Here is a 72,089-nt window from a genome sequence, read left to right on the forward strand (position 1 = left end):
CTATATCTAGTAGAGCTGCTCCAGTCGAATAGCCTTCAGATTTATTAGTTCGAATCATATTTGTTACTCTAAGTAACTGATGAGTAGTGGAATTCCCATGGCGAAAACCAAACTGCTCATTTGCAAAAATTGAGTTCTTATTAATATGTGTTATCATTCTATTGAGAATTATTCTTTCAAAAAGTTTGCTAATAGAGGAAAGTAAACTAATTGGTCGATAACTTGATGCCTCAGCTGGATTCTTTTCGGGTTTTAAAATTGGAGTGACTTTGGCATTTTCACATTTCGTAGGAAAATGTGCTAGTGCAAAGCATCTGTTAAAAATTTTTACCAAGAAATTTAAAGAGTTTTCGGGAAGTCTTTTAATAAGGATATAGAAAATCCCATCATCTCCTGGTGCTTTCATGTTTTTGAATTTTTTGAGAATAGTTCGCACCTCATTCAAGTTAGTTTCCAATACCTCTTCAGAAAGAAATTCTTGGGTGGTGATCTGATCATACTTTTGGTTTACTTCATTTTCAATAGGACTTACTACGTTCAAATTGGAGTTATGAACGCTCTCAAACTGCTGAGCAAGTTTTTGAGATTTTTGTTCATTCGTTAGAAAAATGCAATCACCATCTTTAAGGACTGGAATGGGCTTCGAAGGTTTCTTAAGAACTTTCGAAAGTTTCCAGAAAGGTTTTGAATAAGGGTTTAGTTGTTCAACTTCTCTCATGAAATTCTCATTTCGCAAGAGAGTGAATCTATGTTTAATTTCCTTTTGCAATTCTTGAAAAATAATTTTCAAAGCAGGATCACGAGATCTTTGGTATTGACGTCTCCGTATGTTCTTCAAACGTATAAGAAGTTGAAGTTCACTGTCAATAATTGGTGCATTAAATTTTACTCGAGCCTTAGGAACTGATAAATTCCGGGCATTGAGTATTTAGCTGCTAAAATTATCTAATGCTCTGTCAATGTCAGCACTATTTTGTAAAATAATATCATCAATCAAATTTTCTTCGATCGTAGAACGATATCTATCCCAATTAGTCTTGTGATAATTTAACACAGATCTAGCGGGATTTAAAATAGTTTCATGGGAGATAGAAAATGTTATGGGAAGATGATCAGAGTCAAAGTCAGCATGAGTTAATAAATCACTGCATGAATGACTTTGATTTGTTAGTACCAAATCAATTGTAGATGAATTCCTAATAGAAGAATAACATGTAGGACCATTTGGAAATAAAACTGAATAAAATCCAGCCGAGCAATCATCAAACAATATTTTTCCATTGGAATTGTTTTGAACATTATTCCAAGATCGATGTTTCGCATCAAAATCACCGATGATTAAAAATTTAGATTTATTTCTTGTGAGTTTTTGCAAATCTCCCTTGAAATAATTTTTTCGCTCACCAGTGCATTGAAAAGGCAAATACACTGCGGCTATAAATAAAATGCCAATACTTGTTTCAATTCCCAAACTCTCGATAACTTTGGTTTCAAGATGGGGTAAAACACGATGTTTTATTCGACGGTGGATAACTATTGCAACTCCACCACCGGCAACATCAATTCTATCAAACCTATGAACCATGAAATTTGGGTTCTTTTTTAGTTTAATATTGGGCTTTAAAAGCGTTTCAGTCATAACTGCAATATGCACATCGTGGACTGTTAAAAATTGAAAAATTCATCTTCTTTCGCTTTTAAAGAGCGAGCATTCCAATTTAGAAAATTTACAGCATTATTTAAAATCACTGCTAAATTTCAATTTCATAACAATATTAGTTGTAAATTTTATACCTTCTTGAACAGCCTCGTACATCGAGTTACAGTTCAACAAAACGGACATTAGCTGCAGCATGGATTGTTGTAGGTATTCAATCTTTTCTGGAGTTGGACTACCTAAATCAATACTGGCTGACTTTTCAGCACCAAACACGAATAGTTTGTTACTGTTTGAATTTGAAATATTACCTGTAAGGACACTGGCATATGAGCAGGCTGGTGTTGCCTGAACAGGATTTTTTGTCTGAAATTTGTTATCTGAATTTAAATTATTACCTACAGACACACCTGCTAATGAAAGTGCTGGTGATTTTTTTTTTTTCTTCACATAACATTTATTTGACACGGCACAAATACAATTTAATGTTTAACGGCGCCAATTATATCTGATGACTTAAAAACTAAAGCAAATTTTTTATCCTCGCTGCCGACTACGAGCTGAAATTAAGTCTAACTTAAAACTAGCATGGGATTTCCAATCAGTGTTTTGTTGTTCAATGGTCGTCTGATAATCGTCGAATGGCATGTATGGATTCGTTCTGCTGAGCCACGATGTCGTGAGTTGGGACAGAGGCTCGTAGTCCTTGGGTCCTGGTTCTATTGTGCGGGGTCTGGTTGCTGGTTTTGTGCTTAAGGTTCAAACGTGTTCTTGTCGTTTTGTTGGGTGTAGACGGAGGGGAACGGGACTAGACTGGGGCGTGGATGGATTTCAGGAAAACGTATATAAGGGACATGTAGGATAGGTCACGGCTCGCCAAGACATCACGAACAGGAACAGCCGGCTGTCTACCCTCGGCCTGCAGGGAAGCTTAAAGTGCTGGTGATGTCTGAACACTATTGAAAGTCTTTTGTATACCCACATTGACAACAGGTTGCTTAGAATTCCTACGTTGTCTGGAAGCAATGATTTTTGACCTTACAGGACAATTAAAGAAATTAGATTTGTGATTTCCCCCACAATTTACACATTTGAAACTATAAGTGGTCTCTTTCACGGGGCAGATATCCTTCGTGTGACCAGTGTCACCACAAATCATACATTTTGTTGCCATATGGCAGTTTCGAGTTCCATGACCATAGGCTTGACAATTCCGACATTGAGTAAGATTATGGATTTCTCCATGTCTCTTGAAATTTTCCCACTTTATTCGCACGTTAAATAAAACACGTACTTTTTCCAAACATTTCAAATTATTTACTTTGGTACGATCAAAATGTACTAAGTAATTTTCCTGGTGTATTTGATTAATTTTGGCATTTGCCTTTCGTTTCATCAAAATTACTTGGTTGGGGGCAAAACCAAGTGATTCTGACAAACAATCTTTGATTTCCTCAATAGTTTGGTCATTTGAAAGACCTTTCAAAACAGCCTTAAACGGTCTCTCGTTTTTGGCATCAAAAGAATAAAATTTATACATCTTTTCAGTTAAATACTGTAAAAGATGTTTATGGCCATCAAGAGATTCGACCAAAATACGAATTTCGCCTTGGCGGCCAATTTGAAAATTAACTTTCACATCCGACAGAAATGATGAAAGTTCTGATCGAAATGCTTTTAAATTTGCTACAAATACCACAATAGGTGGAACTTTAACTTTCTTCGTAACGGCTTTATGCTCAGTATGAGAAGTTTGGATTTCTTGATCCCCAACGGAAGAAAGAATATCATACCTGTTAGTCGAAATTTCAGTGTCACTTGGAGGAGATGCCTCACGTTTCCTTGAAGCCGCATCAAAGCGAGCTTTTTTATTTTTTCCAGGCATAACTGGAAAACTTCACTACACTTTCACTTCACTACACTTTCACTTCACTATAGAATTTAATTAGAAATATCTCAAACCAAATTTACTCACTAAACACTCGTTAACGTTAAAAACAAATTTATTACTTTGCGTTTCAACAGGTAGTCTTACAAGAAGATTGCCTATTAGAAGCGAAAAACAAAATTTCAATATCTCTCGGTAGTCTAAGACTTAGCCTCGAGCTGTTGGTAAAATGCGACCGTACTGTAGGACAGTTCGAAACTGTCAAATCTCTTTCTTCTTTTTTGTGACGTTACCGTGCGATGATTTATCGTGCTGTACACTAAACAAGCTGCGAAGTTTGTGTAAAATTAACCCGACTATCAAAAAATCTGGCTGCTAGGAAAATTATTTTCCATTTAAGAAAATTTCAATGCAAAGGTCTATTTAAGATTTTTTCAAGGAGTATCCGAAAACTGTACAAAATAGCAAAACGGGACGGGACGGTTAAAAACAGTCGAAAAAACGGTACTGTCCTGTTCAAAACGGTACGTCTAATCAGCCAATGTAGTACACAACCGATGTTACATGTGATAATTCTTGGAAAATCCGTGTGTCCAAAACGGCTGATTTTATCGGCATAATGTCTTTGACAAAGTTGTAGATGGTATTTTTTTCTTTTTTAATAAAATATACACTGTGAAAAATCTGAAAAAAAATATTTAGTTTTTCTAAGTTTTAACTTTTTTTGTTTTTCGATTATCCAAGTTCAAATCAATGTTTAGGTAACTTTTGAAATTGCTTTACTGGTCCTGTAAATATTCTCTTTGTAGTGTCGAGGCATTTGTGTCTTGAAGTAAAACAGTGTTTTTGATTATTTATGTGACCGTTCGCGCACTATTAAAAAAGAAAGGGGTGCAAAATGTTATGTAATTATACTGTAATAGACATGTTAAAGAAATTTTTCAATTATCATATAACTTGGTAGTAAAACTACGGGGGGCGGTCTTACCAGGCTGGGCGGTCTTACCCTGTTTACCCCTACGTCGGTTTGAAAGTTTGAGAATATCAAATGTTCAAAAAAAGAATGATTACACATTAATATGTGTAGTCGAATGCCCATGGCGAAAACCAAACTGCTTGTTTGCAAAAATTCAATTCTCATTAATATGACAGTGTTTGGCACAAAGTTCATTAAGGCAGACAGTGAATACAGCTGGGGAAGCGAAAAAATATGATACAGACTTGTAAAAATGCAATCCGCATCCGGACGGAATAAAGGTTTAATAACAATATAAACATCACACAGTGGGTACAAGTGGGTGGTAAAATGAGCAGCACCCATCCAGTATGACAGATTTGTTGAGGGGGAGGAAAGCTGTTATACATATGGGTGTCAAATTAATTGAGGCGCGAAATTTCGCGCATCCATCGAGAAAGATTGGCGGAAAAAAGAGCGCGAAGAGCCTTCTTGCTAGCCCAAATTGCCAGCCATCATGAGATAGTATCTGGTAGTCGTGTGCTCAACGTCATAAATTTGCAAATTTTAAGATTTTTCCTACGAGTTCTGAGTGGCAACGAGACTAGTTGCGAATTGTGAATCGTCATACTGAAGATGGATTAGACCGTGGCATACGACTATATTAGCACACGACCGGCCTAGCGAGCCCTGGATGCACGCTACGTCTAACCCGTAAAGGACCAGCGATCGTCCTCTGGCTTGGAGCCATCATAGTAAAGGAGGACGTTCCCCTCTCGGCACTGTCACTCCGGTATCGTCCAGGGCCTGTCGATCTCCGTCAAAGAGGGAAGTCCATAGAGAGCCACCAAAGTAACAGCCAGCGTTTGATTTGGCTACACCCCCGCTGACCACTTAAGTCAATAATCCCAGCAGCGTCAACCCGCAGCAGCAACGAAGCAGAGCATCCCGCCACAGCAGCGGTAACAGCGTCGCCCACAGCAGCGGTAGCAGCGTCGCCCACACCGAGCGGTACGCAGCGGTACGTACCGATCATCAGCCATCCCCACACCCACACACATACACACTTACAATAGAAAAGATTAATAAAATACCCAATTTTCCCGCTAAAAATAGTTACTTTAAAAAAAATAGTTTTCTCCTACAATTAGTTCCTTCTTAAATACAAATCAGAATACAATAGCCCAAATAGCAAGGTGAACGTAGTCCGCACAGTTGTTCGCGAAGCCCCGCTCTGATTACCAAGTAGTAAACCGATCCTGGGGCCATAGTCACAGGGTCTCTTGCTATTGAGCTTTTCCGGGATACAGACAGTAGATTAAAAAGTCAGTTACAGCCTAACAGACATAACACATGAAATAGCGATGGAGCTACCACAAAAAAAAACGATTTAAAATTTCCATTAGAATTATAGTCATTGCACGACAACACCGTCTAGAGCGCTGTCATGCAATCTCTGTGGTTCGCAACTCTTAATTGGTTCCACATCCTTCCAAATATTGACCTTGCGATTTGTTTATAGTCTGCACAGACTGCAAATGCCTTAGGGTGATCGCGAATGATAAGTTCGAAACAAGTTTCTCCTCTTCAATTCTTTGAGTTAAGCAAAGCAAAGCACAAAGCCTTGGTGCTACATTCCTATTCGGAATTTGACCTTCTGTTTATTATACACAGACTTCGCAGCCAACTGTTTGATGTAAAGGACAATTGCGGGGCTAGCGCTACGATCCTTTTTTTTTTTTTTTTGTGTGGACCCCACTGCGACCAGTAGTTGTTTGATCTATTGTGGCATTGTCCGGACGTTTTTGCTGTTTGCACATTTCTGTTTTTTTTTACCATTTTGCAGTGCTACTTATTGAGAAGTAACCTGCTCCGTGTTATAGTGCTTTTTGTCTTCTCCTTCAGACTTAGTAACCTACTACCTGCCTTATCGACCTTATCATATCCTCCGGCAGGCTATCACTCTAAAAGCATATAACGTGCTATAGTCTATGATATTATTGAAGCTTTAGATCAGTGGTTATTAAGTCTGGAGGAAAGTTATAGTACTTTTTTTTTGTCTTCTCATTCAGATTTAGTAACCAACTTTCTTCCTTATCGATTCTATCATATCCTCCGGCAGGCTATCACTCTAAAAGCATATAACGTGCTATAGTCTATGATATTATCGAAGCTTTAGACGAGAGGTTATTAAAGCTGGAGAGAAGATTTTGTGTGGAAGAGCCTGAGAATAAACCCATACCTAAAGTCCTTTTTGCGAACGAATGGTTTGGTTCTACTGAGATTCGAATCTATCACCATTCGCTTGTCAAAGCGGACTCTGTAACCTTGCGGCTACGAAGCTCGACGAAGCTACGATCCTACTGGCACTAACAGTCTCTCCCGAGCCGGGACTTGAACCTACGACGACTGGCTTGTTATGCCAGCATCGTACCTCGAGACCAACTGGAAGGTTTTTTCTTTGAGTTATAGACCTTAATATTACGATGGATTATTTTATATTAATATGTTCATGTCAATAACTTTTATCTAACACTAATAAAATAACTCTCTGGAAGTAATATGCTGGCCCTGGAAAGATTCAAAATAGCCTCTGGGGTCAGTTTTTGGCTCCTGTGCATCATACCGATTATGGAAATACCCATATTGGATGGTATTCATTTAAGGCTGTTTTTCAAAACCAGAAGTCGTCGTCTTGGATTTAAATTGACATGTGAAGTCATTTTTTGGCATTTGAAAATAATTCTGGTTCCGGAAATACCCTTGTTGGGTGATATTCGACCATTTTGGGCTGTTTTCCATAAGCCAGAAGCCGCCATCATAGAATCAAAATGGTGTCTGGGGTTGAATTAAAGCTTCTGTGGATCATCCAGATTACGGAAATATGTACTTCGTGGTATTCGGACATTCTGGACTGTTACAGACAACGGAAGTCGTCATCTTAGAATTCAAATTGGATTTTCAATTGTAGGTGTACATCATCTCGATTACGAAAATATCCATATTGATGATATCCGACAAATTTGGGCTTTTTCTACGTGTTCAGTGCATTATCGATAGTTTCTTGCTGATAGCTTTTTGTGCTTTGCTGATAGCGTTTCGCGCAAAAAAATTTTTTCGAACAGACCATAACTGCAAAATATTGAAAAAATAAAAAATGGTACTTTCCCCTTTACAGACAGCAACACATGTGCAAATAATCAGCGACTGCAAACCTTGGATTTATTTATTCATGTTTCAAAAAAAAATAAACATAACTGGAATAATTTTTACATTGGATTTTTTTCACCTCTACGTCGCGCATTTTGAGCATTATTTGAACGAAACCGCGCTGGTTTTGAAATACGATCGACGAGGAAGTTTGATGGCTCGAAATGTCGATCGATTAAGGCGTCGATCACAAATTACGTAACGCATGAAGGAGGATGAGTCTATGTTACCGTGGAATGGGCTGAAATTGATCAGTGGGGTGAAATTGATCACCTGAAAATTTATGATGAAAAATACTAATCAAAAGATATTGCTATACTAGGCAATGTTAACGTGTCCTTAAACGCAACTTTTGCATGATTCACATACCTGTCAAAGTTAACCCTTGCATTCCCGGTGAAATTTTTCATATTTTCGAAAAATTCTTCTAACTTAGTTGAAACTCAATTAAATTTGATCAAATAAGTTTCCAAATAACAAAATAAATATTGAATTTACTTAAAGTAATCTTAGTTGAGGGTTACTTACGTTAAATTTGGGGAAGTGGTTGAAGTTTGATAAAACCTCAAAAAAATGTAATTTTCAACAATGACCAATCCATACCATCAAAGAAATACTGATGAATTCGCAGGAAACCACAAAGATTTTAATTTCAGAGCTAGTTTTTTAGCTTTTGCAACAAACCGAATTGAAATCGGTCTAATGACGATCAAATAAGAGCAAATTTAGCAACAAGCAGCTCGTGAACCAAAATAAACGAATTTCAACCTGAAATATCGTTATTTTCGTTTCCAAACTAGCTGTAAATAATATTTTTCAGTACAGAAATCATCATTTATCTCTAGCATATCGAGAAAAAAAACACACTGCCAAAAGAATGTATGGACTTCAATAGTGATCAGTTTCACCCCAATTTATCTCATAGTACCTTATAGAATTATCGAATTTATTTCATGAAGAAGACGATAGAAATTTCAACAATAGCCATAGAGGTTTACTGGAGCACATACCAGTACTTGTTTTAAAATTATACTATTTCGGGAAAAATGTACATGAAGCTAGTTTTTAGAAATTGTTATAAAAGTTGATCAATTTCACCCCGTTCCATGGTACTTATTGTTTTATATGGGGTAGAAAGGATACTTTGGACCGTCACGTAATTTTATAAAATTTATTAAAATTATAAAACAAAAATGTAGTTTTTTGGTAAACAAATCTATGGACTCCTAGAACGACTTTCTTACTATACGTATCCCCATGCAAATACACTGACCACTATTATTAAGTGATCAGACACGTGCATCGACTCGTTCCTAGGTATAACATGGTACATAAAATCAACTACCTATTCAGGATTGAATGACTAAATTTGTTTATGCTTTTAACTACCACTGTAAAGAAACCTTGATCTACGTTTAAATATTGCACCATCGCCATCGTCATTCTGTCTCGTTTCCATTTCGTATGTCCATCTCATAAATGTGCTAAAAAAATTACCTGACACTTTGCCACGTGGAACGAGAACCAAAAGCAAACCAGTTTTGACACATACGTGTGAATGTGTTAGTAACTTCCTACAGTACACTCTGCTTTCTTCGGGTGTAGTCCGGGACAGAAAAAGGGTAGTCAGAGACAGAAAAAGTGTAGTCCGGAAAGTGGAATAAAACATTTACAGTGTCAGAAGTGTTGTCCGAGTGTCGCTACACCGCGAAAACGAAAACGACATTAATGGCAGCCGAAGTAGCCCGTGCCCGTCCACCACTCTTTCCCTCTCACGGCACCACACCTCTGCTGCTATTCAGTCGACATAATATTCTCCTATTGCTATCCTTTCTTCCTCTAAAAATGAGCGAAGAGCTGATGAAGTCTAATCATATGTTTGTTTTCTTCAAGAGAGTCGTCAACATTTTGCCTTCCTACCAATCATAAATTCATCACGGCGTCAATATTTTATTTAAAATGCTTACAAAACACGTCTTATTTTTTGGAAATGCACAGTGTACGTTGATATTTTATTTTTTTTCCATCTAAAAGAATATTTATTCGAGCATGAGTCAATTGACAATTATGAGATGTTTATTCTATTTCAGTTATTTTAGGGTAAACCAACCAAAAATGGAATCACTAGTTCCAGAATCAATGAATAGTAAATGAAAAATGTATGAAGTTTGACAGCCACACGAGCCCTTTGGTTTCTCCCATAAACCAATGCACCAAATCATCGTTTCATTATGAGTTGAGAGGATTCAGGTTTAGTCGCAATCTGTTACACATAAGGAGTTGTGCAGACCAGACCAAGATAAAACCGACCATTGCGTCATATTCGTCTCATTTTCATCACTGCACTAGACATTGGAGCATAAGATGCATTTTGAAAAACGCCTTCAATATCCAAGAAAATTACTTTTCGATTTTCATGACCAGCGTTTGAAGCGTGTCTAGTGAAATTACTCATCAGCAGGGTTGCAAATTTTCACTGTCAGTGATAGATTTTCGGTTGAAACTGAAAACTTCGAATATCAGTATCAACAAAAACGGGCTGAAGGTGATAATTGCTTTCATCTCCAACCCGTGTCTACCTACTTCATTGAATTCATCAATCAAATCATTGGCTCAGATCAAACAATTTCGATTAATTGGTTAAGGTAAGGTCATTTATATCACTGACATGATCATTGACTGATAATTGACTCGGGTGACACTCATTATCAGTGAAACTGCTGTTGTATCATTTTCATATAATTTTTGAACTGGATTAATTGTGATTGTGCAGTGAGAACCAGCTGATCATAGTTTATGGAAAACAGAATTCTTTTATTTCCTGATATTTATTACCTTTCAATCCAATAACCATTATTTGAACAAGCCAATAAAGCTGATTCTCATTGTTGTCATCGTCTCAAGGTTACCGTACTACCGCCAGATTTTATCCCCTGTGAAAATGAAACAAATACAATCATCTCGTAAATTCTGCCAGCCAATCCACCGATACTCACAGGCTCAAAACACCACCAGCAATGGCTCCGAGGGCATCCTTGTTGTTCTTAACCCAGTTCCAGGCATTGCCCAACCATCCATTGGCCAGTTCTGGATTGTTCTCGATGGCTTCACCAATAGCCTGAATATGCGCAAGTAGGTCATCATTGGGCATGGCGAAGGCTACAGCCAACAACATTGCTAGAACAAGGACGAACTTCATTTTGTTTGCTTCGCGGTACTTTCTTGAGGAGACCTCTAACAGAAACTAATATTGCACTATAAACGTGTTCAGCTTTTATAGCTCGTCGTTATATTTGTTCAATTGTTTTGGACTACGCTACCACCATTCGTAAAACTTTTTTTTGTTATTAAAAGATTTCGAACCGAATCTGTGTTGAAGTGCAATTGATCCAATAAAACCGGTTCCGTAAACGTCTGATTAATATGTACTTAATTGGCGGGACGTTTTGCAGAATTTTCCGTATTACGTTTCAATTTTTTTTAATGCGAATGAATTATTTTTTTTAAGTTTGTTCTAGTAGCATATTTCAATTTTTGTAAAGTGATTCACAAAAGGCTACGAAAAACCACGGAAAGAATTGTGGTTGTTGAAGAGCGACCACATGGTCTTCAATTGTTTATTACTTTTATAATCTGTTATCAAATCATCAAATAACGTTCTATCATAACAAACAAGGCGCAGGTGCTACATTTCGATCCGGATTTTAACCTTTTGTTTATATGACACAAACTTCACAGCAGACCGTTAGTACTACCAAACAGTACCAAGCCGCGGTATGGCCTTTGCTGTATGTCCTATGAGTCGTCTCAATTCCACTTGGTCCATGGCTGCAGTTCTCCAGCTCTGCAATCTGCGTAGGGTCCGTGGGTCGTCTTCCATCTGATCAAATCACCTTGCCCGCTGTGCACCCCGCCGTCTCGTCCCTGACGGATTGGTTTCGAGGACCAACTTTACCGGGCTGTCGTCCGACATCCGACCTGCCAATCTTAGAGGTGTGGACGATTGATGGTTCCCCAAGCAGCTCCTGCAGCTCGTGGTTCATTTGCGTTCCTCACGCTTTGTTAGTGTATACCGTTAATTAACGTACAGTTAAAAACAAGTAAAATTTTGTGTCACAATGGTCGCAGTGGTGTCTGCTGTATCCCGCACTTCTATTTTTAGCAATACCGCTATTGAGAAAGTGGCATGCTTATTATTATTTTTGATCAGTGCTTGTGTGTAATGTATTTCCTCTCGTTTTACACGCTTACTGTTCTTCTATAGCGAGCCTCCTTCCTCCTGCCAAATATTGCCAATTATGATTAATTATCTGCCAAATATTAACTGCCAAATTATCGCCAATTATATGATAAGAGGGACTTATTTTTTGTTAAGAGGAAGTCACGCAAAGGTATTATAGCATTCAGCGTAAAGGAAGGGTAAGTGTTGGGGAACCTGAGGATAAACTCATACTTAAAGTCCTTTTTTGCCATCGAATGGCCTGATTCTACTTAGATTCGAACCCACGACCATCCGCTTGACAAAGCGGACTCTGTAACCTTGCGGCTACGCAGCTCCCCATGTAACTTCGTTTTTTTTTTATTTGTTGGTGTAGTATACTTTTTGGTTTACGGGTTTGGAGCCTTTCGATAAGATATATCTTAAGCAGGTATTCGACGAAGCAAATACTTGCTATTTTCGGTACGGATTTTATTTTGTGTAAATAAAATTCGTACCAAAAATACCAAATATTTGCTTCGTGTAATACTTGCTTTACTTGATTACTTTGAAATCAACATATATATATATATATATATATATATATATATATATATATATATATATATATATATATATATATATATATATATATATATATATATATATATATATATATATATATATATATATATATATATATATATATATATATATATATATATATATATATATATATATATATATATATATATATATATATATATATACAGGGGTCGCTTTTTACGCGGGGGATACCTGCCGCGTAAAAAAACCGCGTAAATTCCGGAATCCGCGTAAAAAAAAACCTCGTAAATTCCGGAATCCGCGTAAAAAAAACCGCGTACCGGAATCCGCGTAAAAAAACCGCGTAAATTCCGGAATCCGCGTAAAAAAAACCTGCGTTAATTTTGCAATCCGAGCAAAAAAAAAAATACCGCGTAAATTCCGGAATCCGCGTAAAAAGAAACGCGTAAATTCCGGAATCCGCGTTAAAAAAAAAATCGCGTAATTCCGGAATCCGCTTAAAAAAAGCCGCGTAAAAAAACCGCGTAAAAAGCGACCTTAGTGTATATATATTTATAATATATATTCACTCTTTAGGTTCTTAAATATTGATGTTGTAAGTTAATATAAAAATGCAGTCCGTCTTATCCATATAGGCTCGAAAACTACCGAACCGATCGACGTGAAAATTTGTATGTAGGTGTTTTTGGTGCCGATAGAGGTATCTACGATAGTTTAAGACCCCTCTCTCTTCTGGAAGGGAGGGTTCCATACAAATGAAACACAAATGTCTGCACATCTCGCGAACTAATCAACTAAATGGAATGGAATAGTGGTAACCAATATGTTCCATAATCGACCTCAGGCAATATTTTGGATTGTGAAATGGCGACTTCCGGTTTCTGAAAAACTGCTGAAAATGACCAAATACCACCCAACATGAGTGTTTCTTTAACCAGTATAGCGTTCCAAATTCAGAAATTGTCTCCAAATGCCATTATGAAATCCAAAATGGCGACTTCCGGTTTCTGAAAAACAGCGGATAGTGACCAACCACTCAGTATGGGTACATCCGGAATCGTAATTATGCACTGGAGCCACAAATCGACTTCAGACAACATTTTGAATTGTAAGATGGCACCTTCCGGTTTCTAGAAAACAGCCTGAAATGGCCGATTCCCATTAAATATGAGTATCTTCGAAACCAGAAAGATGCAAAGCAAAGCAAAGCCTTGGTGCTACATTCCGATTCGGAACTTGACCTTCTGTTTATTTATACACAGACTTCGCAGCCGACTATTTAGTGTACAGGACAATTGCGGGGCTAGCGCTACGATCCTACTGACACTAACAGTCTCTCCCGAGACGAGACTCGAACCTACGATGACTGGCTTGTTGGGCCAGCATCGTACCTCGAGACCATCTGGGAGAAAGATGCACAGTAGCTAAAAATCGATCACAGATACAATCTTGAATTTTAAGATGGTGACTTCCGGTGTCTGGCAAACAGCCGGAAATGACCAAATACCATTCAATATGAATGTTTTTGGAACCAGAATTACGCCCAGATGACAGAAATTGATTTCACAAGCAATTTTAAAGTCCAAAATGACGACTTTCGGTTTCTAGAAAACAGCCCAAAGCGACCAAATACCACCCAATATGAGTTTCTCCGGAGCCAGAATGTTGCAAGAAGCTAAAATTGAAACAATTCGAATTGTAGGATGGCAACTTCTGGTTTCTGGAAAACAGCCAAAAATGGCCAATTTCCGTCTCACATGAGTATCACCGGATCTATATTGATACACATCAGCTGAAATCGACCACAGACCTCATTTTGGATTCTAGGTTGACGACTTCCGGTTACTGGGAAACAGCCGAAAATGATCGAATAACACCCAATATGGGTGTTTGTTCAACCAGAATGACGCTCAGAGGCCAGAAATTATCCTAAATACCATTTTGAAATCCAAGAAGGCGACTTCCGGTTTCTGAACAGCAGCCTAAAATAACCAAATACCATCCAACATGAGTATCTCTGGAACCAGAATGATGCAATGAGCTAACAATCAGGCGCCATTTTAAATTGCTAAATGGCAACTTCTAGGAAACAGTCAAAAATGACCGAATAATACTCATTATGGATATTTCCGTAACCGAGATGATGCATAGAAACCAAACATTGACCTGGAACACCATTTTGAATTTAAAGACGACCACTTTTAGTTTCTGGCAAACAACCAAAATAACTAAATACCTCCCAATATGGGTATTTCCGGTGTCAGATTGATGCCAGAAAATCTGCTGAAAATGACCGAATACCACCCAATATGAATATATTCAGAATTAAGGGGATGTACAGAAGCCAAAAGTCAAGGATGTTGTCATTTCGATAAAACCAATCATTTCAAACGATTTGTCTTTTGACTTTGATCATATCTTATGGCCGATTCGTCGTGCATTTGCAGACTTTAGACACATCGCAAGGAATCAATGAATTTGGAATGTTCAAATAGTACATTTAAATTTTGTTGAGGCCACATATATCGATTAAAGCAGGTATAGTTTTAAATAGTCTTTGAATTTCTTTTCTTTCCATAACTTTTGAGCCACATATCAAATTTTTATGAAGTTTGTTATTTGTAAGCTTGAGAGATGGCTCGTTCGTATGACTCTAGTTATATTCAAATAAGTCATGTAATCTTTGAGATAATAGTCTAGATAATAGTCTTATGGGACAACAAGACCTTCCATTTGCAATTAATTTAATGAAAATCGGTCCAGCCATCTCTGAGAAAAGTGAGTGAGAATAAAAATCTGCACATACACACACACACATATATACATTTACTGGATTGAAGCTTTCATGTAAATCTATTTTTACAAATAAAAGTTTCAATGAGAAAGGCTGTGTCTGACCGGCAGGTGGATTAATTTAGGTTTTTTTCCATCAACTTGAGAAGAGTTGAAGTCAGACTTATAAGTCTGTTTCATCTTTTGCTTCTCAAGAGACGATACAAAAAATGGATATTTTTCCAAAGTTTTCCAGAATAGAGGTGTTGAGTTCATCTATTATTACAAAATTATAAGTTTCACTAAGAAACTCTATTTCGGTAAATATGCCGAGACAATATCCTTTCAACTGTAGTATTTTGAATGACGTATTTTTGTGCCTAATTGATATTAATAAAATCTGATTCACTGTCAATTTTTCCCCAATATGGTAAAGCGGTGAAATCTTACTCTACTTATTATTAGAGTAAGAGAATTTAGCTAATGTTAGATTATTCCGTAAAAACATATTTTCGAAAAGATATATACTGCGTGGTATCGAAAAAGTGGTACCTTTCTCTTCACGGAAGTACTATCAGCGACACTTGTGTAAATAATTGGCGACTGCAATCGTGGAACTTATTTTTTTGTGTTTCAGTAAAATAAACATAACTGAAGGATGTTCTACGTTCTATTTTTTGAACCGCACGTCGTCGCCTGATTTCGAACAAAACTACTATATAACAGCATTGATTTTGGAAGAGAATTATCATTTGCTTACTTCAGGTCCCTGCGGTACGAGCACAAATTATCCAAAATGAAATTCATCCTAGTTCTTGCCATGCTTATGGCTGTCGCCTATGCCTCCGAGGAGCTGACAAACCAGCTGTTGCAACTACAGCAAGCCATCGACATCGATCCGGAACAAGCCCACGGATGGTTCAGCAAGGTTGTTGGTTTTGTGACAAAGAACGCCGGAGCCATCGGAAGTATTGCCAAAGGCGTCATGGCAATTGCGTAAGTTTACTATTGCTATGTTTAATTTACTGCTGAATCAAAATTCCAAATATATTTTATAGGGGATAAACAATGACACGGCAGGATGAGTAAAATTAATGGTGACTGATCCAACATCTCAGTATACAACTACTCACCTAATTGAAAATATTCGTCTGCATTCAACTTGGTACTAATATATTGTTTTGCTACGTAATAAAAATTTTTCATCCAAAAATACCTTCTTTTCCGTTCTATTCAACCTGAATGTTCCCTAAAACCTATTTACTTGTTACTGACTAATTTCAGACAGGTTGTTTCAATTCTCTCTCTACTCGCTAAATTCACGCTCGATTTTCACACGCTTCTTCGAAAAAAATCTAAATCAAGATCAAGAAAAGTGTAGCATTGCATTTGTGTCTTGCGAATTCAATTTATTTGTTCATTTTTCTGGATAGGGCAAAAACGTATCTTGTCTGCTACAATTTGTTTGTGTAATAATTATACGGAAAAGGAATCGTAAAAAGCGTGTTCCATTGAATTTGGAGCATGCAAAATGTGTTATTCGAGACGTGTTCAACTGAGAAAGAAGATCTAATGAAACTCGATTTGCCCAACAATTTGGTGTTTATAGAACGTCAATTTGAAAATAATAAAATCTAGCAGTTCCACAAGCTGACACAAACAAGCATTAGACTTTCTTAGCGATGCTTAAGAATGGGCAGAACAAAATAAAATTGACATTGCCTGTTCAATTGCCTTGAGAAGTTCGTGAAAAATGGTATGAAGAAAAGTTATTAAAAACTAACTTTTCACTATCCACAACTTTGCTGAAGCATGAGATAAGTTTAACAAACCATTTTGGCTCAGATAAAAAAAATCTGGAATATTATATTACAGTTTCTAAAACTTGTCCCTTTCAGTAAAGGCTTACGGTTTTGTGGATACGTCTTCTAGTAGAAAGTAGGGATGTTACGGATATCCGCGTCTGCAAATGAGGAACATCCGCCTAAAAATTGACATCCGCATTCGCATCCACATCATACCATGCTTCATAAATTTCATCAATTCATCAATTTTGCTTCATAAAATTTTGTAGAAAAATATTCCTTGGTGTAGGTGCTCGCTTAAATAACCAACATCTTAACTTGTAAACAAAATTTTTATTAAAGACGTGCTTTTTCTTCTTCTCGGTGTGAAGGTGCCCCGGGGCAAGTTGAAACGTTTTTTTTTTTTGAAAGTTAAACTCTGAAACAAAAAAATTCCTAAAAATCGTAGTCAAATTGGTTGTTTCTAAACGTTAATTGAGCTTTCTGGTTATCGAAAAAAATCAATCAAGTTTCGAAAATCATCAATTGTTTTGAATTACTTTTAACTCTGACTCATTTCAACTTGCCTCTTAAGGTGGGGAAAATTAAAACACTAAATTTCCATGTGTTAAATCTTCGTTTATGCCTCTGTAATTAAAACAAAAATGCTTTCAGGGGTGTAGCCTCTTCATCACAAATACAAAACTAATGAGAAACATGCGTGGAAAGTATGTTCAGTAATGAATAAATTTAAACAACAATAATTATCAACAACTGATTTATTTACATTCACTAGTACAAAGCAATTATTTCAATTTCGTTTCAATCGCTGCAAATGAGAACAAGAAATATTATAATTATTATTTCAGCCTCGAAGTTTACATAATCCCATCAATACATAAGGTTTATAGTAATCCTGTCAATCACAGACTCGAAACACCATTAGTAATGGTTCCGAGAGCATCCTTGTTGTTTTTAATCCAGTTCAAGGCACTACCCAACCATCCATTACCTAGTTCCGGGTAATGCCTAATGACCTCGCTAATAGCTTTGATTTGTGTATTCGCATCATTACTGGTGTCAGGAAGGGCGAAGGCTACGGCCAACAACATTGCAAGAACTAGTACGAATTCATGTTGATAAATTATAGTACTTCCTTCAGAAACCTCTGGCAGAAACTGATACAATTCCTGCCAACTTGCTAAGCTATATATATCTCACTGTGTTTGTACAACTGTTTTTTGAATTCCTACCAAAGTTTCCTCACATACATTATAATAGACATGCTGTTTTGCAAAGAATGTACTCTCAGCCGGAAAATTTTTTAAGAGTCAGTTCTCGAGAACCGCAATCAGCTTACCAAAAGACCTTGTATTGACGTTCTCCAATCCGGTTTGTACCACAACTTAAAAGCTTTCATATAATAAATTCAACAACTATACCATTTTGAAAATTAGCTAGAAAATTTAGTTATACTACATCATTTTGATTATTATTTCGAACCCATTGTGCAAAAGTGTAACTCCGTTTTGTGTCGATGTTCTTTTTCAACCTGGCTGAAACTGCATTTGATTAATTGGTAATTAAATTCCTAAAAGGATCTTTTGGAAAAGCGTACCAAAACGTAACGCGTGGATTGAAAATAAAGCTTTGTTGGTAAGAGAATGAAAGCTCCAGAAATAATCTTTTTATTTCACTGAAAATTATAGAAATTTTACAATTGGAGCAAGTCACATTTTGGAGGGCCTTTCACCGCATTATCTTTTTTTCAAGAACTTTAGATTGAGTTTTTTTTTTGCATTATTGCATAACTGAGTATTACCTGAAAATTTTTGCCCGATTGGAGAAGAACATCGACACAAAAAGGAGTGCTGCTTTTGCACAATGTATTCAAAATGATGGTTAGGAACAAGTTCAGAAAAATTGAAATTTCTTACGCATTTCTAAAGTGGCACATTTCTTGAATATGTCATATGAAAGCTCTTTAGTTGCGCTACAAAACGTATTCTTTGGATTTTTATGCTGGTAGAAAAATAGTTTTAAAAGTCCTCATTAATTTCAGAAAAATGCAAATTTCTCATCATGTAACCTCGACAATCACTTCCATAAGTTGTATTTCGTAACCTTTTTAGGGTAGAATAAACTTCGATTTTGACGCGCCAAATGACCCATGGTCGAATATCGACCATTTTTTATTTGAAAGGAACTTTGCTTACGTATTTGACTTAGCAAACTGAGCATTTTTCGCAGATGGAGGAATTTTTAAAACTCGAGAGAATTTTACCAAAAAGGCGCATGCATTTTGGCATAGGTTTTATTCAAGGCATTGTGCTCAGGTGCCATTGGCTGTTTAGAAAAGCTATCTGAGAATGAGAAAAAACACTAAGCTTTACGTTAAATCAAAAAACGGGTCAAATTCTCTGCTCAATTTCTTTTTTGTGTATAAACTTGAAACTATTCCAAAACTTTTGATAAAAAGTTCTGGATAACGGAATGAATAAAAACAAATTCTTACTTAAAGGTTGAGTTTGGAAGATTTTTTATGATTTCAACATTTTTGAGAATCATCAAATTCCAACGATGCAATATTTACCAAGGTTTACCAAAATTGGTATATTATAGGAGCCCATTCGAAAAAGAATTATAAGTTGTTTTCTGCGGGTCTCTGTAGGGGTATGAAAACAAATCACAATGAAATTCATCCTAGTTCTTGCTATGCTTATGGCCGTCGCCTATGCCAACGATGATCTGACAAACCAGCTGCTGGAACTACAGAAAGCCATTGATATCGATCCGGAACAGGCACATGGATGGTTCAGCAATGTTGCTGGTTTTGTGACGAAGAACGCTGGAGCCATCGGAAGTATAGACAAAGGCGTCATGGCAATTGCTTAAGTTCACTAACTCTATATTTTACAATCATTTATTTACTAAATATTACTTGAATTATGCAATTACGAAAAAACTACAAAACAATAATGTATATTTTCAATTCAATCCACAGGGGATAGGCAAGAAAAATAACGGATGAGTACAATGAAATGTTATACAGCAAATAAGTTAGAGTTGCGCATAATAAATTTTATTTGTATGATAAAATGTAACACACTACGGCATTGCTTCTAATACACATCACATACACTACCCGTCATAAGTTTGGAATCGCTTTACTGAGTATTGCAACACCCAGTTTGAATATTGCAACACCTCCCGAAAAGTTTAGCATCACCTGGAATAGGCGGAAATCTCGTGTTTTTGACAACCTAGAAAGTTGCGGTGTTCAGCAAACTTGTTCAGGAGGCTAAAGGCTTCTACATGGTAGACAGATTAATACTGAATTACCCCGCTATGCGGCGCTAGGGTGCATGCAGTTTTTCGTATTTAGACTTCAACTTATCGCGTGATCATTACTACCCACAAAGTTGCGGCTTGTTCCACCAGTTGGTCTAGTTCTATTTTCATTATTATTCAGTGTAATACGAAATGTTCTCTGTGGTGTTCAGATCTTTCAACATCGGATTAGAGGCATGTCTACTGCAACTGTTTGCAGTCGAGGTAATCAATTTAGTCGCCATATCGTCAATTTTCCCCATTGTAAAACGGGTTGTGAATGTTTGTGATCAAACTGTAAACATACCAACACATGCTACATGTTGCAACCTCCTCAAATGAAAGCATTTCTTTATAATAAACACACAAGCTTACGTATTGTGTTAAGTGATCAAACTGTCAACACTCAAATTGGTTGAACTTTGTCATATGTAAACAATCAGTGCCTATAGAATCGCGTAAATAAAAAGTGTTACTGTGTTACAGAATATTGCAACTAACTAAACAGAGTTTAAGATAGAGTAAGTTTTTTTTTTTTATTCTCGCTTATTTTCCGTCGGTCTAGTTCCGCCACTGTTGTGTGGCCAATCACCGACGCCCGGGGAGGCGACTCCACACCCAGGACCCTAACTCACGACCCGTTTATTAACGGACCGGCGCCAACGGCTTTACTTCCTCATGCGATGGAAGGCGTGATCCCAGAGATTTTTCGCCTCAGAAAATCTCCCGGTGTCGGCTAAGATTGAATCTAGATCAGTTGGGTTGGTTGTGAGTGGATCACGCCACCTCACAACCATCGACACCTATGTCGGCGGTGGGATTCGAACCCAGGCGTCGAGCGTGGTTGGCGGATACGGCACCAACCACACTAGGCTCCCGCTCAGATAGAGTAAGTTGAAAACACTAGAAACTTTATGCACACTAGCAGTACATTGAAGAAAAATTCCGAACTAAACTGTTAGCCAGCCAGAAACTCTTGATCTTTTGAGTAACTTTGCTGAAAATCACAACTCTCTAAATGATGGGTTTATTGAGCTAAACTGAATTCGAAACGCTCAAAACTAAATGCACACTAGCGCTGCGTTGCGGCTGAACTCTGCAATATACTGTCCGCCAATTACAAGCCCTTGACCTCCTGAGTAACTTTGCTGAAAATCGCAACTCTCTAAATGGCGGGATTATTGAGCTAAATAACGTTCAAAACACTCGAAACTACATTCACACTAGCGCGGCGTTGCGGTTGAATTCCGCACTATACTGTCTGCCAATCACAAGCCCTTAACCTCCTGAGCAACTTTGCTGAAGACCACAACCATCTAGGTTTCCAGAATCGAAAGATAGAGTTACATAAATTTGACCATTTTAAGTGATGCTAAACTTTTCGGGGTGTTGCAATATTCAAACTGGGTGTTGCAATACTCAGTAAAGCGATTCCAAACTTATAACGGGTAGTGTATACGAAAAAGACGATCTAATCAATCAAAGAAAACTCGGTCTTGGTTTCGGAACTCTCGAGAACCTCAACATTTGGTTTACTAGCGGGTGGTAGTGGGCTCGAATCTTATTAGATTCCAGGCCATTTGATGTTACCGGACCAAAGCATGGGTTTGTTCTCGGGCTCACCATTATTCATTCCTTCACGTTGAATTCTACAAAACCTTGTTGACTCTCTTTTGATAAAAATAAAACCCTCTTACAATAAAACTAGCCAGAGCCGAAAACTAATCAGAGAGCAGTTTAATTGAACTTTTTCCAGGGAATTATAATTGATGATAATATTGGCTCGAGACCAGAGCCGACGTCACATTATTTTCCCCAGTGGGTAGTAAGGAATAGGGAAGGTTCATGGGTGGGCTTCCGACAGTTAACCGGAACAATCGCCATGGCGGATGAAAATATACGTGTAGGCATGTGTTTGAGTAACCTTACTTTTTTGACACGTCCCACGGGTTTATTTACAGTGTGTTAGATTTTTTCCGTTCACCGTTTAGTGAGAATTCGTTACCACCAAGCAGTAAAAAGCGCTATGTTGACAAAAGAAGTGCTGTCAGGTACGTAAGCCCTTATGAAGCAATGGAATATAGAAAGGTACGGAGATGGTTTGAGTCTCGGGTTTAAAGGGCTTCTCTTTTGTTAACAGTGATAACGTAGAAGTCAAAAAACAATGCCCAAAAATCAATGTTCGGTACATTTTTTTCAAGAAATTTTCACAAGTTATGACAGTTTACGGCTGAAAATGCCTACCTGCGTCGTTAAACAATGCGAAACACAATTTCGAATGGCATTTTCATGTTTTTGAAGATCTACGTCACAACCTCAACACGTGCTTCTGTTTACCTTCTTTTCGTTACTAATACAGACAAATGTCTTCTTCTTCCTCACCTTTGTATACCTCATTGCTTATGAAGCAGCCGACAATAGACCTTTTTACGTACGAATGTGTTAGTGCCACTAGTTGGAGAAAATATTTATAAATAGCTGTTTTGTTTACAATGCTATGTTTTTAGCAGCTGGACAAAAATTTAGTTAAACACTCATTATATGTTTTAAACTTGTTTCTGAATAAATTTTCTCATTCGTGATCAGAACTCGGAAGAAGGCGCTAAATATAATCGACCAAAAATGGTGAAAAGGTGATAAAAGTCGAAGCAACGAGATGCGATGATTTACAGGTTGGAAGAAACAAAAGCAACTTTACACGGGCTTACACGTTTACACACTAGGTGCGTAGGTGAAAAGTCACTTATCTTTATTGTACAAGTCCATGTAAATAAACCCACGACAACTGTCAAATCTCTTTCTTCTTTTTTTGTGACGTTACCGTGCGATGATTTATCGTGCTGTACACTAAACAAGCTGCGAAGTTTGTGTAAAATTAACCCGACTATAAAAAAAATCTGGCTGCTAGGAAAATTATTTTCCATTTAAGAAAATTTCAATGCAAAGCTCTATTTAAGATTTTTGGTCAGAGCCTATGTGGTACACAACCGATGTTACATGTGATAATTCTTGGAAAATCCGTGTGTCCATCTTTCCTTACCTTAGTGTGTCCGTCTTGTCCGACCTGGCCGTAAATTTTTCAAACGATTGTAGCTCTCTATCGGAACATTGGTAATCTGCTGAATTTTCACTAGAAAACCGAGAAATGACTAATTGAACACTTTACTATCGGGAACAAACGAAAATACATCAGTTTCACGTGTTTTCTACTATTTTCCGTGGAATAAAAATTACATCAAAAAACGCGTTCACGGAAATATTCTTTGTTTTACTTACAAATTTGACAGTTTGCTTGCTGAAAACCGACAACGCATCTCAAAAGTATTAACACACTACCAAAAAGGTATTCGCATCACTCAATTATCATAATACATTCTAGTTTGTGAAATATTAAAAGTGTCCATCTTACCCGCAGTGTCCGTCTTTATCTACTTTTCCCTACTTTAAACAAATAATGAGGTTCATCTGAGAAAATCCAGATTATATAGCATTAGATAGACTGAGAAACTGAATTCAGAGTCCCTCAGTTATTTTGTTTCAAGGCAATATCATCGAACCTTATATGTAAAAAGTATGTTCACTAATAAATAAATTATCACAGTACTTATTACCAAAGGCACATTTATTTGCAGTCTACATAGAAGAAATTATTTGGATTTCATTCAACCGCTGCAAATGAAAACGAAAAATATTATGGTTATATTCGGCTCCAAGTTCAAGTGTACTTGTCAATACTCACAGACTCAAAATACCGCCAGCAATGGTTCCGAGGGCGTCCTTGTTGTTCTTAACCCAGTTCCAGGCATTACCCAACCATCCATTGGCTAGTTCCGGGTTGTTCTCGATGGCCTCACCAATAGCTTTGATTTGTGCATGCAGATCATCATTGGGTGTAGGTAGGGCGAAGGCTACGGCCAACAGCATCGCAAGAACGAGTACGAATTTCATGTTGAATAATTGTAGTACTTCCTTCAGGAACCTCTGAATGAAAATGATGCAATTTCTGCCAACCTGCCAAACTTTTATATCACACTGTGTTTGTACAACTGTTTTAAATTACTTGCCAAAACCTTCGTCATACGTTATAGTAGACATACAAAAAAATGGATATATTTGCAAAGTTTTCCAGAACAGAGGTATTGAGTTCATCTATTATTACAAAACTATGTATTCCACTTGGAAACTCCGTTTCGGTGAAAATGCATTAGGGACGGACTTGCTATGCGCGTCATTCTTAGAATTAATTCAAGCGATTGAATCCAAGCAAAAGTAAGTTATTTTCGACTATTTTTTTTTTCAGAAATTGACTATTTTATTAATAAAAAAGCAAAAAATAGAACTCCTGGTAGTAAAAAGAAAAGAAAGATGTTGAAGAAAACGCAACAATTACTTATGCACGATTTTGCCATGTGGCTTGGGAATGGTCTCTTCAGAACCATTGAAACATTCTCAACAAATGATTTTTGAGTCTGTTAATTGAAAAATCCATTTGCAGCTTCTCCGTGTCCTTGTTATAGTTTCTTCTCAGGTACGAACGTACCTCAATTTGAGTTTTGATTTCTATTTTAAATTATTTCGAGGTGCAATAAGTGATAGTGAGGTTTATAGCATCGACATTATCCTTTAAACCGCATTATTGGTATCAAAAAAATCGCTTAACTGTCTACTTATTATCAGTATTGCAGCATTCAGCCGGTGTTAGCTAATTCCGTAAAAATATATTTTCGAAAACACATTAACTGCGATGTATCGAGAACGTGGAACCTTACTCTTCGGGGAAGTACCGTCAACAACTCATGTGTAAATAATTGGCGACTGCAAACGTGGGGCTTGTTTTTTCATGTTTCAGGAAAAACAAACATAACTCTATTCTTTAAACGGCACGTCGTCGCTTAATTTTGAATAAAACTATAACTGGTACCATTGCGCTTATGTGATATAGTCATAACTGGTGCACTTGCCATAACTGGCTCACCTACCCTATATAACAGCATTGATTTCGGAAGAGAATTATTATTTGCTTACTTCAGGTCCCTGCGGTACGAGCACAAATTATTCAAATGAAACTCATCCTAGTTCTTGCCATGCTCATGGCTGTCGTCTATGCCTCCGAGGAGCTGACAAACCAGCTGTTGCAACTACAGCAAGCCATTGACATCGATCCGGAACAAGCCCACGGATTGTACAGCAAGGTTTTGACAAAGGCCGCCGGAGCATTCGGAAATTTTTTGAGACACATCAGCTCAACCTTGTAAGTTTACTATTGCAATGTTTGATTGACTGCTGAATAAACATTCTAATATTGTAATATTACAATATTAGAGTTTAAAAGAAGATAAACAATGACGCGGCTGGATGAGTAAAATTATTGGTGACTGATACCACAACTCAGTATACAACTACTCAACTAATTAAAAATATTCGTCTGCATTGTTTTGCTGCGTAATAAAAATTTTTCATCCAAAAATAACTTCTGTTCCGTTCTATACAACTTAAATGTTCCCTAAAACCTATTTACTTTTGTTGCTGAACAATTTCAGACAGCACAGTGGTCCACCCTAGAACAAATCACGGTCAAAACCTCAAACTCATTTATGAACGAGTGGTATTGATGAATTACGGTTTCCTAACACCCCTGAACTTATTCCGTATTTAATTAGACTTCATGTATGTAATATTTCCGGTTTTTATAGATGAATTATTTGTTAAGTTGATGCGTTTTTCCCAATATTTCGGTAACCGCTTGACCGATCCAACCAATAAAGGTATATACGAAGGAGCGGCAGATAAACGTAGTTGCAAGTGTTAAGCAGCAACATTTTTCGCGCACTGAGATCGTGACGTCACAACAACCAATTGAACACAGTTTGGTATAGGAAAATGTATGGATTTTGTTTTAAAATCGTTGTACTATGATAATATCAGGAACAACATGTGTCTCCCAGGTATTGTCATGATTACGTTTCTATTTTGGGTAGAGTTTAGATATGGAAAAGTTTCCATAAAATATTTTGATCATTTATTACCGATTTTCTCTTTTTGGCCTCCCCCATATATTGCAATGTTTTGAACCTCCTGCCAAGTTATATATGTGATACAATCAATAGATGTACTCTAATGAAAGAGATCTGAACAAATCAGGGGCAGAAGACAAAAACCGTTTCAAAATTTTGAGAATTCTCAAATCTAGGAATAAAACAAAAAACGATGAAAGCTAGTTTTCGTTTTAGTTTTTAAGGTTTTATGTCAAATAATTTTTAATTTCTAAAATGCTCAAGTTTTTTTTTATTTCTCACCACTGCTTTTTTTGGTTCTTGATCAAAAATCTGACCATAAGGCTTAATTTTTCTTGTTAAGTCATATTTATTTTCAATTTTCAGTTCTTTTCATTTTTAAGCCTCTATTTGCACCCTGTTTATATTACTGAAGATTTGGTACCAGTTTTATGCATATGGTTAAAAACATTAGCAGTCCCCATCCAGTCTGCAAAAGGTCTAACTAGCCTACCGTTAGAGAGACCTTCAAATTAGTTTTTCATGGCAGTCGTCTTCCGAAGGGTCTCAATTTTGTAGGTGTTAATGCCCATTTCGAGGATACTTTTCAAAACCGATCGAGCGATATAATCCATGGCGTACTCTACTCCATCTGTTTCCTCAAGAGAGGTCACTGGCTTGTAAGTCCGCCTTTCGTCCTCTTCATCACTTGGGGTGAGTACTTCCGCGATTTCAGGTTTGTTAGAGAGCTCTTTTTTATGTTCAAACAAGCAACTCAAAATTAATTTCTTTTCGAATGTTGCGGAACAAGTGTTTTGATTACGCCGAAGGAGCGTATTGTTCAGCTGGTGCATCTGTCTCGTGTTGCCTTAACAGTTCTGCTCCGTCCGTGAATAGATTCACTGATGGAAGTGTAAAAATTGTTGGAACGGCTAAAACGTAAACAATTACTTTTGGACAGCTACGAGTCATAGAACCAATCAAATGATTCGGAATTATAAAGTTAGGTTAATTGTAACCACATAATGTGTCTTGGTAGTTACTCACCAGATACGCTCCGGTGTTCAGTTTTTTTTTTTTTTTCAACTAAACCGGATTCCGTCATGCGGTCCTTCTTTTTCTTGATTCTCCTGGAGAGCTAGTTTTTCAACATAAACCTAATTGGTTACTCAAAATGAAATGCTGTAGGGGTGCATTCAAGCAGGTTTTTATCAGATATCTCAAGCATTGTACATTTAATGAGTTTCGAAATAGAAGCAATAAGTCTATTTATTCTCCAGTATGATATTAATATTTATTAAGATGTATTACATAATTGAAATAACATTAGTGAGATTTGAAGTAAAATAATGGATAATTATTATTCTGAAACAATTTCACACTTAAGCAGGTATTAGACGAAGCAAATATTTGCAATTTTTTAATACAGATTTTATTTTGTGCAAATAAAAATCGTACCAAAAATAGCAAATATTTGCGCCGTCTAATACCTGCTTTACACATTCTGTTCTCCACGTTGTGTATATTCGCCGTTTGTGGAGCACGTGTTCCATAGCTACTACGATTGAGTAAAGCGCATGAACCTGATACGCTATCAGAACAACTTGTGAAAAAACATGTTCTTGTTCTCTTAAACTGGATGAAAAGCTATTTATCGGTAGTTATCGCTAAATCAAACCTTCACCGCTTTGAAGCTTATGAATTAACCTTTCGAATGAAATTTATTTGATACCGGGCTATCATTGGCAATTATAGTTTCTAGACATTTTTAACCCGAAATATGTTTATAAGACAACAGTTGAACACAATACACAAACCTCTAGATGTTTAGAAGATTCTGAAACCAATAGAAATATGCCTTGGAAATATGTGAACAGTTTCAGTTTCGAACAGTAACTATCCTCGAAAACGCGATGTTTGTCCATTTCAAAAGCTGTAAGAAAATGAAAACGGATTACACTCAAATTTTGGATTCTTGTCCCAGTAGAATTAAAGAAGCCTAGAAAAATATAATTTGACAGATTGGTTCACTTTGACTTTTGAGGTTTTGACTGCCCTTGGACCACTGTGGACAGGTTGTTTCAATTCTATCTCTATTCGCTAAATTCACGCTTCTTCTCACGCTTCTTCGAAAAAATTCTAAATCAAGATCAATAAAAGTGTAGCATTGCATTGAAAACATCATTCTCATTTGTGCCTTGGGCCATAGTTGCTTGTGTATAGTTTTATGAAATTAATTTATTTGTTCATTTTTCTGGATAGGGCAAAAACGCATCTTGTCTGTTACAATTTGTTTGTGTTATAATTTTACGCAAAGGAGGTTCTTTAAAGACTGCGAAGCCGAAAGAAACTCTTCTGAGGAAACTAACAGTCGATAAAAAGTATAGTATAATTTTACGGAAAAGGAATCGTAAAAAGCGCGTTTTATTGAATTTGGAGCTGAAAATTCGTTTAATACGAAAATTCGAGACGTGTTCAACTGAGAAAGAAGATCTAATAAAACTCGAATTGCCAGACAATTTGGTGTTTATAGAACGTCAATTTGGAAATAATAAAATCTAGCAATTCCACAGGCTGGCATAAACAACCATCCCAAGCAGCACGCATTGTTACAATGAAGCAAATGCAACTCTCAATGCAGCATTCAAAGATTGTAATAAATCGCATCCGTTACTTTTATGCAACTTGTAAATAACCGAAAAAGCGCAGGAGGTGGAGCCTATATGCAACTAACTGTGCTATGTGAACCATCATCTGCATCGATAGCCGCTGCAGTATAGGAAGAAATAAGAGGAGAAATAAAGTTAAGTTTGTTTACCTTTACTGTCATTTTTTTTCGGTGATGGTGTCGCGAAGTTTAATATAACTACGTACATTATAAAAAAACTCAAATATATCGAACTTTTTCTCTACTTACGCTTCTGATAGGTATGTTATTCTACCTGTGATTCAAAATTTACCGTGCAAAAAATGTTTTTACTTCGTAATTATACACGCGCCTTCTATAAAGTGTTGTAAAAGAAATTTTATGATTCAAACTCGCCAAATTATGAACATTGTTTTGGGAAACGATAATTCAGAAAACCTTGCTCAGTGGATTTGCAGTGTTAATCATGCGGAATATGGAATAACAAAACCATATTTCCAACAATAATCATTTATCATTCGTTTATATTAGAGATGGCTGTTTACTGTGTGGTAATTTTAGCAAATATATGGTTCAACAAGATGTTGCTATACATTTTCATCACTAGTTTGCTTTCCTTAAAAGAAAACGTTTGTGAAACAACAATATGCAACATCATGTGACATTATTGTTATTTAAAAGCATCATGAAATATGCAGTTGGAAATAGGTTGCAGAAAACTATTGAACAATTTCTAGTTTTCAGTTACGAGAATAATACACGTAAATAGCAAAATGTTGCTCAATTCTTTTATATTTCTTCAGAGTAACCGAAAAAGTTTTTTGCACCGTTAAAAAAGTTTTAAAACAACAAATATTGAGTAGTCTCATTTGAAAACATGTAGCAAGTGCTGCTTGGAATTAGACTTACTTAACGATGCTAAAGATTGGGCAGCATTCTATGCCGAACACGCATCAGCATCGGTTGTGTTTCGAAATCGCTCCGATACAATTCAATACGTGTGTGCAACTGGTGGCATTCTTTGACCGGTATCTTTTCTTTAGATTGCTGTGTCGAAATAACCCGCTTTCAATGTCAAGCGCCTTTGTGCAACTGTGTCGCTTCGTAGCTGCCAGCTGTCGAACGATTTGGTGGTGAGTGCTGTGCACTCTCGTGGACGTTTATTCAACACGAAGGAGGAAAAGGAAGGAAGGTACGTGCTTCTTGTCTTTCCCATCGGCGCGCTAGTTTTACCGCGATGGATGTAGATCCCCCACCTCCCGCACCTTCATCCTCGAATCCCCTCGACCCTGTTCCTCCTGCCCCCCCCCCCTTCTACTGTTAATTCTTCAGCTTTCTCACGTGTCAGGTTGTATCCAGACGGATCGACTCTTCCAGTGGCAATATACCTTAGGTCCAAAGCAGCAAATCTTTAAATATTTTACAAATTACGAAAGACGTAACGTCGCACTTTAAAGCTGTGACAAAAATTTCAAAAATCAGGCCGAACAAGCTCCGTGTCGTGGTCAATAACCTTAAAGAGGCCAATGATATAGCTTGCTCCGAGTTCTTTACACGGGAATACCGTGTCTATGTACCCGCTAGAGACGTGGAGATCGACGGTGTCGTGAGCGATTTGAGTCTGTCCTCCGAGTGCATTCTGGAAAGTGCTACCGCGTTCTTTAAGAATAGCAAATGTCCTGGTGTGAAGGTGCTCGACTGCAGGCAATTGCGGTCGGTATCGCTTGTCGGTGGAAAAAAGTATACACTCCGTCAGACTCGTTTCGGGTTACGTTCGCCGGATCTGCACTTCCAAGCCACATCACGATCCATCGGGTTCGTCTCCCTGTGAGGCTCTACGTGCCCGCATCATGAACTGCCTGAATTGCAAGCAGTTAGGCCATACAGCCGCCTACTGCTGTAATAAGGCACGTTGTGGCAAGAGTGAGGAGACTCATGCGGAAGATTCTTGCAGTGTTAACGCTGAAAAGTGTATTCACTGCGGGGAAAATCTGCATGAGCTCCCGGCATGTGCGGTGTACATGCAGCGCAGGAATAAATAAAACGGTCTCTCAAAGAGCGTTCAAAGCGTTCCTACGCTCAGTGCGTCTTGAACTGTCCTACAGATCAGACGTTTTTTCGGTTGCTTGTGGACTGGTCTTTGACTGCCTATAGCTTCAAAGTTTGTGTTTTGTCAGTGTGTCTTTTAAAGACTACCTGAAAGTTATTTCCCATCAGTCTTTCTCAAGACTACCTACTTTTGAATTTAACATTTGTTTTAACTTTTTTCGTATCACCTGAAATGGCTGGACGGAAAAAGAAACCTCGCATCGCTGCGGGGAGGAAAAGAGAGGCATCTCTTTCTGACACATCGAGTGTCTGTAGTGACAATCCTTTTGATATTTTGCCTGAGCAAGAAGCTGGTGAAATGGAAGTTACCAATAATGAAACTATACAAAATATAAAATCTTTAAAAAAGGAGAAAGTTCCACCTATTGTGGTAACTATTTCTTCTGAATTTAATATATTCAAAAAGGAACTTTCAACGTTTGTTTCTGACGTTAAAGTTACCTATCAAATTGGCCGTAGAGGTGAATGCCGCTTATTAGCCGACTCAGTAAAGGGTCGTGATCGTCTTGTTCAGTATTTAACTGACAAGATGTACAAATTTTTTACATATGACACCAAGAACGCCAAGCCGTTCAAGGTTGTCTTGAAAGGTCTCACCAACGATCAAACCGTTGATGAGATCAAACTTACTTTAACAGAATTACTTGGCATAGCCCCTACCCAAGTAATTCTAATGAAACAAAAATCACGAGGCGAAAACAGTCAGCGAACTGGAATTTCCCTTGTAAATTATTTAATTCATTTTAACCGCAGTGAGGTTAATACCTTAAAATTTTTTGAAAAAGCACATGCTTTATATAACGTGCGTGTAAAATGGGAATTATATCGAAAGTTTGGCGGAGGTGAAAAGCATATCACCCAATGCCGTATTTGCCAACGTTATGGCCATGGTTCAAAGTTCTGTAACATGGACCAAAAATGCCTCATTTGTGGAGACTCTTCTCACACAAAGGACACATGTCCTGTGAAAGAGAGTAAAAATTTTCGCTGTGCGAATTGTAACGGCAACCATATGTCGAATTTTTATCAATGCCCAGTCCGTTTAGCAATTGTTAAGGCAAGGCAAGGTAAACAAAATTCAATTTCTCAATTAAAACCAACTTCAAAACAAAATTCTCCAAGCGTACCAGTGACGCATAGTTTACCTACTCCTTTGCATACCCGTTTAACTTATGCACAGGTTACAGGTAGTTCGAACATTATACCGCCTAGTGTTGGTAGTTCGAAAATGACCGTTAATATGGGTAAGCAAAACACGCTAGAAAATAATTGTACACCTATTACTCCAGCTAATATTGCTGCCGAAAATATTTTTTCTAATGTCAACTGCCTGGGGCCTATTACGGCAGGTAAACTTTCTTTTCTGCAACAGGCAATGTTCGATCTTATGAACGCCATGTTGCAGGCAAAATCAATGTTTGAAGCCATTCAAATAGGCACAAATTTTACTATTAAAATTGTTTCTAATTTAAAATTTAGCAATGATTTTAAATAAAACAATTAAAATATTAAATTGGAATGCTCGCTCATTGAAGGCCAATGAGAATGAGCTTTTTAATTTTTTAACAGTAAATAATGTGCATATTGCAATTATTACTGAAACATTTTTGAAACCTAATATAAAATTAAAATATGATCCCAATTACGTGGTTCATAGATATGATAGGATTCAGGGTTCCGGCGGTGGAGTTGCAATTGTTATTCATCGCCGAATCAAACATCGTGCTCTTCCCCATCTTGAGACGAAAGTTATTGAAACTTTGGGAATTGAAGTTCAAACTGAACTTGGGATTTTATTTATTGCCGCAGCATATTTACCATTTCAATGCACACGCGAGCTCAAAAATTATTTTAAAGGTGATTTACAAAAACTCACCAGAAATCGTTCGAAATTTTTCATAATCGGCGATTTTAACGCTAAACATCGTTCATGGAATAATTCTCAAAGTAATTCCAATGGCAAAATTTTATTCAATGATTGTTCTTCAGGATACTATTCTATTTTGTCTCCGAATAGTCCTACATGCTTTTCTTCTGTAAGAAACCCTTCAACAATTGATTTGGTGCTAACAGATCAAAGTCATGTATGTAGTGATTTGATCACACATGCTGACTTTGATTCTGACCATCTTCCAATAACTTTTTCTTTATCCCATGAATCAGTTTTAAACCCTATGAGCTCTGTTTTTAATTATAACAAGGCTAATTGGGAAAGATACAAAACTCATATTGAGAGAAATTTCAATAATGAGCTTGATTTGCAAAACGAAGTGAATATTGATTCCGCTTTGGAAGCATTAAAATGTGCAATTGTTGATGCCAGGAATTATTCTGTTCCAAAGGCTCAAGTGAAATTTGATTCACCAATAATTGACGAAAATCTTCAACTTCTAATTCGTTTGAAAAATGTCCGCAGACGTCAATATCAACGTTCTCGTGACCCTGTTTTTAAAACTATTTATAAAGATTTACAGAAAGAGATTAAACATAGATTTACTCTTCTGAGAAATCAAAATTTTGAGACTAAAGTTGAAAAATTGAAACCATATTCAAAACCATTTTGGAAGCTGTCGAAGATTCTTAAGAAACCTTCAAAGCCTATTCCAGTTTTAAAAGATGGTGAACGTTTTCTTGTATCCAATGAACAAAAGGCTCAAAGACTTGCTCAGCAGTTTGAGAGTGTTCATAACTCAAATTTGAATTTTGTGAGTCCAATTGAAAATGAAGTCACACGTCAATTTGATTTAATTTCTTCCCAGAATTTTTTACCTGCAGAAATAATTGAAACTAACTTGAATGAGATTAAATCAATTATTAAAAATTTCAAAAATATGAAAGCACCTGGTGACGATGGAATCTTTAATATACTAATCAAACATCTCCCTGAGAGCACAATGGATTTTTTAGTGAAAATTTTCAATTGCTGCTTCAAAATTGCATATTTTCCCAAATTATGGAAAAATGCAAAAATTACTCCCATTTTAAAACCGGATAAGAATCCAGCTGAAGTTTCAAGTTATCGACCAATCAGTTTGCTTTCTTCAATAAGTAAACTGTTTGAGAGAGTTATTCTTAACAGAATGATGTCACACATCAACGAAAATTCAATTTTTGCAAATGAACAGTTTGGATTTCGCCATGGGCATTCCACAACTCATCAATTGCTCAGAGTTACTAATATGATACGAGCTAACAAATCTGAAGGTTATTCCACTGGAGCTGCTCTTTTAGACATAGAAAAAGCATTCGACAGTGTTTGGCATAAAGGTTTGATTGCGAAATTGCAAACTTTTAATTTTCCAATTTTCCTAATCAAAATTTTAAAAAATTATCTTACTGATCGAACTCTGCAGGTTGTCTATCAGAATTCAAAATCTGATAGATTTCCTGTCAGAGCAGGTGTGCCTCAAGGTTCAGTCTTGGGTCCAGTCCTGTACAACATATTCACTTCAGATCTTCCTGATTTGCCTCCAGGATGCACAAAGTCATTGTTCTGCGATGACACAAGCATTTCCGTAAAAGGAAAAAGTCTTCGTGTCATATGCAGTCGATTGCAGAAAAGTTTAGATATTTTTTCTTCCTACTTGCAAAAGTGGAAAATCTCTCCCAATGCTTCTAAAACTCAAATGATAATTTTTCCGCATAAGCCTAGGGCTTCTTTCCTCAAGCCAATCAATAATCACGTTGTCAAGATGAATGGGGTTATTTTAAGTTGGTCCGACAAGGTTAAGTACTTGGGACTAATTTATGATAAAAAACTTATTTTCAAAGAGCACATTGAGAGTATACAAGCCAAGTGCATCAAATATACGAGATGTTTATATCCTCTCATTAACAGGAATTCTAAACTTTGTTTAAAGAACAAACTTTTGATTTACAAACAAATTTTTAGACCAGCAATGCTTTATGCTGTACCGATCTGGTCAAGTTGCTGTTCAACAAGGAAGAAAACGCTCCAAAGGATTCAGAATAAAATTCTGAAAATGATTTTGAAGCGTCCTCCTTGGTTTGGTACACTCGAATTACATAGACTTACTGGTGTTGAACCATTAGAAGCTATGTCAAATAAAATTATTAACAATTTTCGACAAAAATCGTTGCAATCCTCAATTGCTACGATAAGCTCTCTTTATAGCCAATAAGTTAGCAATTAAGTTAGTTGTAAGTTTACTTCCCCTTTTCTGACAAGTAGGTTTAAATCCCTACGAATGATAAGTCCTAATTGCGAAAGCAAACAAATCCTAACAATTAAAATTACAAATTTCTAACAGTGTTGAGAAGTCACCATTTGTGATTGGACACACATACTCATTATTTACTAATATTTATCATAAATACTTAAGCTACTAACAAATCCCCCCTTAAAAAAAAAAAAAAAAAAGCGTTCCTACGCTGACATACTGAAGAAGACCGCAACCACTTCTCCCGTTACTACGAACCCCTTCGATCTGTTGTCCTCTGATGAAACCAATTCTGACGATTCACCAGCGGGAACATCCTTTGCCAATCCTGGGGAGTCCAGAAAGAGGTAAAATATTTCCTCTCTTAAACTTCCCCGAAAAGGTTCTAAGATTTCCCAAAGTGAAATGAATGGTCAAACTAACTTAAAAGTGCAACGAAAAAACCGAAGCAAACTCCTCCTGGGCTTGCAAATTTAAAGTCCCAGAAGGAGTTCCCAGCTCATCCAGTTGATTAATCAAATGCTGGATTGGTTAAATTTTCATACATACTTTTTGAAACTTTCAATGTACCCGATCCAATTAAAGTTTTCTTACAGCATTCCTTCCAACAGTTAGATCATTTTTGAAGCAGTTGACTGCTCAATGGCCTTTCCTTGCAGCGATCGTATCCTTCGATGGCTAATTCATCTGCTCATCTGAAGGATTCTATCTCTGTTTTACAGTGGAATTGTAGAAGTATTTTACCAAAAATTGATTCATTTTAAGTATTGAAAAATAAAAACAAATGCTATGCATTTTCTCTTTGCGAAACGAAGACGAAGCATCAATTTGCAATAGCGAATAACTTCTTCGTGTTTTTTGATATATACTTACTAACTAGGCAATTGAATACCTCAAATTCAGGTGTTTTAAGGTGGAAACTGTTTCTTAAATTAATAAAATCTAATAACAAGGTATGTAGCATCGCCATATTCATGATTTAAATGCATCCAAATGATATATTATGAGATGCGATAATTTTTATGCCCTAGTTGTTTATCAACAAACCTACTCGCTGGCATTTTTTTTCCAATATGGCCGATTCAGCTTTTGACCTACCGTTACACCATGTCTTTATACATCATGATTTTAATATGATTCGCCTTGATCGAGACACCTCATTTGGAGGAGTACTTCAAGGGATTAGGAAGTACTATTCCTTCTATCGTATTAACCTCCCATCGATTCCAGGCATCGAAGTCGTCGCATGTCAAATGACAATACAAGGTAAAGAGCTTTGTATTTCCTCAATATATATTCCCCCCAGAGCACAGGTTGGGCAACGGCTGCTCTTTGATTTATTAGAACTTCTTCCCTTGCACCGTTTGATTTTGACAGATTTTACCTCTCATGACGTGACTTGAGGTTCCTCTTCTAATGATAACCGCTCCTCTTTAATCTATAACCCTTGCGATGACTTCGACATGACTGTTTTAAACATGACTGTTTTTTGAAGGTGAAATGACACGTGTCCCGAAACCTCCAGCACGCCCAAGCGCTTTGGATCTATCTTTATGTTCGACGTCGGTACGGCTGGATAACACATGGAAGGTAATCCTCCATCCTCACGGTAGCGACCATTTGCCTATTCTTATTTCAATTACGCATGCGACCAATTGACATTCCGTATGACCTCACACGGATCATCGATTGGAAGCTATACGAGGAAATGATTTCAAAAGCGGTCGAGTCAATTCAACATCATCCACCACTTTATGAATACAACCTTCTTGCGGGATGGATTCTCGACGCCGCGTTGCAAGCCCAAACGAAGAAATATCTCGGCGTAACGATCAAAAACGGCCTCCCACTCCGTGGTGGGACAAAGAGTGCTCTGATGTCTACACGCAAATATCCGACGCGTTTCTGATCTTCCGGGATAAAGACAAGGCCGGCGACTTTAAACGTTATTCGGAGCTTGATCCCAAGTTTAAAAGCTTGGCTAAAGCAAAGAAACACAGTTACTGGCGTCGGTTCGTAAACGAGACGTCGAGGGAGACATCGATTTGGATGAGCACTCTTTGGAACACAGCCAGAAGAATGTGTAATCGCGTAACGGTCAACGAAAGCGAAGAGTCTTCAAGTAGGTGGATATTTGATTTTGCCAGGAAAGTATGTCCGGACTCTGTTCCTGAGCAAAACATTATTCGCGATGCGTCTCCGGGCCACGACGCGATAGAACGATGGCAGAATTTTCAGTTGCCCTCCTGTCCTGTAACAATAACGCGCCTGGGTTAGATAGAATCAAATTCAACTTGTTGAAAAATCTACCCGGCAATGCCAAGAGGCGCTTGTTGAACTTGTTCAATAAGTTCCTGGAGCAAAACATTGTATCGCAGGATTGGAGGCAAGTGAAGGTGATCGCCATCCAAAAACCGGGAAAACCAGCCTCTGATCACAACTCTTATAGGCCGATTGCAATGCTATCCTGTATCCGGAAATTGATGGGAAAAATGATACTCCGTCGTTTAGACCACTGGGTCGAATAAAATGGTCTACTATCAGATACTCAATTTGGTTTCCGCCGTGCCAGAAGGACGAATGATTGTTTTGCGTTGCTTTCAACAGATATTCAGCTGGCGTTTGCTCGCAAAAAACAAATGGCGTCTGCGCATGGCGATTTGGCAACTTTTCGCATTAGCTACATGGGTCTACCCCAGGGCTCATATTTAAGTCCCCTTCTTTACATTTTTTATGTAAATGACTTTGACGAATGTCTGGCAAATTCATGCACGATAAGACAACTTGCCGACGACAGCGTGGTCTCTGTTACAGGAGCCAAAGCTGCCGATTCGCGAGGAGCGTTGCAAGATACCTTGGACAATTTGTCTGCTTAGGCTCTACAGCTAGGTATCGAATTCTTTCAGGAGACGACTGAGATAGTAGTTTTTTCTAGGAAGCATGAACCTGCTTAGCTCCAGCCACAGTTAAAGGGTAAAACGATCTCTCAGGTTTTGGTACACAAGTATCTTGGTGTCTGGTTCGACTCCAAAGGCACCTGGGGTTGCCATGTTAGGTATCTCATGAAGAAATTCCAGCAAAGAGTGAATTTTCTTCGTACAATAACCGGATCATGGTGGGGAGCCCACCCAGGAGACCTTATAAGGCTTTACCAAACAACGATATTGTCTGTTATTGAGTACGGGGGTTTCTGCTTCCGCTCCGCAGCAAACACACATTTGATCAAACTGGAGCGAATAGAATATCGTTGTTTGCGTCTCGTCTTAGGTTGCATGCAGTCGACCCATACGATGAGTCTGGAGGTCTTAACTGGAGTTCTATCATTGAAAACCCGCTTCTGAAGCCTGTCTTCTCGTATTCTTATTAAATGTGAGGTCTTGAACCGTTCTGTGATTGAAAATTTTGAAAGGTTAATCGAACTCAATTCTCGAACCCGTTTTATGACATTGTATTTCAATCACATTTCCCAAAATATTAACCTTTCTTCGAATATTCCAAATCGTGTCAGTTTATTTAATACTTCTGATTCCACTGTGTTTTTCAACACTTCCATGATAGAAGAAACTCGTGGTATCCCGGATCATTTACGCGTGCAGCAGATCCCCAAATTTTTTTTCAATAAATATCGAAACATCAACTGCGACAATATGTTCTACACTGACGGATCACTTCTCGATGGGTCCACTGGCTTCGGTATCTTCAATAACAATTTAACCGTCTCCCAAAAGCTCGATAATCCTGCTTCTGTTTACGTCGCTGAATTAGCTGCAATTCAGTACACCCTAGGGATTATCGAAAAAATGCCCACGGACCATTATTTCATCTTTACGGACAGTCTAAGTTCCATTGAGGCTCTCCGATCGATGAAAGATGTTGAGCACTCTCCATATTTCTTGGGGAAAATACGGGAACATTTGAGTGCTTCATCCAAAAAATCCTTTCAGATTACCTTAGCGTGGGTCCCTTCTCACTGCTCGATACCGAGCAATGAGAAAGCGGACTCTTTGGCTAAGGTGGGCGCAACAAACTGTGACATTTATGAAAGACCAATGGCCTTTAATGAATTTTTCGCATTTGTACGTCAGAATACGATCATCAGTCGGCAAAGTTCATGGACTAAAAAGGAACTGGGAAGGTAGTTACATTCCATAATCCCCAAGGTATCGACGAACCCGTGGTTCAAGGGGTTGGATGTAGGTCGGGATTTCATTTGCGTGATGTCCCGGCTTATGTCCAATCACTATAGATTTGACGCGCATCTCCGTCGTGTTGGGCTCGAAGGAAGTGGTATCTGTGCCTGTAGTGAAGGTTATCACGACATAGAGCACGTTGTTTGGTCATGCCCTGTACACCGTGACGCCATGTCTAAATTAGTAGCTTCCCTGCAGGCCGGAGGTAGACGGCCAGCTGTTCCTGTCCTGATGTCTTGACGAGTCGTGACTTTCCCTACATGTCCCTCATATACGTTTTCCTAAAATCCATCCACGCCCCTGTATAGTCCCACTCCCTTCCGCCTACTTTCAACTTAACGGCAAGAACACGTTTGGACCCCCGATTCTGAATTAGCAACTAGACCTCGCACGATACCTCGCCCGAGAAACCTTATTTCCTGGTCGTGTCTTGGTTCAGCAGAATATAACACATATGCTGCTGATTGTTTTGGCTGTTTAAAGAACATCATGTCGTCCTCAACAACAAATCACTGACTTCAAAACGCAAATTAGTTTTAATTTTAGATTTAATTTTGGCTCGTAGTCGGCAGCGAAAATAAAAAACTTGCCTCTTAGTTTTTAAGATACTTTTATAAAGTAAGACACTAGATATAATTGGCTCCGTAAAACATTATTATGTATTGTGCCGTGTCAAATAAATGTTATGAAAAAAAATCACGTAGACACTCGGATCACAACACATGAAAAATTGGGAATAAGGGTGCTTTTACAAAATTTTTGTGAAAGGTAAGTCATTTTGTACTCTTTTTTTTAAGGGGGGGATTTGTTAGTAGCTTAAGTAAAAAAAGCCTTGGTGCTACATTCCGATTCGGAACTCGACCTTCTGTTTTAGTTATACACAGACTTCGCAGCCGACTGTTTAGTGTACAGGACAATTGTGGGGCTAGCACTTCGATCCTACTGACACTAACAGTCTCTCCCGAGCCGAGACTCGAACCTACGACGATTGGCTTGTTAGGCCAGCATCGTACCTCGAGACCATCTGGGAGATAAAGATAGCTTAAGTATTTATGATAAATATTAGTAAGTAATGAGTATGTGTGTCCAATCACAAATGGTGACTTCTCAACACTGTTATAAATTTGTAATTTTAATTGTTAGGATTTGTTTGCTATCGCAATTAGTACTTATCGTTCGTAGGGATTTAAACCTACTTGTCAGAAAAGGGGAAGTCATTTTGTACTCCAATTTTATTTCTTAAGGGCCACGAAAACCCGCGAAAGAATTAAACCCCTTTTTCGACTGCATGCAGAAAGATAACTTTCCAGCTAGTCTCGAAGTACGATGCTGACCTTATTAAAATAACTTCACTTTTCTGACACTTCCCACGGATTTCATCGGTATTATCGAACCTCATATGTAAAAAGTATGTTCACTAATGAATAAATTATCACAGTAATAATTATCAAAGGCACATTTATTTGCAGTCTTCATAAAAGGAATTATTTGGATTTCATTTAACCACTGCAAATGAAAAAGAAAAATATTATGATTATTTCGGCTCCAAAGTTCAAGTGTACTTATCAATACTCACAGACTCAAAATACCGCCAGCAATGGATCCGAGGGCGTCCTTGTTGTTCTTAACCCAGTTCCAGGCATTACCCAACCATCCATTGGCTAGTTCCGGGTTGTTCTCGATGGCCTCACCTATAGCTTTGATTTGTGCATGCAGATCATCATTGGGTGTAGGTAGGGCGAAGGCTACGGCCAACAGCATCGCAAGAACGAGTACGAATTTCATGTTGATTAATTGTAGTACTTCCTTCAGGTACCTCTGAATGAAAATGATGCCATTACTGCCAACCTGTTAAACTTTTATATCACACTGTGTTTGTACAACTGTTTTAAATTACTTGCCAAAGCCTTCCTCATACGTTATAGTAGACATACTGTTTTTGACGGAATCTGCTATTAGTCGAAATATTTGTTAATGTGTTAGGATTGAGGCTTAATTAAACAATGTGTTTTTGATGCATGATAAAACCTCAGATTGTATTATAAAATTACATTACTAGTGATTCATGTTACATTGCCATTATGTTATGTAGTTTGTATAAGAACTGAAAATTTTTAATAAATACACACAAAATGCACTAAATTATGTTTGAAGGTAACAAACAAAAAACTCACGCTTATCATACCTAGTTCAAAACCAAAACGCATCCATGGAATAAGGTTCAGAATTTGAAAAATTGTTACAAGGTAATTGATATACCGCAGAAAATATTTTCTGTCAAAAACATTAGGAAACAGGTTACAAACCGTTTGAAATGATTTGTTGGAATCAATTCCCGGAAGAACATCACACCATATGAGTAAACAACCAACAGATGAAAACGTGCAGACTTCTTCACAGAAAAACCACCAATGATACGATAACCAATACAGTGACACAAAATCTGAGCCTGTCAAAGTTTACCAAAGTTGGTATATAATAGGACCCCATTCGCAAAGAACCATCAGTTGTTTACTCCGGGTCTCTGTACGGATACGAGTACGAAATCGACATGAAATTCATCCTAGTTCTTGCTATGCTTATGGCTGTCGCCTATGCCAACGATGACTTAACAAACCAGTTGCTGGAACTACAGAAAGCCATCGACATCGATCCGGAACAGGCCCATGGATGGTTCAGTAACGTTGTTGGTTTTGTGACGAAGAACGCTGGAGCCATCGGAAGTATTGCCAAAGGCGTCATTGCAATCGCGTAAGTTCACTAACACTATATTTTTCATTCCTTTCATTGCCTAAATTTTTAAAATCATGAAAAATATTCATAAATAATTCATATTTTTTATTAATTCACAGGGGCTAAGCAACGGATCTAACGGATGTCTAAATAGGTTATTATCCAGCAAACGAGTTTAAAATTGTGCAAAATAAATTTTATTTGTATGATAAAATGCAACTCATTCCGTCATTGCTTTTAGAACTCATATCACAAATGTAAAGAAAGACGACAAGAGGTACCTTTTCATTCATTGAATACTAAAACGTAATTTGGGGAATATTAACCCTCGAAGCGAGCATTTGGTTTCCTTAATTCATTATTTTGGCAAAATAATCCTCAACCTTCCTATGTATCCAAAGTTTGTTCGATGGTATCGGGAAGTTTGAACCTCTAGAAGGAAATATACCGTCATTTTTTCGTTCAAACGATAACTAGCAATTTCTGCTCAATAACTAATATTCATCAAAACTTATAAAAGTATTTTCGAGACTATAGAAAAATTTGTTACTATCTTGTTATGTTTCCGTTAATTAACTTTCTTAGCACAGAAAACACAAAAAAAATACTCGTATATGCTTCATACCACTGCATGACATAATTTGAATAGTGGTGGTGTTATTAGATCCGACCAGATGTTCGTAGATCTCTCATGTTGCTTCAACAGAGGGAGCAGATGCTTCTGTATACACTCCTTGAGGTAGATTTCCGCGTTTATAGTCCCGGTAGTCACGAACGGCGCACTTCTTTTGCCACATCAGATATTTTTTGAGGGAGCTCCGTAGCCGCAAGGTTATAGAATCCGCTTTGGTAAACGGGTGGTCGTGGGTTCGAATTTTAGTAGAATCAGGCCATTTGATTGTCAAAGGACTTTTAGCATGGGTTTATTCTAAGTAAGTAAGTTATTCTAAGGCTCCCCACCACGTACCCTTCCTTCAATCTGGATTCTACAGTACTTACTTTACTTTACTTTTAAGGCGGCAGATCGATTATTGATCCAGTGCCGAATTCAGAATACGTCGCCATGTCGACGACAGCACACATCCAACGAGTGCGACGTCTACCCCGAAGTCGACGACCTCTATCGGGATTCCTGCTAAATATAGCCTTCGCTTGTCGCTCATCTGGCATTCTCGCTACATGCCCAGCCCACTGAAGCCTGCCGTGTTCTATCCGCTTGACTATATCCGCCGATTTGTATGCCTGGTACACTTCATGGTTCATGCGTCTGCGCCAAACACCATTTTCTAGTTTGCCGCCAAGAATTGAACGCAAAATCCTACGCTCAAAAACACCAAGAGCTCGCCGATCAGCCTCTTTCAGCGTCCATGATTCATGGCCGTAGAGAGCCACCGGAAAAAGCAGTGTTTTATAGAGTGCAAGTTTAGTACGGATTTACAGACTGCGGGACCTAAGCTGGTTACGTAATCCGTAAAAGGCCCTGTTTGCGGCTGCTATCCGCCTCTTTATCTCACGGCTAACCTCGTTGTCACATGTCACTAATGTTCCCAGGTAAATAAATTCGTCGACTACTTCAAATGTTTCCCCATCTACCACCACCGCAGCACCAACCTCCGACGGACTACCACGCCCTCTGCCAGCCACCATGTATTTCGTTTTGGCAGAGTTTATGACAAGCCCTAATCTCGCAGCTTCCCTCCTGAGAGGTCCGAAGGCCTCTTCCACAGCTCTACGGTTGATACCAATGATGTCGATATCGTCCGCAAATCCGAGAAGCATGTGCGACTTCGTAATGATGGTGCCGCTTCTCTGCACACCAGCCCTCCGTATAGCACCTTCCAATGCGATGTTGAGCAATAAGTTCGACAGCCCGTCACCCTGCTTCAAACCATCTAGCGTCACGAACGAGTCCGATATCTCACCAGCTATCCTGACGCTTGATGTAGAACCTTCAAGGGTGGCACGTATCAGCCTAATCAGCTTTGTTGGGAAGCCATATTCGATCATAATCTGCCATAACTCATTTCTCTTAACTGAATCGTACGCTGCCCTGAAGTCTATGATACGATGGTGCGTCCGCAAGTTGAATTCTCGAAATTTTTCGAGGATTTGTCGCAAGGTAAACATTTGGTCCGTCGTGGAGCGTCCCCCTCGAAAACCGCATTGGTACTTGCCAACAAAGGTCTCCTGCAACGGCCTCAGTCAGTGGAACAGGATGCAGGAGAGAATTTTGTACACGGTATTGAGAAGAGTTATGCCCCGATAATTGCTACAGTCCAGGCGATGACCTTTTTTGTAGATCGGGCATATGAGACCCTCCAACCAGTCCGAGGGCAGTTCTTCATCAGACCACACTCTCAGCATGATCCGATGGATGGCACGATACAGCTGTTCGCTCCCGACTTTGAGGAGTTCGGCGGGAATGCCGTCCTTCCCGGCTGCCTTGCAGTTTCAGTAGTTTAGATGTTGCTTATCGTTGTATAGAGGGAAGGGAGAAATGTAGATTTCTATTTTTGTGTAGCGCTTACCAATCTCACTTAACCCACTAGTGTCCAATGCCGCCTTTAGGCGGGCTTCAGTCAAAACTATAAAAAGCTTCAATAAGGCCGTTACAAATTTTATTTTCATTTTATGTCAACCCCCCCCCCCCCCCCTTCATCTTGAATATTGGAAGGGGAAGAACAAAAAGCTCAATTGATCAAATATATTTCATTTTTTTTCGTCTCGGTGTTATGTATTTTTTTCCACCCCCTCTGCTAACTTTGATAACCTTGGACATAAAAATAATTCGAAATTTGTATCAGCCTAAGCACTTATAAAATATTTACAAAGATTCATAGAGATTTTACCGAAGTCCGTCTTAAAACTAACTTGAGTCTAGACTCTAGAGGGTTTAGTTTTCACCAGATCACGACGATAGACGTGCTTATTTGTATTTTTCAATAAAACAAGGCGCTAGATGGGCGGTCCCCCTAGATCAAACCACGACGAAACAAGAATTCAGATACCCTCTTTTGTTTTGTTACAAGACAGAGACATCGTGCTCAATATGTAAAAAGTATGTCCAAAAATGACATGAATCCATAAGATAACGAGGTTAGCCAAAAACGGCAGGTTGCAGTGGGCTAGGCATTTGGATGGGACAAAAAATTAGTTTTAGCTCCCATGCACTTTTCGTGTTCCTTTTTCTTGTATAAAACTCTTCTGAAGACCGTAAGGCGCAACGATGTTTGTAGAAAAAGTTATTCACCCCAAACTGATTGAATGTCTGACGAACGGCTCACCATTGAATTTTTTCATCAACACTGCTACAGCATGCCCATTAGACCCATAAGGAACACGAAAAGTGCATGGGAGCATAAAAATAAAAAATCGTTTTTTTTCCATATAACCGTGTCCCAGTCTGCCGGGCATGTAGCTAGAATGCCGGAAGAACGACCAGCAAAGACTATATTTAGCAGAAATCCCGATAGAGGCCGTCGACTTCGAGTTAGGCCCAGCACTCGTTGAATGTGTGCTGTCGACGAGGATACCCGCGAAATAAGTGTTAGGCAAGATTGGAGGATAGCAGCCCAAGACCGAGGGACATGGCGACGTATTCTGGATTCGGCATTGGATCGACAATCGGTCTGTCGCCGTAAAAGTAAACGTAGGTAAGTAATGTCCAAAAATGAAAAAAAATATTAAAGTATTGCTTATCAACAACACATTTATTTTCATTCTCCAATATAAAGAAATTGTTTTATTTCATTCAGCTGCTGTAAATAAAAATTAAATATTACATGAGTATTTCGGTCCAGTAGTTCTAGTTACTACTCACAGATTCAAAATACCACTGGCAATGGTTCCGAGGGCGTCCTTGTTGTTCTTAACCCAGTTCCAGGCATCACCCAACCATCCATTGGCTAGTTCCGGGTTGTTCTCGATGGCCTCACCAATAGCTTTAATTTGTGCATGCAGGTCATCATTGGGTGTAGGAAGGGCGAAGGCTACAGCCAACAACATCGCAAGAACGAGTACGAATTTCATGTTGATTAATTGCAGTACTTTCTTCAGGAACCTCTGTCAGAAACTGATGCAACTCCTGTCAACCTGCTAAACTTTTATATCATACTGTGTTTGTACAACTGTTTTGAAATATTTGTCAAAACTTTCCTCATACGTTGAGGATATGCTCTTATTTAAAATGATTGGTATGGAATCTGCTCTTATTTAAAATGATTGGTAATGACTTCAACAGTGTGATTTCGATGTATAGTTACGACATCGCAAAAATTATTTTTATTCAACTGAGGTAAACCATCGTCTTGCAATGCAATAGGTAAAATTTCTAAAACAATAAATTCTGTCAGTAGGTTATTTCTCCCTTCAAATTAATGTTTAATGATGTTCTACTATAGCTTTGGTAAATTTACAACATCTATGTTGCTTGCGGATACAATGCAAATGCATTACAATGGTTTGCAAAACCTGTTAGCATTAGCACATAAGATTTCTCGGTGATGATTCGCCGGTAGCAGTTATAAGAAATACAATAATTTGACAGAGTAAGAATGTCCAGGGCAATCGGGATTAATTTTTGGCATTTATGTAGCGTGCAATATTCAAAAAAAAATATTGTTCAGAAATTGCAACGAAAACGTACTTAATTATTATTAAAGGTTAATAATATTGGCTTATACCTATTGTTATTATTTTATACTTTATTTTGTTTGTATTCGCCCTGGAAAGTTGTGCTTAAGAGTAAAAATACACAAAATTGTGCTAAATTATTTAAACATAATCTGGGCAAACTAATTGTGGCTACGAAACATTTAAAATTTTCTGTTGAAATCAATGCCAACGTGGAAGAATAATAACTGAATATGATATTTATCTCACAACACATGTGCAAACAACTAACAGATGAAAACGTGCAGAAAGCCAGCCAAATCTTCACCTAAACTGGTATATAATAGGATTCCATTTGTAAGCGAACCATCAGTTGTTTCCTTCCTGTACAGGTACAAGCACAAATCAAAATGAAATTCATCCTAGTTCTTGCTATGCTTATGGCTGTCGCCTATGCCAACGATGATCTAACAAACCAACTGCTGGAACTACAGAAGGCCATTGACATCGATCCGGAACAAGCACATGGATGGTTCAGTAATGTTGTTGGTTTTGTGACGAAGAACGCTGGAGCCATCGGAAGTATTGCCAAAGGCGTCATGGCAATCGCGTAAGTTTAAAACATTGTATGTACTTATGAACTCACAAAACAATATGTTCACTTTACAGAGGCTGAAAAACGAATCTAACGGATCAACATGGACATTCATTAGGCAACGTACGTGTTTAAAGTTCCTGAAAATAAATTGGATTTATTGAAAACAGAAAAAACTTCACGTGTTTTCAGTACCCGTATCACACATTTCAAAAAATTTCCATAATTTATGGTCCGTTCAATCGGGAAAGTCGAAATTATGTGTAAAAGGGATTAGCTGCAAAAGATGATATAATGGTTTTTCAACCAACTATCTTTATTCTGAGCACACTTTTATAACTTTTATTATCATTATTTTCTGAATTTCGAGAAAGTTGTCATTATCTAACCTATTTTTAAAAAAAAGAAAGTCTTATGGTCAATAATATATGATAAGTTTTTGATTCGGTTCAGGACGAACGCTATCGTCCACAACGTGGCACCTTCATCTTGAAACAATTCAGGGGAATACTCCACCATTTTGTAACATTTCCATGTTATTTTGGCGTCTAATTTACTGAGATTTGTCGCAAATTTGCATTAAAGTGTAATACTATTTTTTGTACATTACTCAGTTGAAAATTGTCACGTCAACGTTAATTTTACGTTAATTTTACGGTCTTCTAAATTTGATATCAATGATAATACTATTTTCCTTTTGTTCAAATTGGTACACCTAAATTTTCAGATAGATTATTTTTTTAGTATTTCTCATTTTTTTCATCAAGCTGTATTGCTCAAGTTTTAAACCTCTTACAAAAGGCATATGAATACAAACAGGAACTCAACAGAAACCCTAAACATTGTTTAAAGAATAAACTTTTGCTTCACAATCATAGTTTGACACTGGTAATGTGCATATTGTACCGATCTGATCAAGTTATTATCCAACAAGGAAGAACACGCTCCAAAAAAATTTAGCATAACATTCTGACCACTCTAGCGTAGCGTGGAGGGGGGGGGGGCTTAGAGGCGGTCTGCCCCGGGTAACAGCCATAAGGAAAATTTTCAGACTTGTCACCTTCAAAAAGGTTACATCCGTGAGATTTATTATCAATTAGGAGGCGGTCGAGGTGAAACCCACGAGAGTTATATTAATTTGCTTCTAAGAGTATGATCGCGACCAAATTTTCATAAATGAGTTGATTTAGTGCAACTGAAAACGAACATGCTAACTCTCACAAATGTTGATAACACGATGATTTCACTGCAACCTGGTGGGGGTGACCCCCCAATTTTCCGCCCCGGGTGTCACCCATTTACGCTACGCCACTGATTCTGACAAAAATTATAAAGCGTCCTCCTTGGTACACTCAAATTACAGAGAGTAACTGTTGTTGGAACAATAGAATGTCAACTTCTATTAGCCGTAAAGTTTTCGAAAACCACCATCGTTTGCAAATCCGAGTTAAATGTCTACGCCATCCTAATCACAACAGACAGAAAAAATTTACCAGATAGACATCCCTAGAAAGTTTCACCACCATGAGATGAACACACGATTTTTATATAAAATAAAGTTTCCACTAGTGAATAAATTATAACAACAGTTATTATCCAGAAGCAAATTTATTTTCAAAACAAAGATTTTTTCGATTTCATTCAACGGCTGCAAATCAGAAAAAAATATTGGCATTATTTTGGCCCTAAAAGATTCAGTGCTCTTATCATCCAATACTCACAGACTCAAAACACCTCCAGCAATGGTTCCGAGGGCATCCTTGTTGGTCTTAAGCCAGTTCCAGGCATCACCCAACCATCCATTGGCCAGTTCCGGGTTGTTCTCGATGGCCTCACCTATAGCTTTAATATGTGCTTGCAGGTCATCATTGGGTAGGGCGAAGGTTACGGCCAACAACATCGCAAGAACGAGTACGATTTTCATGTTGATATATTGTAGGTTGTTCCTTCCTTCAGTAAACTCTGATAGAAACTGATGCAATTCTGTAAACCTGCTCAGTTTTTATATCCCGTTGTGTTTGTACAACTGTTTCTTATATAGGTAGGTAGCTGCCAAAACTTCCATCACGTGTACAGATTTTTCGATTTTCGCGGAATCTATCGTTTTTTTTTATTGTTTGAGCAAGAAAAAGCTCACTTCAATCATGTGTTGGTGTGTGTGTCACAATAACATTAACATCTTGCAAAACTTTGCAAAACCGAACACAATCTTATGGGATTGATTATAAAATTAAGAGGATCTTCTCATCAGTCAAAGATGGTGTTTCCTAATTTTTTTCGTGGTGAAAACACGGTGCGACACGGAGAAGTGATGTTTTTCATTATTACATAAATTTATTTAATTCTTAGTTTGAACATGATCAAAACTTGTTTTGATGAAAAACATTAACAATCTCGCACGGCGGTTCAGGATTATAACAAAACTGTCTAAGGTGATTAAACAAAATTACATTCCTCATTGGAATAGTTGAAATACGCAACTATTCTACGACAGTTAATTATAAAAATTAGTTTTTTGCAATGTTTTTCAACGCTCTTGATGCCAAAAAGCTGAGCAGAAAAAATAATTTATTTTATACTTTTATTTTAGCAGTTCTTGAAGAAACGCATAATTATATCGTCCCGTTGATGCTAGAACTAGATAACTCGAAAATTGACGTCTTGAGAAAAACGAGTTTGAAGCTTTGACCTATTTTTGTGATGACGATTCAAATGCCGATTTAGATTTTATGAATTGCATCCATATCATATCCGGCCTATTAGGTATAGCAACAAAAAATCAACAAATAGCCGAGATATCTAGTTTTACCACAAAACACATGTTCTACTAAATTTCGAGTTATCTAGTTTTAGCATAGAATGGACGATATGGGGAAGACACTTCCGAATATGAAAATACTGTTGCTGTATGTTGCAGGTCAAAAGGAATATCACAATTGCGCGTACCATTTGAGTTGTTAGCGAAGAGCAGGGCGAGATTATTAATAAGTTCGCTATTTTGTTTTTTTTTCTATCGATTTTTTTTTTTTTTTGATAATGATCATACTTACCTTGATAAGTGGTAAAGATTATTTATTTGTTTTACTTTTCCAACAGAATATTCAATACGTTGCGTAGTTCACTAAAACTTCCTGTTGATTATAAATTTCATACAATTTTATCGGGAGAATTTGCGTTTTTCATCAAATCCCAAAAACGAACATTGGACAATGATTTTCATCTTTTCAATTCACAGGGGCTATACAATTGCCTCAACACAGCAGTGTAAAAGCTACTAAACTTATCAAAATTATGTAATGAATGTTCTATTACAACATAACATTCGATGAAAAATAAATATTTAAATAGAAGGTACCATATATAAATTAACATATGGTAAAAACTAAACCAATGCGCACTGGGAAAAAATGAATCCAAATTCCCACCAATTAGGGCATCTTCAGCGGTGGTCTATTTTTGAAACAACTTTATACTAGATTTACACTAGCGAAACCTGAATAGAACGAGTTAATATAGACCAACTTTTCGTTCTCCACACCGGTGTTGTATATCTTGTTGTTTTAAAACGCTGACTTCTGTCACACTGTCCACAATTCAGTACCCTTGTTATAATAAAAAGTACTCAACATTTAACAAACGGAATTTCGATAATTTTTACGCACATTGAACGATTACTTTGGCAAGACACTTTATATCCACAAGACTTTATGGATTTGACGGTGTGACCCGAGCGTCAGTGACATTTCTCAAGATGGATTGGTATGTTCGAAAAATTTCTGCTACAAGTAGGGCTTCGGAGGACAGCGAAAAATATTTGATCGCGTAGATGTTCATCTTCCATTTTTATCTCATCAATCTTTTTTTTTTCACAACATTTATTTGACACGGCACATCTCATCAATCTTTTAGAACCTCGCAGTTCTTCAAACTTGGGTTTGGTTTTGAAGATATTAAAACGAGCCTACATGTTGAACGTTTCTCAGTTCAGTGTCTTCAAGGAACATTTTTCTGGCCTCTTACGGTCTCCTCTAGTCTAACTACAATTAAGGCGATTAACAAATAGCCAACATATTTTTATTCTAGTGGCTGATGGTTGCAAACCAAGTAGTTGAACCTACGGTTATGGTCTTCCAGAATTCCCCCTCTTGCTGGTCGCTTTCCTTGAAACCCAAAACGACAAACCTGTTCATTATCTTCTTCAGAAAAGCCACGAAAATGAATTGTGAATTGTCATAAAAAATCTTTGTTTTGTTTATTCCCCAACACTCGCAAAATGCTTATATGAAAATAGCTAAAAATTCAATTGAAATATGACATTTTAACCACCTATTGGTAGCGTAAAAAAGGCTTTAGAACGATCTATTTCTTGTTCCAAAAAGTGACAAAAATAGACCAAAACGTATACCAGTTTCAAATTTCTTCAATTTAGATCTGGTATAAAACAAAATTTACACCACCGGTGCAGCAGTGAATTTGAGTTTGTTCCAAAAAAAATAGAACAAAACAACGATTTGGACCACCGCTGAAGATGCTCTTAGGAGCCGCTGGGCTGGCAACCTAATATAGCATTTCTTAAGTAAAATTGGTCAATAAATCGATTGGTGATACTTTCATTCTGTGCAGGACACGGATAAGGGTCTATACATATTTCCAAAAATACGCAAATATAGGGTGAAAAGAGGGCAAAATAGACCTTTTCCCGTGTCCAGCATAAAATGAGACCATCACAAATCGATTTGTTGACCAATTTGACATAAGGAATGCTATGTTTCAGGTTGCTAGTCTAGCGAAGATTATTAAGTGAAAACGTGGACTACTCATCAGTTACTTAGAGTAACAAATATGATTCGAACTAATAAATCTGAAGGCTATTCGACTGGAGCAGCTCTACTAGATATAGAAAAGGCATTCGACAGTGTTTGGCATAAAGGTTTAATAGCTAAAATGTCAAATTTCAGTTTTCCGCTTTACCTTACAAAAATGATACAAAGTTATTTAACTGACCGCACTCTTCAGGTTAACTATCTAAATGGTAAATCTAATAGATTGCCTGTTAGAGCTGGTGTGCCTCAGGGGAGTATCTTGGGCCCAATCTTACATAACATTTTTACTTCTGATCTTCCTAATTTACCACCAGGTTGTGAGGCATCTCTGTTTTGTGACGATACAAGCATTTCTGCAAAAGGAAAAAGCCTTCGTGTTATATGCAGTCGGCTACAAAAAAGTTTAGATATATTTTCTTCATACTTGCAGAAATGGAAGATTTCCCCTAATGCTTCTAAAACACAGTTAATTATTTTTCCTCATAAGCCAAGAGTTTCATTTCTCAAACCCAACCATAACCACGTTATTAAGATGAACGGTGTGGTCTTAAATTGGTCTGATCAAGTTAAATACTTAGTTAAAGCGTACAAATATATATATATATATATATATATATATATATATATATATATATATATATATATATATATATATATATATATATATATATATATATATATTTCCAAAAATACGCAAATATAGGGTGAAAAGAGGGCAAAATAGACCTTTTCCCGTGTCCAGCATAAAATGAGACCATCACAAATCGATTTGTTGACCAATTTGACATAAGGAATGCTATGTTTCAGGTTGCTAGTCTAGCGAAGATTATTAAGTGAAAACGTGGACTACTCATCAGTTACTTAGAGTAACAAATATGATTCGAACTAATAAATCTGAAGGCTATTCGACTGGAGCAGCTCTACTAGATATAGAAAAGGCATTCGACAGTGTTTGGCATAAAGGTTTAATAGCTAAAATGTCAAATTTCAGTTTTCCGCTTTACCTTACAAAAATGATACAAAGTTATTTAACTGACCGCACTCTTCAGGTTAACTATCTAAATGGTAAATCTAATAGATTGCCTGTTAGAGCTGGTGTGCCTCAGGGGAGTATCTTGGGCCCAATCTTACATAACATTTTTACTTCTGATCTTCCTAATTTACCACCAGGTTGTGAGGCATCTCTGTTTTGTGACGATACAAGCATTTCTGCAAAAGGAAAAAGCCTTCGTGTTATATGCAGTCGGCTACAAAAAAGTTTAGATATATTTTCTTCATACTTGCAGAAATGGAAGATTTCCCCTAATGCTTCTAAAACACAGTTAATTATTTTTCCTCATAAGCCAAGAGTTTCATTTCTCAAACCCAACCATAACCACGTTATTAAGATGAACGGTGTGGTCTTAAATTGGTCTGATCAAGTTAAATACTTAGTTAAAGCGTACAAATATATATATATATATATATATATATATATATATATATATATATATATATATATATATATATATATATATATATATATATATATATATATATATATATATATATATATATATATATATATATATATATATATATATATATATATATATATATATATATATATATATATATATATATATATATATATATATAATTACGGTGGACACCGAAGGGCAGTCTGCCCAATAAGCATAATCAATACTTTGAACCCACATAGCAACAATCAACGACCATCAGGAAACAGCATAACAAAACGGACGCATCAGCAACTCTAATCGGGACCGGACGCAACACGTAGCAGCGAGAGTAGAATTGCAAGCTCAGCAGTTATAGTTATTAAATAGCCCCACTCAGTGGAATTGGCAGAGTTCGTTGAGGAGTTTAGTTGAGTACAGTCGATCAGTGACTTCGCGTGAATAATTAATGTAATTTCTAGTGAAATAATCAAGTTAGATGTAAGTTTTTGGTAGAATAAATTTTTTTTTTTTATGCCACTCGCAATGCGACTGCTATAATTGGCGCAGCCTTCGGGAACCGGCTGAGTGAAAGTGTGGAAAAGAACACTGGAAAGTGACTGACTAATAGTCATTCACAAAGTGATCCCGCGATTACTGGATATAAGAACATTTGTGACCCCTTGTGCTTATTGAAAGTGAAAGCATCCGCGGCACCAAAGGTTGCGTAGAAAACCGTCGTTTAAGGAGTTGAGGATCCCCCGCCACACTACACCTGGAGCACCAGCATCGTCAGCCCGGAATCTTCTTTAAAATCGTAAGTAATTTTCATTTTTTTGCTTATTCCCGCTCAGGTGAACTCGCAAGGCATACTACAAGATAGGTGCCTGCAGTAAATCTGACAGATTTGAAAAGAAAGTGTTACTTACGTCCCTGAGAAGTACTACAAGATAGGCTTCTTTGGTAGAAAGGATACATACTACAAGATGGGTGTGACTTTTTCTCCCTACCACTCCGGAGAAGTACTACAAGATAGGCTTCTTTGGAAGAAAGGCCACATACTACAAGATAGGTGTACCTTTTTCTATTCTATAGGGAAAACTACAAGATAGAGCCCATAGAACCAATATCAAAATCCATTAGTTGAATGCCTAAATTTCCAAGAGATCAATCGGCAAAAAGTAGGTCCGCCTTACGGAAAGCAAGGGAACTACTCAAGTTAACTAAGCAGGATTCAGAAGCAGAAGAGGATACCTCATCCGACTGCTCAGAAGAGTACTCACACGTACCTTTAAAAATAAATATTCCGTTGTTGACTTCATTGTCCATCGACAATTCGAACGAAACGGAAAGCCACACGATGGAACAAATAACAGCAGACATAAACAGCTTGGCTGTAATGCTGCGCGAGCTAACAGAAAAACAAAACCAACAACAAAGTACACTCAATACTTTGCTACAAAATAACGCGAGTGCGAGTCGAAATGCACCACCTGCGCCCGCACCAGCAGCAAATATAGAAAACCTATTTAAAATTCCAGACCCAATCAAAGCAATTCCACGCTTTGACGGGAGCCGGAAACAACTTTCTGCGTGGCTGACCACAGCAGAAAATACACTCCTGGTCTTTAAAGACCTCGTGTCAGATTGCCAATACCAAATTTTCACAACGGCTATAATCAATAAGATCGAGGGCAAGGCAAAAGACATCATTTGCCTTGCAGGCAACCCACAGAATTTTAACGAAGTTAAAGAGATTTTGACAAACGCCTTGGGCGACCGTCAAGAACTAACATTCTACAAAAGCCAACTTTGGCAAAACAAGATGACTGACAATATGTCAGTACACAAATATTACAACAAATGCAAAGAGATATGCCAAAATATAAAATCTCTAGCCAAGCAGAAGTCAAAGTATAAAGACAACTGGGAGGCGATCAACGCATTTATAGAAGAGGATGCGTTGGCAGCTTTTCTTGCGGGCCTAAAAGAGCCATACTTTGGGTATGCGCAGGCGGCATGCCCCGAAGATATGGAAGCGGCCTACGCTTTTGTGTGCAAATTTAGAAGCAAAGAGAGCACAGCTTCAAACATGGAAAATTTCAAACAATCCAAATTTCACCCCAAAAAAGAGTATAAAGAAAACAATAATTATGACAGTAAAAATCCCTCCACGTATAAAAAAATATCAAACCAACTAAATACAAAAAATAAAACAGAACCCCCAGAAAACGATACCGACTCTCTTCAACCTATGGAACTGGGTTCGACCAGAACCAAACTTACCCTTAACAAAAGACAAATACACAACAATGAGGTTACAGATGATGAAAAATCATCGGACTCTGAAAACGAAGAAGAAAACATTGATCTGAATTTTTGTTGGGTGCAAAGACGCCAAAACACAACTTAAACTATTTACCTTTCATTACCAGTCGGAATAGTAAAACCAATCAAATCATAAAACTTTTAATTGACACAGGTGCGAATAAGAACATCATTCGCCCAGGCATTTTGACAAACTGTAAACCGAGCAAAAACACAAAAATTAAAAACATTTCTGGAAACCACAACATTAATAGGAAAGGAAAAGGGAACCTTATTGGATATAACCTTCCCACTCAGACATATTATGAGCTTAAGTTTCACGATTTTTTTGACGGGATTATTGGCTCTCAATTTCTAGTAAAGACTAAAGCCAAAATTGACTATGATAAAGAGAAGTTAGAAATTGGCAACATTAGTATACCTTACAAAAAATATTTCCCTGCGACGAAACTAAACCCTCATCACATCGAAATCAGTACAACAACAGATGGTGATTGGTTAGTACCAAATTTTCAAAAACTTAATAATTCAGCGATAATAGAACCAGGTCTTTACAGATCTCAAAATAATAAATCAACCATAAGAATTCTCACCCACAAAGATGATTTACCAGTAATGGATGGAAAGTTGAAAATAAAAGTCAATAATTTTGAAACTATCACTCCTATACCACTTAAAATAAAATCCAAATTAGATGAGGAAACAATAACCAGCTTAATTAGAATGGAACATCTGTCCGCATTGGAAAAACAAGAGTTAATTAAAACTATTTTGAACAACCAGGGAGTGTTACTGAAAACCGACGAAAAACTTACTGCTACAACAGCTATTAAACATCAAATACCGACAAAGGACGACAAACCGACGTACTCCAAATCATACAAGTACCCGCATCATTTTAAAAAAGATGTTAAGGAACAAATTAATGAAATGCTTCGTAATGGAATTATAACTCACTCAACGAGTCCATATTCCTCCCCTATATGGGTCGTGCCTAAAAAACCCGACGCATCGGGTAAACGAAAAGTTAGGGTTGTAATCGACTATCGAAAACTCAACGAGAAAACGATAGACGACAAGTTCCCTATACCTCAGATAGAGGAGATCTTAGACAGGTTGGGGAAGTCTGAATACTTCACAACACTTGATCTAAAATCTGGGTTCCATCAGATTGAGATGGATCCTCTACATAAATCCAAAACAGCTTTTTCTACCGACCAAGGCCATTTCGAATTTACGAGAATGCCCTTCGGTCTTAAAAATGCACCTGCAACTTTCCAGCGTGCAATGAATAATATTTTACAAGATTTTATTGGTGTAATATGCTATGTGTATTTAGATGATATCATTATCATCGGATATAATCTTAAAAATCATTTGGAAAATGTTGGAAAAGTTTTGAAAAGGCTCTCTGAGTTTAATCTCAAAATACAGCTCGGCAAATGTGAGTTTTTGAGAAGAGAAACAGAGTTCCTGGGACACGTAATTACACCTCAAGGGATAAAGCCAGACCCTACAAAGATTACAAAAATTCTTGATTGGAAAATTCCAGCTACGCAAAAAGAAATCAAACAATTTCTAGGGCTTACTGGATACTACAGACGCTTCATAAGAGACTACGCTAAATTAGCTAAACCTCTTACGAGGTATTTGAAGAAAGATGGGCAAATTAATATACATGACGAAGACTATAAGAAAGGATTCGAAAAACTTAAACAGATTTTAACTTCAGATCAGATTCTTACCTATCCGGATTTCAATCTTCCTTTTATATTGACAACCGACGCCAGTAACTATGCGTTGGGCGCGGTATTATCGCAAATTCAGAACAACGTAGAGAAACCTATTGCTTTCGGCAGTAGAACTCTAAACAAAACAGAAGTTAACTACTCTACGACAGTGAAAGAGGCACTAGCAATTATGTGGGCAGTGGACAAATATCGAGCGTATCTGTATGGAAATAAATTTACATTGATAACTGACCACAAACCCCTTACGTTTATTAAAAACTCTACAAAGAATTCAAAAATTTTAAGATGGAGGCTTGATTTAGAAAACTTTGATTATGACGTACAATATAAGGAAGGAAAAACGAATGTTGTCGCAGACGCCCTTAGTCGGAAAATAGAAAACCACACAACCGTCAACGTAAACATTTCTGAGATATCTACATCAGATTCAGAGAATCTTGAGACTGCCGCTGAACAAAACGATCCCCCGACAGAAACAAATGACAACAACAATGACTTAACAGACACTGAAACAGTACACTCTGCAGACATTTCAGACGACCACTATATTCATTGTACAGAACGACCAATCAACTACTACCACAACCAAATCATATTCAGAATTGCTAACCTTGATACGGAGCTCACAGAATCCCCCTTCCCAAACTACAATCGAGTTACTATTTGCAGACAAGAATTCAATGAAGAATTAATTACAGACATGCTAAAAAGATATCATAACAATAAACAATCGGCTATTATGGCTCCCGAAAACCTAATTGGCACAATACAAGAAGTTTACAAACAACATTTTGAAAAATCTGGACACTTCGTAATTACACAACATAGAGTCGAAGATGTAGCAAATGAGAACAGACAAAATTTGATTATCACTAAAGAGCACGAACGCGCCCACAGAGGGATAACCAAAAACGAAAACCAACTGAAACGAAGCTACTTTTTCCCGGGTATGCACGCAAAAATCAAGACAATTGTTAACACATGTACGATCTGTAATATGCATAAATATGACAGAAGACCTTACAATATTAAAATTTCTCCCCGACCGATCACTGAAAAACCACTTGACAGATTACACATGGACATATTCTCAATAGACAAATGTAACTTCCTCTCCTTAGTCGACGCTTTTTCAAAACATGCTCAGCTAATACCAATGGACACGAAAAATCTCATAGATGTTAAAAACGCTCTGGCACAATACTTTTGTACATTTGGTAATCCAAGAGAAATAATCACAGATCATGAGACTACTTCCAGATCGATACAGTTAAGGGAATACCAGGATAATATTGGAACCTGCCTGAAATACGCATCATCATCGGAGAGTAACGGACAAGTGGAGAAGACCCACTCGACGATCATCGAAACGCTAAATACAAACAAACACAAATTTCCTAACTTAGATACCCCCGCTTTAATTCAACTAACAGTTTCCCTTTATAATTCTAGTGTTCATTCATCTACTGGCTGCACCCCTAATGAGGTCTTATTCAACCAGAACAACATCGCCAACCGACCGGACATTGATAACAACGCCCAAGAGATCTTCACGAAAGTAAGAAAAAATTTAGATAAAGCAAAAGCAAGACAAGAAAAACAAAACAAATTCAAAGAAGAGCCTCCAGATCTAAACGAAAATCAAGAAGTATTCGTTAAACCCAATTTGAGGAAAAAACTAGAACCTAGAGCTAAGAAAACTATTGCACAAAAAGTCACTGATAGGAAATTTGAAAATAGTAGGAATATCAAGAGGCACAAGAATAAAATCAAAAGATTGAAATAACAAAAAAAAAATTTTCAAAATAACAGGAATTATCATTATTACTATAACTTTTTGTATGACATTTACTAGACTACAACACTTAGAAATCAAAGACCTTAATTCCGATCCTGTATTGTTAGTTAAACACAGAGAATGTAGGATTCAAACAGGAGTAACTAAAATTATTCATCCAATCAACCTTACAGATTTAGAAGCAAATGTATTTTTATTCAGTAAAGTAGCTAGACAAACAGATACACAACTTCCAATGACACAGTTAATTTTACAGAAAAGTAGAACATTAGCTAACAATTTTCACCAATTGAAACCAACTAAAAGTAGGCGAGCTAAGCGATGGGATACTCTCGGCAGCGCATGGAAGTGGTTAGCAGGCAACCCCGACGCAGATGGCTGAGACTTTTAAACACAAAGATGAACAAATTAATCAACGAAAACAACAGACAGTTCCAGGTGACCAACGTTATCAAAAACAGAATCAAAGACATGACTTCTACGATCAACAAATTAATAGAACAGCAATCCATAACAAACAAGATCATTTTGGAGGAAATCGACGCACTAACCTTGATACTCTACATAGATACCATCAACGACATCCTCGAAGAAATTCAGGACACAATATTAAGGGCAAGGATCTCATTGGCAAGCAACAAGTTACTAACACTCAAAGAAGTGTTTTTTCTGGACTCACTATTACAAAATCAAGGATTCGAACTAGAATTCCCCGAAGAAGCGCTTAATTACGCAATACCTAAGATCGTAATAAAAAACGATCTACTTTTATACATACTAGAAATTCCGGAAATGGATAAAAGATCATCAGAAATAATAGAAATAATACCCTTGATCGTAAACAACAAGGTTATAGCTAACGTTCCAAAATACATCGTTAAATCAAATCATCAAATATTCACTACAATAAACCCAGAGAAGTTCGTTCAACGATATTCCGACATACAACCGCTGAGAGACAATTGTACTTATGCAATAGTTATGGGAATCGTAAGCCATTGTAATGCACAACAGACAACGGAAACACAAATTAATCTATTATCAGAGAACAAACTACTGGTCAACAACGCAAACAAAATTAACATGACGTCAAATTGTGGACCGGAAAACAGGACGCTTACTGGCAACATACTCATAACATTTTATTATTGCAGTATTAAAATAGCCAACGAAACTTTCACGGCCACAGAAGTAATTGACCAAATGAAAGATCTTCAAGGAGCTTTTCATAACCTCAGGATTAACTGGAATATAAAGGAACAACACAACCTCTCTACTCTGACCAACCATACTCTAATCAACAGGAAACAACTAGACAATGTCAAACTGAAGCAATATTCGCACCAAATATGGATATTCAGCTTACTAGGAGGACTATCAACAACAACGGTAATTACAATAACAATCATGATCTTTATCTGTCTCCGTAGGAAGAAAGTAGTCATAAAGATTCGAAGCCCTAAGAAACCAGCCACGAGTATCTTGGAACAACGGAATAAACCGACAAAAATTGAGACGAAGGTCGAGGACGCCCTTTCTTTACCCCTCGGAGGAATTACGGTGGACACCGAAGGGCAGTCTGCCCAATAAGCATAATCAATACTTTGAACCCACATAGCAACAATCAACGACCATCAGGAAACAGCATAACAAAACGGACGCATCAGCAACTCTAATCGGGACCGGACGCAACACGTAGCAGCGAGAGTAGAATTGCAAGCTCAGCAGTTATAGTTATTAAATAGCCCCACTCAGTGGAATTGGCAGAGTTCGTTGAGGAGTTTAGTTGAGTACAGTCGATCAGTGACTTCGCGTGAATAATTAATGTAATTTCTAGTGAAATAATCAAGTTAGATGTAAGTTTTTGGTAGAATAAATATTTTTTTTATGCCACTCGCAACGCGACTGCTATAATTATATATATATATATATATATATATATATATATATATATATATATATATATATATATATAAATATATATATAAATATATATATATATATATATATATATATATATATATATATATATATATATATATATATATATATATATATATATATATATATATATATATATATATATATATATATATATATATATATATATATATATATGGCAGAGCTGTATGCCACCACGGGTCGGTATTTGGCGATTACCGTAGGCCACGGAAGTGCTAACTGCAAGAACGCAGTCCCGGACCATCAGCGAGAGCTAGCCTAGGTTGTGGTGAGACTCAGGCATTGGGCCGCCGAATTCTCACAAAAGCCACATTATCCGGAAGCAGCTCTGACGGAGCGAATAGTGCCGCTCCCACCACCCAAATGCACTAATTCGCCCATTGGGATTGATGCCAGTAAGTTCCCAATTACGGTAACTGGTCGCAACGCCGTATGATAAGAGTCGGATTTCGTTTTCGTACCACGATTCTGGGCTGGCACCTGCGCCGAGCTCCCTTAGTAAGGTCGTGTGAAAACGGCTTGAAACGGCGAGACAACAACCGGTGCAGGGGTCTCCGTCCCGTAAAACCTGGCAGGCCTTCCAGTACGTTCCAAATTCATTGCCCGGTGGGAACCGGGCAGGAGTGGGATCAGATGTCCTTTCCTGACTTGCGCCGGTCGGGGGTGTCATAGTTGCTCATAAGGCGCTATGGCAGCCGCCCCTAGCCATGGCCTCACTGCTTCGGCATAGACTACCATGGGACCAGATAGGCGACCACTCCAGTATGGATAAGGATAGCGGCTGGAAGGGGGACCCACTTAACAAAAATGAACAGTAATAATGAAGATCAACAATTGGGCGCAGATGGGTTGAAAAACCCGTTTGCACGAGGAGGCATCCAGAGGTCTCCGCCGAGAAAGGCGGAGATGGATGCAGTAAAGGACGCCTGCGAAGACGGCAAAGGCAGTACGCCTACCGGATCGACGCAAGACATCGCAGTGGCTGGTCCACTGTTGATAAAGGCGGTCGGAGGACAGCGAGACACGCTACCGAAGGTAGTAGCGCTGTCGGAGCAGCTCGATGCCATAATCGAGTTTGCGAAAAGTCGCACCAACACGACGAAGTACCTGAAGCAGGCTCTCTACATGCTTCGGTCCTCCGTCGATGCTGCGAAGAAGGAGCACGCTGAGCTCAAGGCAAGAGCGGTGGCTGCAGAGAAGAATGCAACGGAGGTGACCGGAAGGGCGACGAAGTCGGTCCAAACGGACACCTGCATGTTTGCAGCGGTTTGCGCCTCCGGGTCAGCCGCAAAAAGAGCAAGGCAGTCTCCGGGGGAAGCCCCCGAGAACAGCAAGAAACGGTTGGTTGTGCTAAGCCCGCGAGATAGCACACCAACGGCCTCCAAGTCCGCCGAAAAGTCTGCCGAAGTGGCAGCTACGGGAAACCCTTGGGTTACCGTGGGAGGAAGGAAGCGCCAAAAAGACAGCAAGCGCAACGACGAGAAGACGACAAATCGTCCAAAAATGGGAAAGAAGGCGCGAAGCAGGGGCGACGCCCTCATACTCAAGACGGAGGGGTCCAAGTACTCCGAAGTCTTGAAGAAAATGAGAGGCGAAAACCAGCTCAAGGATCTAGGAGCGGATGTGCGGACCATCCGTCGTTCTAGCACCGGCGAGATGATCCTTGAGCTCCGTAAGGATGCTAAAAACAAGGGCGCTGCCTACAAGACGGTAGCCGAGCAGGTCCTCGGGAGAGATGTGCAAATTCGGGCACTCACCTCAGAGGTGACTCTCCAGCTCAAAAACCTGGATGAAATCACCGAGAGGTGCGATATTGCACAGGCCCTCAAGGAGAAGTGCGGAGTGGAAGTAGCCACTGAGGTAATTCGCCTCCGAAAGGGTCCAGCGGGGACCCAGGTGGCCACTTTCCGGCTTGCATCGGCCGATGCAACTCTGGCCCTGAAGACAGCCAAACTTAAGGTTGGCTGGTCAGTATGTCCCCTGAGCATACTCCAGCAGCCGGACGTTTGCTTCAGGTGTTTCGAGGGAGGACACAAGTCCTGGACCTGCAAGGGGCCCGATAGGAGCCAGTTATGTAGGCGTTGTGGTGGTGCTGGCCATAAAGCTAAAGACTGCGGGGAGCCTCCCAAGTGCTTGGTATGTACTGGAAAACGGGACGCCAAGCACTTTATGGGAGGCCCACGGTGCCCAGCCGGTAAGGCGGCCACGAAACCACGGGCGTGAGGGTGACACAATTGAACCTGAACCATTGCTATGCGGCACAGCAGCTGCTATACCAAGCAGCGTCTGAGTCGCGGTCGGACATCGCAATCGTATCGGACCCCTACTGCATTCCTCCCGGAAACGGTAATTGGGTTGCAGATAAGTCCAGTACGGCGGCCATATGCACGACCAGCAAGTTCCCGGTTCAGGAGGTTGTGTCAACCTCAAATGAAGGATACGCGGTTGCCAAGGTGGACGGAGTGTTCTACTGCAGTTGTTATGCTCCGCCGCGTTGGTCTATCGAAAGGTTCACCCAGATGGTCGATTTGTTATCTATGGAGCTGACGGGACTAACACCCTTAGTAGTGGCGGGCGACTTCAACGCTTGGGCTGTTGAGTGGGGAAGCCGCCGCACGAACCGGAGGGGTCAGATCTTGTTGGAAGCTTTGGCAAAGCTCAACCTAGATCTGGCCAACGTTGGAACCAAGTGTACATTCAGCAGAAATGGTGCGGAGTCGATCATCGACGTGACGTTCTCCAGCCCAGGACTGATCGTGAACTGGAGGGTAGACGATGGCTACACCTATAGTGACCACCAGTCGGTCTGCTATAGCGTAGTCCAGAACGTGAGGCGGCAGGCGACGGGTAGAGCCAATACTCCGACCGTCCGCGGGTGGAAGACATCGCATTTTGATGCCGAGGTATTTGCAGAAGCAATGAGAAGAGAGCGCGAGGGGGGCAGTTGGCTCCGCCCGAGTGCTGACCAATTAGTTGCCACATTATCGCGGGCGTGCGACGCCACCATGCCTAGGACCCGCCAACCTATGAATGGTAAGTCACCGGTATACTGGTGGACCGACGCGATAGCGGACCTCCGTAGCACGTGCCTCCGTGCAAGACGGATGTTGCAACGGGCACGTACCGATGCACAGAGGGTAGAGCGCCGTGTAGTATTCGGATCTGCAAGATCGGCGCCTAAAAGTGCGATAAAGGCGAGCAAAAGGGCCTGCTTCGATAGGCTATGCGCGAGTGCCAATACGAATCCGTGGGGCAACGCCTACAGAGTCGTAATGGCGAAGACCAAAGGCGTGTTGGCGCCTGCAGAGCGATCACCAGCGATGCTGGAGCGTATCATCGAGGGACTCTTTCCACGACACGAGCCAAATCCTTGGCCTCCGGTTGCTGAGTCTCACGTCCGACGTTCCAGTATCTCAGACACAGACCAGGGATGGTCGGCCAACCTGCCGGGCATCCAATCCGTGAGCGACGGCAGCCGTGCAGAGGTTGTGGAGGAGGTAAGGGTTACGAATGAGGAACTCATCGTGATCGCCAACTCCCTAAAGGTGAGCAAGGCACCGGGACCGGATGGAATCCCGAACTTGGCCATCAGGACGGCCATGAAAGTGGCCCCCGATCTATTTCGAGCAGTCATGCAGAAGTGCCTGGATGACTGCCTCTTTCCGGACAGGTGGAAGCGACAGAGATTGGTGCTGTTGCCGAAGGCTGGGAAACCGCCAGGGGACCCATCGGCATACAGACCTATCTGTCTGCTGGACACTACGGGCAAGGTGCTTGAGAGGATTATCCTCAACAGACTGGTGAAGTACACAGAGGGTGTAAACGGTCTGGCAAGTAACCAGTTCGGCTTCCGGAAAGGTAGATCCACGCTGGATGCTATTCTCTCTGTCACCAAGACGGCAGAGGTAGCACTCCAGCGTAAGAGTTGGGGCATTCGCTATTGCGCAATCGTCACGCTTGACGTGAAGAATGCATTCAATAGCGCCAGTTGGGACTCCATAGCGCTCGCGCTTAGGAGCATCCACGTACCGGTGTCGTTGTACAAGATTTTGGAAAATTATTTCCAGAATCGGGTACTAGTTTACAACACGGAGGAGGGTCAGAAGTGCGTCCCAATCACCGCAGGGGTACCGCAAGGTTCCATCCTGGGCCCGGTGTTGTGGAATGTCATGTATGACGGGGTGTTGAAACTAAGGTTCCCTGTAGGGGTTGTGATCGTCGGTTTCGCAGACGACATCACGCTAGAGGTCTACGGCGAGTCGATCGAAGAGGTCGAGTTGACGGCCGCGCACTGCATACGCAAGTTCGAAGACTGGATGCACTCTAGGAAACTGGAGTTAGCGCACCATAAAACGGAGGTTACGGTTGTGAACAACCGCAAATTAGAGCAACAGGCGGTGGTCAGAGTCGGTGACTGCACCATTACCTCAAGGCGTTCCTTGAAGCTCTTGGGGGTTATGGTTGACGATAAGCTCACATTTAAGAGTCACGTCGACTATGCCTGTAAGAGGGCTTCAACGGCCGCTGCAGGACTATCTCGAATGATGTCCAATAGCTCAGCGGTATATGGCAGCAAGCGTAAACTTCTTGCCAGCGTGGTTTCGTCCATACTTAGGTATGGTGGGCCAGCGTGGTCCAAAGCGTTAGGTACCAACAGTCATCGTCGAAAACTGGAAAGTACCTACAGGCTCATGTGCCTGAGGGTTGTGAGCGCGTACCGTACAGTGTCATACGACGCAATCTGCGTCCTGTCCGGCATGATGCCTATCAGCATAGCCATTAAGGAGGACGTAGAATGCTTCGATCAACGTGACACAAGGGGTATACGAGGCACCAGAAGGTCATTCTCGATGATCAGATGGCAGCAGGAATGGTCCAATTCCGCAAAGGGTAGATGGACGCATCGACTTATTCCGGACGTATCCGGATGGGTCGGGAGGCGCCATGGAGAAGTTAACTTCCACTTGACACAGATTCTGTCAGGTCATGGTTGCTTCAGGCAGTATCTACACAGATTCGGGCATGCGGGGTCCCCCATGTGTCCCGAGTGCGCGGATGCGGAAGAAACTGCTGAGCATGTCTTCTTCGTGTGCCCTCGTTTTGTGCATGCGCGGAGCGACATGATGGTAGTGAGCGGGCCAGACACCACTCCGGACAACCTAGTTCGGAGGATGTGTAAAGACCCAAACATTTGGAGGGCGGTTTGTACAGCCGCCTCTCAAATAGTTTTAGAATTGCAAAACAGGCGACAGGTTGACCACCGACACGCCAGTGTTAGCTAACGGCCAGTCTCCAGGTTAGTTAGCTAAGTTAGCAAAGAGATCTATAGAACCAAGAGGGTGCACAGAGCACAAAAGCCGCTTCCCGAAGCAATACCTAGCGGTGGTCCCGGGGAGTATTATGGGCTGGAGACTGGAGGGGTTTTAGTGGGTCCGGTCACTGATTCAAATCAACCCCACACTCCCTGAGGTTGGTCACCTCAGGGGTTTAGATGCAAATTTCCCCTCCACCTGAAACAAAAAAAAAATATATATATATATATATATATATATATATATATATATATATATATATATATATATATATATATATATATATATATATATATATATATATATATATATATATATATGTATATATATATATATATATATATATATATATATATATATATATATATATATATATATATATATATATATATATATATAATAGTGTTGAAATGTCACCATTTGTGGCAGAACACACAATATTAATTCTGAATATATATTAGTACATAAATAAATAATAAATACATATTTTTGGAGATATAGACCCTTTCCCGTATCCTGCACAGGATAAAAATATCACCAATCGATTTATTGACCAATTTTACATAAGAAATGCCCAGCCAAGCGGCTTCTAATTGGTGGGAATTTGGATTAATTTTTTCTCAGTGTGCAATAGTGTTAATAAAATTTACTTCAATTTTATATCAATTTTACTGAATTTCCAAACAAATTTTAGGCATGATTCTATGAAGTTATGTACCATGTTATATGGCTCAAAATAAGTAATAAAAGATTCAAAAACAACCGAAGTGTCCATAAGCTAATAATTTTAGTGTCGAATGTCGGTGATTGTTTTGAAATAACAAAGTTTTTATGTTTTTGGTGAAACTCACTGTTCACAGTTATAACAATAAATTTTTGTATATACAGAAATTTGCTCTAAATATTCCGCAAAATATGAATTGGATGTGACGTTTATTAAATGACGTCCTTTTTTTTAAAAAAATGGCAATATACAATACTTTAAACATCTTTAACCCTTCGTCGGCAGCTTTACAAGTCCATTCGAAATTCAGTTTTGATATGGTGACCATTAGGCAAACGGCTTGAATCTTTCCTAAAATGTTCTGTTTGTCAAAACAGAACGGAACAATAAATAACAATATAATGATAATTACACTGCACAGTAAAAAAAATTTTTCATTTGTTTAAATGCACATAAATGGAGCATTGGAAACTGTGTAATATTCTGTGTTTGTCTCACCGCTAGGTGGATTAATTTGTTTTTTTTTTACCTGAACTATGCCCCAGTTTCGCATGTAACTTCTAGTTTTTTTAAATTTACACAAACTAATTTCGACAATTACCGTAACGAATGCTTACATATGTACTTGGAAATTGTTGGTGGAAAAAGCGTATTTTCACGTTTTTTTTTTATTTTATCAGTTCCTACATTCAGATAAATTTAAACTAAATAGATGGTTCACATTTTTCTACATAACTTCTGAACCATATACCCAAATGTAATATAGATGCAGGACTGTGGATTACAATACATCAATTCCCCGGAAAAATAACTCTCTAGTTTTTATTAAAACTTTGTGTATTTGGTCTTTCCGGTAAAATTTCAGACTCGTATATTTTTGTTTGGCACGCACTTAGGGTGTTCCTCTCTGATTTAGGTTGGTTTAAAAAATAGTCGTTTTCTCTATAGATTAAACTTCATAACGTCATATTTGTATAAAATATGTATGTTGATATAAATAAACTAAAAACGTGAAATATTTTGTTCATTCAAATATAGTTATTATTTTTTTATAAATTGAGCGTACCTTCACCCTTCGTGAGTAACAACTTTTCCCTTTTATTAACCACTCTCACAATAACGAGAACTACGCATGTCAAATTTGATGGAAAATTGTTCAGGCGTTTCAGAGTTATTGTGATGTGTTGTAAATATACATGAGTAATATAGTTATTAGAAGTAATAATGCAATATGTCGCCCTGTAAGAGACATTTGTGCAAATAGTTTTCAGTCAACACGTATGATTTATATTCCATATTGAATAAACATGGGGAAAATGGCGAGTGTGATGCAATGTACTGCTATAAAATAGTGTTTCTACTGGGAGAAATATTATTTGTAAACTTAAGGTCACTGAGATACAAGCGCAAAACATTCAATATGAAATTTATTCTGCTCCTTGCTATGCTCATGGCGGTCGCTTGTGCCGATGATCTAACGAAGAAGTTGCTGGAAATACAAAGTTCTGTTAATATCAGTCCGGAACAGGCCCATGGTTTTCTTGACTCAGTTGTTGGGTTCTTCAAAGATAACGCTGGAACCATCGGAGCTATCGCCAATGGTTTGATTGGCATTGCACTGTAAGTTTACTTAAACTTTATTCCAATTTCCCACATCTTTCAAAAGTAAATATGCATAACTTACATTTTACATTTCATATCTTGCTCTACAGCGGCTAAGCGGTTCCAAACTGGACGAACAGAACTGTCTACGGCTTATTTTTCAAGACTGTAATATGCATTTCAATGAATAAATTGTTTGAAATTACAAACGGGTTTTGACATAATCACTCGAAAGAAAACTTCATCTAATCAAGATAACTTGCTTCCGTCTTTTGAACTATACCACTTTTTATTCAGCCCAAGAATAATCCGGATGATACATTGCAATCATCTGCATCTCCATGAATGTCACATGAAGGGAATTTTTGTTTGTATTATGAAGTAGGATAATTCAGGATTCGCTGTGGTAGATCAGCGGTTCTTAACATTTCTTTTTGTCCGCGTACCCCTTGGCCACATTTCCCAAATCAATTGTACCCCCTGGCTTCGAATGTTTTCGCAGAGCGGGAGAGAATAGTGGTAGATCATGTTGTGGTAGCCTAGTCAGATTTTGAATTGCACTATGGTTTGTTTGATTGCTACAGTCATGTTTTAAGAGCAGGTTTGAATATCAAATGAAGTATTATAAAGAAAAATGCCTTTGTCCGCCATTAATGATTTTTTTTTCGCGTATCCCCTAAAGGATTTCACGTACCCCTAGGGGCACGCATACCCCAGGTTGAGAACCGCTGTGGTAGTTGATGCGATTAAATAATTCCAAATACAATAATGTAAATTCCGAAATCCGCGTAAGAAGCGACCTTAGTCTAAGTTTCAAGCTATATACATAGTGAGATTATAAGCATAATAGCGAAATAAAACCACAGAGAGACGTTCAAGTAACAAAAACATTTATCGAAAAATCCGTGTAAATTTTCGTAGATAATTGCGTTATTAATCACATGTACCTTATTGCTAAATTTTTTTCTGCAGGTAAACCAGGCAGGCGTCACTGGTAGCGCTATTGGACTTCTGTCTGCGGTAAAACATTAATTCATATGCACTAATTTATCTTTTTTTTATAGTTTGCGTGTTTGAAGAGTTATGGTACCAGGCTTATTAGGACTTATTAATTGTATAATTCCCTGTTCGAGTAGAGACTCTAATAAATAACACGATTCTATAAACCTTCGCGAAACAAATCTCTACTGTAAACTAAATTCAACTGATTTACCATTATTGTACTATAAAATGGGGTGAAATAATTTTTAAACTGAAAACATTGAACACAGCTATTTTAGGAACGAAAATAACGATATTTTAGGTTACAAACAGTTCATTGTGGCTAACAAGGTAAAATTTATTAGTTTTGCATTCATTTGATTATCATTCAATCGATTTCAATTCGAATTGCTGCACAAGGTCAAAAATTAGCACTGGAATTGGTTTTTTTTTTGTGATTTGCTGGTCTGTCATCAGTATTGAATACCACTGGTACTTTTTGAACTTAAACAAACTTCACTCAGTTCTTCACTCAAAGTTCTTGATTCACTTCCTAGGTGAATGTCGATCGCACTGTTCGTTATGAGCGTTATGAGTTACCACGGAAGGTACATATTTCTTGCATCATACCATCCCATTATATGACGAAACCTTAGAAAAGAAGATAACACTTTCTTTATCTTATATAAAAAATAACACAACTTTTTTATCACATAATGATATATTTTTCCTGTATCCTAGATATTGCTGCAATTACTAGTTGCTCACGTAACAATATGACCAATCTGATTAAAATTTGTCAGAGTAGTACATATTGACTCCTCCATCGAACGACACTCAGATGCTTAAAACACCGGTGGCAATCTTTCCGAGCGCATTCTTGTTGGTCTTGAACCAGTCCCAGGCATCGCCCCACCATGCATTGGCTATTTCCGGATTGCTCTCGATAACCTTACCAATAGCTTTTAGATGTCCTTCTATGTCATCATTGGGTGCAGGTAGGGCGAAGGCTGCGGCCAACAACATCGCAAGAACGAGTGCGAATTTCATTTTGGTTGATTTTGTTGCTTCCTTCAAGAACTTCCTGCAGAGATTGATGCATTTTCGTCTGTCTTCTCAGCTTTTATATCATGTTGTGTTTGAACAAGTGTTCTGAATCAACCAAAACTGTGTTTATTTCTTTTTTATCACTGTAGCTTTCGAAATAAAATTGTAAAATGCAAAATTCAAAATAAAGTAACTGTTAACATAGCTGTCCCTAATCTTTGTTAGTTGGAATCCACTTGATCTAATGATTTGTGCCTTCTTTCGTTTTGAGTTCATGATACCAACACTGACCAATGTTACAAGAATTCAATGACGGTTTTCAAGATGTGGGCTAATTTGAAAACTAAAACCGCACGTTGTAATAACAGAGCCATATTTACGGGGAGGCCAGGACAAATCACGAAAAAAACTATTCTGTTGCATGCGTGTTCATTTCAGCACTGCCGTAGCATGAGGGGTAAAGGGCCCTTAGAGGGTGCCACCTATGAGGAAAATTTTCATCAAATTACCTGAAATCAAAAAAACTAGCTCATGAAACGCAAATCAAGAGCCTAGAACCACGCTGCCACTTCTAGAGATGGACATGTTCAGAGAAATAATCAGTTTTGAATATAAATGATTCAAAGAGACATTTCAATTTGCTCGAAGTTCTGGAACAAGAGAAATAAAAGTCAAACCAGGTGCCTAAGCTATATTGATGACTAGGCCACAATATGTTCTACTTCCTAAAATTTGATATTTGGACAGGCACTATAAGTATTTTTTTGGAGAATTTTCTAAAGAATAATATGTGATTTTAGGAATACTATGAAATTGTTTGATTATAGTTGGACGAAGCATTATAAAACTTGAGAAAAACAAATATTAGTACCTACATACGTAAACATACATATATGAACCAA

At 38.3% G+C, this 72,089-nt stretch overlaps 9 long non-coding RNA genes across 9 annotated transcripts; 4 read left to right on the plus strand and 5 right to left on the minus strand.

Moving 5' to 3' along the window:
• Nucleotides 1-10,497: 10,497 nt before the first annotated feature.
• LOC129732269 (uncharacterized) lies at nt 10,498-11,089 on the minus strand. The gene is made up of 2 exons (XR_008729217.1): nt 10,707-11,089; nt 10,498-10,643 (listed from the first exon to the last, which is right to left on the minus strand). It is a non-coding gene; the product is annotated as an uncharacterized LOC129732269 (long non-coding RNA).
• A 4,740-nt stretch (nt 11,090-15,829) lies between these two features.
• LOC129732333 (uncharacterized) lies at nt 15,830-16,460 on the plus strand. Its single transcript, XR_008729235.1, has 2 exons — nt 15,830-16,243; nt 16,306-16,460. It is a non-coding gene; the product is annotated as an uncharacterized LOC129732333 (long non-coding RNA).
• Nucleotides 16,461-23,965: 7,505 nt separating this feature from the next.
• Nucleotides 23,966-24,350, minus strand: LOC129732784 (uncharacterized). The gene is made up of 2 exons (XR_008729351.1): nt 24,101-24,350; nt 23,966-24,030 (listed from the first exon to the last, which is right to left on the minus strand). It is a non-coding gene; the product is annotated as an uncharacterized LOC129732784 (long non-coding RNA).
• A 16,572-nt stretch (nt 24,351-40,922) lies between these two features.
• LOC129732694 (uncharacterized) lies at nt 40,923-41,331 on the minus strand. The gene is made up of 2 exons (XR_008729316.1): nt 41,058-41,331; nt 40,923-40,987 (listed from the first exon to the last, which is right to left on the minus strand). It is a non-coding gene; the product is annotated as an uncharacterized LOC129732694 (long non-coding RNA).
• Nucleotides 41,332-41,984: 653 nt separating this feature from the next.
• On the plus strand, nt 41,985-42,433 carry LOC129732699 (uncharacterized). The gene is made up of 2 exons (XR_008729318.1): nt 41,985-42,232; nt 42,334-42,433. It is a non-coding gene; the product is annotated as an uncharacterized LOC129732699 (long non-coding RNA).
• Nucleotides 42,434-45,897: 3,464 nt separating this feature from the next.
• Nucleotides 45,898-46,315, minus strand: LOC129732833 (uncharacterized). Its single transcript, XR_008729361.1, has 2 exons — nt 46,035-46,315; nt 45,898-45,972 (listed from the first exon to the last, which is right to left on the minus strand). It is a non-coding gene; the product is annotated as an uncharacterized LOC129732833 (long non-coding RNA).
• An 884-nt stretch (nt 46,316-47,199) lies between these two features.
• Nucleotides 47,200-47,596, plus strand: LOC129732748 (uncharacterized). The gene is made up of 2 exons (XR_008729345.1): nt 47,200-47,435; nt 47,495-47,596. It is a non-coding gene; the product is annotated as an uncharacterized LOC129732748 (long non-coding RNA).
• A 1,413-nt stretch (nt 47,597-49,009) lies between these two features.
• Nucleotides 49,010-49,383, minus strand: LOC129732791 (uncharacterized). Its single transcript, XR_008729352.1, has 2 exons — nt 49,142-49,383; nt 49,010-49,068 (listed from the first exon to the last, which is right to left on the minus strand). It is a non-coding gene; the product is annotated as an uncharacterized LOC129732791 (long non-coding RNA).
• A 19,563-nt stretch (nt 49,384-68,946) lies between these two features.
• On the plus strand, nt 68,947-69,368 carry LOC129726896 (uncharacterized). The gene is made up of 2 exons (XR_008728428.1): nt 68,947-69,177; nt 69,270-69,368. It is a non-coding gene; the product is annotated as an uncharacterized LOC129726896 (long non-coding RNA).
• Nucleotides 69,369-72,089: the final 2,721 nt, after the last annotated feature.

This window comes from Wyeomyia smithii, chromosome 3, assembly GCF_029784165.1.
Source record: "Wyeomyia smithii strain HCP4-BCI-WySm-NY-G18 chromosome 3, ASM2978416v1, whole genome shotgun sequence".
In the NCBI taxonomy this organism is placed as follows: Eukaryota; Metazoa; Arthropoda; class Insecta; order Diptera; family Culicidae; genus Wyeomyia; species Wyeomyia smithii.